Here is a 72,089-nt window from a genome sequence, read left to right on the forward strand (position 1 = left end):
CTACTATAATGGGATTTAAAGGCATCATATTACGTTTAGTAATACACCCAAGTTGTTGGCAACGAACACATGTCTTGCAATGAACTTGGGCATCCTTAAAAATGGTAATCCAATAAAAACCACATTGAAGAACTTTAGTTGCCGTTTTCATACCACTAAAATGGCCATCACAGTCTTTGTCATGGCAGAAGGATAGATCCTCATTATACTCCCACTGGAGAATACAATAATGAATAATCTGATCCTCACAATACTTAAAAAGGTAGGGCTCATCCCAGTAGTATAGCTTAACTCTGGCTAAAAACTTTTTACGTTTATTTCTTGACCAAACATCATGAATAATATCAGAAGCTAAATAATTCACAATGTCGGGATACCAAGGTGCAGAAAAAATAGAATAAAGATGCTCAAACAACTGTAATTTGTTAATCTAGATAAGTGGTCGGCAACTACATTGTTGACCCTCGTATATCCTTAATTTCTAAGGTGAACTCTTGTAGGAGAAGAATCCATCAGATCAACCTCTGTTTAGCATCCTTCTTGGCGAGAAGGTACCTAAGAGCTACATGGTCCGTGTAGACTAAGGTCTTTGTACCAACCAAATAAGGACAGAACTTATCTAAAGCATAAACCACAGCTAAAAATTTCTTTTTCGTAGTAGTATGATTTCGTTGAGCATCATTTAAAGTTTTACTAGCATAATAAATAACAGTCAACTTATCATCTAGTCTTTGGCCTAACACAGCACAAACAACATAATCGCTAGTGTCACACATAAGTTCGAAAGGTTTAGACCAATCGGGAGGCTCTATAATCGGTGCAGATGTTAAAGCGGCTTTTAAAGTTTCAAAAACCTGTTTGTAGTCATAATTGAAATCAAAGATGGCATCTTTTAAAAGCAAATTAGTTAAAGGCCTAGCTAATTTTGAAAATTTCTTGATAAAATGCCTATAGATACCTGCATGGCCTAAAAAGGCTCTAACATCACGGACAGTCCGTGGTATAGGTAGAGACGGTATTTTATCTAATTTGGCATTATCTACTTCTATGCCGTCACTAGATACAACATGACCTAGCACTATTCCCTTTTTAATCATAAAATGACATTTTTCCCAATTTAAAACCAGATTCTTCTCCTCACATCGTGTCAACACCTTAGACAAGTTAGACATGCAGTCACTGAAAGAGTCTCCATAGATAGAAAAATCATCCATGAAAACTTTCATGAAGCACTCCACCATGTCACTAAAGATGTGAAGCATACACCGCTGGAAGGTACCAGGAGCATTACAAAGGCCGAAAGGCATTCGTTTATAGGCATATGTTCCAAAAAGACATGTGAAGGTAGTCTTGTCTTGGTCATCAGGATCGATAATGATCTGAAAATAGCCAGAGTATCCATCTAAAAAACAATAATAAGCATGACCAGCTAGACATTTGAGCATCTGATCTATAAAGGGTAAAGGAAAGTGATCCTTTCGTGTTATGGCGTTTAAGCGTATGTAGTTAATACAAATCCTCCATTTTATAGGAACCCGTGTGGAAACATATTCACCCGCAACATTACACACAATGGTAACCCCCGATTTTTTAGGAACTACGTGAATGGGGCTGACCCATTCGCTATCGGAGATGGGATATATGATACCCACATCGAGTAGCCGTAAGACTTCTTCCCTGATCACCTCTTTCATGGTAGGGTTCAAGCGATGCTAAGGTTCGCGTGAAGTCTTTGCATTATCCTCCAAATGTATGCGATGCGTGCATACATTAGGGTCAATCCCCTTAATGTCATCTAGGGACCAATCAATCATGGAACAATGTTCTTGAATCACCCTAATCAAACGTGCCTCTTCATCAGCAGACAACTAAGAAGATATGATCACCGGATGACTACCATCCGGATCAAGTTGAATATACTTCAACTCAGTAGGAAGAGGTTTAAGCACAGGGGTAGGAGGAATGGGTAGAAAGGCTTCTAGAGGGTCCTCGTCTTGAGTAGTGAAGACTTCTTTAGATAAGAGGTCTTCAAACTCGGAAGATGGAGCTACAGAAGGATCTAAGATAGTAGTAGACTCGAAAAGGGCGTTGACTTCCTCTACATAGGAATCATCATCGAATCTGAACTTTTGAAGGAAAGGAATTGATGCATCTGATTCTCTGGAAACATGTTGTTGAAAAAATCTTGAGCTAAGCTCTCGATCATGCTAACTTCTCCATCGATATTCGTATCTGGTAACTGTTGCATCATTTTAAAAACATTTACCTTAACAGAAAGATGGCCAAAGGACATGGACATTGAACCATTACGGCAGTTTATGAGCACATTGGCAGTTGCCAAGAAGGGACACCCTAAGATGATAGGAACAGAGTCGTTAGCGACTTCTGTGTCAAGGATAACGAAGTCAGCTGGATAGTAAAAATCTTAAACTTTAACCAGCATATTTTCAACCACACCCTTAGGATACTTAATAGAACGATCAGCTAATTGCAACATCATTTTAGTTGGTTGCATCTCTTGTAGACCTATTTGTTTATATAGATAATATGGGAGTAAGTTAACACTCGCCCCCAAGTCTAATAGAGAAGTTGCCATATGGGTATCCCCTAAGGTGCATTGTACAGTAAGACGACCAGGGTCCTTGTACTTAACGATTCCATTATGTTCAAATAAAGTGGGAAACTGTTCAGTTAAAAAGGCGTCTTTTGGAATATTTGTACACAACTCTTTTAGAAACTTAGCATGTTGTGGTAACTTTTTAATAGCTTCAAAAAAAGGTAGGTTTATCATTAGATTTTTTAAAACTTCCCTAATCTCGTCAAAATTAGTATCCTTGTTTAACATGGCTAGTCTCTAGGGAAACGGTGGTTTCTCTCTATATTTAGCATATGGATCAACAGGATGTTTAACCTTGACCATTTTTTTCTTGGGTTGTGGCTTAACTGGTACCTGTACAAGTGTAGGATCTTCAGTTTCTATGTTGGTATCTAGTAAGTTTTCATTGGTAATGACCACTGGTGATGTAACAACGGGCATAGTTACGGAGTTATCAACCACTTTGCTAAAATATAGAGTGGTGATGGTATTTAACTCACCTACGTTTAAATTTTCATTACTAGTATTACCGGTTACTTTAAAGGCTGTGTTTGGCATTTTAGGATTAGGTATAGCTTAACCTGGAAACACACTTTTTAGTTGTACTTTCTCTTGGGTTAACTGCTGTAATGATTGTTGTATGGATTGTAAAATCTGTTGTTGAGTTTGCATGAAGGCCTAGAAACGATCCGGTTGTGGATGTGTAGTGGTCACAGGTGGTGTGACAGAAACTATCTCACGTTGATTATTAATGGGTGGGTTGTGATAGTTATTATTAACCGGAACGATACCTCTGTTAACAATATAATTATTATTATTATAATTATTATAATTACCTTGTCCTTGTTCTTGTCGTGGTGGAGCTTAGTTGTAATTGTTTGTTGGCCTAACGTTTTGATTATTATACCCCGGAGGTGTAACTTGTTGATTATTTCGCCAACTGAAGTTGGGATTTTGTCTCCAAGGGGCGTTAGGAATAGCAAGGCTATTAACGGAGTAAACATTATCTGGCTGTGCGGGGGGTTGTTCATAGATGAGAGGACAATAAGAGTCGGGATGCTCATAACTCAAATAGAAATTACATGGAATAGAGTTGATGTTCATGACAGGAGTAGGCTTTTGTTGAATAGAAATGGCTTCTACCTTTTTTGTGAGGGATTCGATTAGAGTTCTAAGCTCAGGATCAGATTTAACCTCAAACATACTGGCAGCCTTAACTGTTGAAGAAGCATTAGCAGAGCGGGGGATATCATTACCCCCCAGTTATTATTATGCTTGGTTTGATCTTATAAAAATCTATAAGCCTCTGTGGCTCTTTTACTAAGGAAACTACCCTCATTCATTATATCAAGAACCTCTTTATGATGATGTAATAGCCCCTTGAAAAAGGCACGAACAAGTGTGTCTTTTGCAAGGTTATGATGTGGACACTCTATGAGAAGATTAGTGAAATGATTCCAGGCCTCTGAAAAGGATTCATGAGGATTCTGGCGGAAGAAATGAATCTTGTAAAGCATTTCATCTGTCTTCAGTGGTGGGTAAAACTGTTCCATGAACAATAGACCAAGTTTGGCCCATGAGTCCACAGAATTAGGCGCTTGGGCAGTTAACCAAGATGTCGCTTTATCGGCTAGGGTGAAAGGAAACACCCTCAATTTAATTTGTTCTAAAGCTACGGTAGGATGATAGAATGTGGTAAGAACTTGTTCTATCCTACGCATATGTTGATAAGGCTTCTCATGGTCTAACCCATGAAAAACTGGTAACAAATTAAATATATTTGGGGGAATTCGAAAATCCCCCACTAGGTCTGCAAGAACGATGCATGACTTAGGGTTATCGTTGAGGGCTTTGTAAAAATCAAAGAGAGGAGTCTCTGTTTCGTCAGCCATTGATGCCAGTGTAGTGTGTGGTATTCTAGATAGGCGTGTGCATTGACGTTTACGATAGATCACGTTAGACAGTTTTTTCTTACCGGACCTTAATCTCATGCAAGGCTAAGTCCAATATTAAAGAAACATGAACAACAGTCAAACAATAACCTAATATGCTAGAATTAAAACTCCTCTGACAGAAGAGGCGAGGAGTGGAAGAAGGAGTACCTGAATGTCTCCTTGCTACGCGTATGAATAACGTCTTGTATACGCAATCTCAGTGTATTTAAAAAGTTGGAAACACTGAATAACTGTAACAAAATGAGAGTTTGAATTAACCTTTGAAAATCGGGCTTTCTTCATAAGGGGTGCGGGCGCGCTTGGAAACAGGCTTATAAGAGTGCGGGCGCGCTCAAGGTATTCTTTTGAAAAAAAAAAATCCAGTAACCGGAGGGCGGGCGCGCTTCCAAAATGGAGTACTTAGGCGCGTGCACGCTTAAGGTATTCTTTCGGAAAAAAAAAATGTCTGAACAAAACAAACACAGTTAGAACCAAACATTCGGGTGGGTGGGTGAAATGGGATTTTGGTAGAATTACGAAGGGAAATGAATCTAAATAGAACTAAGATGGCGACGATGTCATTTGATAATAATAAAAACATCTATTTTACATAATCTTAAATAATTATGCTAGGAATAAGTAAAACATTTGAATTTCTACTTAATGATCAAAGTTTCTACTCTCGATTATCTTATAATAAGTGGAGTAAAGATTTCGTTCCACTCCTAGTTGTTTAGACGTAAAGTTTCACTAGTTTTAACAATTCTAACAATATCAATGAGAGTAATGGTTTAATCAGACTAATATGGTGATTTGAACTAATTAAGATGTTCTAACTTATACTATAGCAATTAAATACTAAGATTTGAGTATGGAGAAAGGATTAGGGGGATTTGATTTCACCTTGATTGATTCCTAATATGTTAGTGTAGATTATTGCAATCCTAACCAATAAAGATTAAGTATTTGATCTCTAACTATTCACGGCATCTCTAACCATATAATAATTAGCATGAGCGGAAGTTTAACCCATTCTCATGGTGAATAAAGTAATCTCTAGAGTGAAACTTTTGAATAAGCAATAATTCTAACTAACACATCAAGTCTTCATCAAAGCTTCATCAAACCCATCTAATGGAGGTTTAGCTCTGATTCATTAGACTATCATTAATAGATGAATAAGAAGAAGACATCATAATAACAATAACTTGGCTTTATTAATCTAATGGAAGAGAGTCTAAGAATTAAAAACTATATTAAAAACTAAGTATTGAATAATTAACTACGTCTTAAGAGTTATACCTTAGTCCTCTTTATATAGGAGAGGGCTAGGTCTACAATTTCATGCATGGGCTTTGGATCCATGTTTTGGGCCATTAATTCAAGACCAAAACCTAATTACTTAAGTCCAAAAAGGGTTTCTCTGCTAGAAATTACTGCAACTGCCTTTTCGTCCACTTTTACTCCTCTGCTTGGATCAAGACCTGGACCATTAGAAATCTCTTTCCAAGCCGGTCGTTTTGACATTAGGTGGGCTCAATTCCGAGGTCTGAGTCCAAAAATACGGCCTATGCAAGTTCTGTTAACTTTTGTGAGCTATTTCTGCCCGCGTTAACTTTGACTTTTCAGCTTTGACTGAGCTTTAACAAAGCTTTTTCTCCTTGAAACTTGGGTTTTAACAATAGAACTTCTTAGCAACCAACCTTTGCTCCTTTCTCTTGCAAAAGTGACATATTTCTTTACATATTTGACTCCAATGCCTGAAATACACAAAAACACGTAAATAGTACTAATTCTTATTTATTAATCACATAATTGGTCTAAATGTAATATTATTAAGGAGTTAAAACTATAATTTTGGGTTCTTATCAACTTGATATTAAAATCTACTCTACTCCTACATGAGCATAGATTAAGTCTAGGTGTCGTCTCTCTTCCTACTTTTTGGCTTTTATATTACACCTTTTACCAAAGACTGATTTTCCTTCTCCCTCTACAATCAAGACACCTCACTATGTTGCTTTTTGTTTTTCCTTTATGCTTTTGCTTTTTCAATATCTTCTTAACCAAACTAGGTTTTTAAGCAAGTCTTCTTTTGTAGTAAGGCCATCTATCTCCAGTCTCCTGAGTTAAGGACATGACTTTCAGTCCTCTGGTTTTGAGTCCTTGACCTTTGACTTTGACTTTGATTTTTTCAGCACTTTTCATAGTATCTTGAGTCTTCATAATAATCTTTAATAACGCTCCTTTTGGCGCTAAAATTTAGCTTTTATGATAAGTGGTCTGAAATGGCCTATAACCTGAAAAAGATAATAAAAGCTATAAGTTGTAATGCAGTAATGTAAAGATAATAAAACACACATTTGGGAGCTGATCAACCACCCCCAAATATCATTTTTTTTTTTTTGTCTTCAAGCAAGGATGAGAGAGAAAACTAAGATAACAGATGTGTGATTTATTATACTAATCAAGTTTCGTAGAGTACGATTGCATTGACCATATGCAACAAGACCTTAAACCATTAGGAATTCCTTAGTGGACGAGCTTAAGCCTCGTGAGAGTTTTCCAGAGAAGGTACTCACAAACTTCTTTATCTAGTGCAAAAGGGTCTTGTCTCCTTATTTATTCTCAGAAGTCTATACATCTCATTAACTGGGAATAAGGACAAGCTCATTTGAATTTAGAATAACATATGTGCAGTAATTAAATCATCTAAAATTAAATGCGCAAACATGAGCATTGAAATGCAAAAACAAAGTCGTTTCTGAAACTTTTGGAGAGCGTCTTAAGGTGGGTTCTCACAGGGATGTGTTAAACACAAACTCTCTGATAGATTCACTTAAGTTTCGTTCTCTCAAATGCAATGAACATTTATATTCCTCACATACACGAATGACGTCCAAAGGAAACCGAGCCCTGATCACACTTGTCATTTACTATCACACCATTTTATTCCTAATCGAGCTAGAAGTCCTTTATTAGGAGTTACGGGGCTAGGGTAATGGTTTAGAAGGAAAAAAGAAGGAAAAACAAAATCTGATAAGTTGAAAAGTTGGGTCTTCGTGATACTTGTAACTAGAAAAGAACCTCGTTTTGTTCTTTACTTCCAAATTGTGATTCATTTTTTAGCCCTTTGGCTTTGTGACTCCATATGATTTTGATTTTTGGAAGTTCTAACTTTGCTTTTGTTTTTTTCGATATCGACTTCTTTTGATTTTGAACTTTTGGGAGATTAGATTTTTGACTCCTTTGATGTTTTTTGGAGTTTTGGCTTTTGATGGGTATTTCCTTTCTTTTCTTTTCGAAGCAACTAACTGATCTTATTTTGTACAAGGTCTTCTCTTCTCTTTTTCTAATATTCATCCAATTCTCAACTAGTCAACTGGATAAGCTTTTTATTATGTGTTTTAATAGGCCAGGGATTTATTGTGAAGAATAAAAAGGCTTTTAGAAAATTGTGAAGGCTAAAAAAGGGGTAACTAGAGGATTTTTTTTTTGGGTTTTTAACGTTTATTTGGCTATATCGATCCAAAAATGGCCTAAATTCTCTCCTAGGATATGGCATGGTGATCAAGCAAGTGGACGTGTGGTCTTTCTATCCGGACATCCATTGTGTCATCACTCAATAATCATTCAGTTGAGGCTTTTGGCTAGATTCTCACAGGATATGAAGCTTCGTTGTTCTAACCTTGGTATCGAAAACTCATTGCTATATACAATCAAATGCTTATGCGTGACATTCATGAAAATATGCATAAACTATTGTATGTATATTAGTCTAAGTTCAAAGAACGAATCCTTACTCTGTTGCTATAAAGAGACTTCTAGACTATTTATTCATCATGGAAAAATGAAACAAGACTTTTAGTACTAAACAGAAAAAAATATTTTTGGTCTTTTTCGAAAAGTTTTTTAAGAAAGGAAGAAATATACTACTATATTTAATATAAGAAATGTCTAGTTTTTGCAAAATATTGCTATACCACCCCCAAATAGAAATATGTTTTGTCCTCAAAGTATGAAGAGATAAGGAAAGAGACTACTATAGAAACATGAGCAAAACAACAATACACCTGTACTCTATTATTCGTGATGAAAATATACCACCGCCAAATAAGTTTGAGGCATGGGTTGTTTGATATAGAACTAGGAATACATGGTTTATTGTACTAGTAGGTTACGAAATTATTCTACTATGAAATTTTTGGGTTTTCGTATTTTTGAAAACGTATATGTAATGCAGAAAAAAAAATGTAAAATTTTGGCATGATGTATATGTATTACCTTCTACTCATATACCAAATTTCATAGATAAAACTTAAACAAACATATAGAATTAAAATTATACTAAGCGTCATACAAACAAATTAAAAATAAAAATAAAACATCCAACTATACGGACACTAGGGAACTGCCTCGTCAGAATCCGTGTGTGACTCATCGCGACGTCGAGAATATCCTTCTCCTCGCTGACGTCGGGTCCTAAAGTGTCTATCACTACGTGGGAGCGCATCTCTAATGCTATGCAGTATCATTGTGACACTGTGCTGAAAATGTCGTTGCTCCTGCTGGAAAGATTGCTGCTCCTCCCTAAGGGTTTATTGTGCCGCTATAAGGACTCGCTGCCGTTGCTTGAGTTGGTGGACTTGCTGGTGCAGAATCCTCTGGCCCTTATGGATGAAATGAATTTCGTCCATGGATTAAGTGAACTGGCGAGTGGCACCTTCAGCGAGTTAGTTCACTGGTGTAGGTGTGGGAGTGGGAGTGGTGCATGCGTGATCGGCGGCAGGTGATTGCCAGAATTGTTGGACGTAGTGGGAATAGATAGGACCAATGGTAGCATCCTTGACCTCCACTAGAGTGTTTGTAGCAGTGAAACCCCAATGATGTATGATCCTAGTGACCATCACTGGTAAAGAAGTGGTGGACCTCCTGGGTTTGCAGAGTTGCTTCCAGACGAAGGTGGCGATGCAGAAGCTGTTCTTCTGCTCCTAAAGAATCCACAGGATGTGGAGCACCACCTTACTGATATTAGAAGGCTTGATTGAGCCTATCAAGTTGTAGGTTGTCCATTGAGATACCGCCAACTGATTGCTTCGAAGCAAACTCTAAAACACGCAGTGTGACATGGGGTTTTTCCTACCCTTAAGAAGCATTTCTGCCATCATAACGTCGATGGTCTTGTTGTCGGAGGACTATTCCGTCTGTGTATAGACTTTTAGAGGAATCCCCAGTGCCTCACTTACCACCTCCTTAGTGAGCTCGAAAGTGTTGTCCTCCATGACAACCATGAATCGGTTATCGTCCTCTCATTGCATGTTGTTGTAAAACGAAAGAGTGAGAAAGGGAGAATAACTCGCATCCCCCATCAAAACAAGAGACTCCTATCCTCTTCTTCTAATCTCAGCCTTGAAGTGCACTTTAAACATATTGGAATTAAAGTTCGAAGTTTTGCCCTGGCACGATTTTTAAGACTCGTGCCATTTTGGTTAGGAGTTGATGAAATCAAGGTAGTTAGTTGTATTGAGGGTTGAAAATGGAGCTTACTATAAAAATTTGGAGTGGTGGGGTTGAATTTGGATGGGCGGTCACATAGTGATGGGGGCAGACGCGTGATGGTGTGGTGCGACTAGGGTTTGGAAATTTTTGGGGAAGATGTGGGTCATGCCTTTCAAAAGTAACTACCAAATATGTACATAGTTAGATTCAAGAGGTACTTAGCCCAAAATGCACTAAAGAAATACGAGTTCAGCATTCAACCAATATCATTGAAATGACAACTTAGAGAAATTTAATAGAAAAAAATTAAAATAAAAATAAAATAATCATCACCATTTCAGTACACAATATCATAAGAGTTGATGAGATATGTTTCAAAAGTAATATATATATATATATATGGCAGTTATTAGTTGAATATGCTTATCACGTATATATATATCTCAAAAGGTCCAAAAGGTAATTAGCCCAAAATGTATTTAAATAATACGAGTTCAACATTCAACTAATATCAATCTTCTATATGTGGTAAACATATTTCTCAATTTGTACCTTGATAACAAATCAATAAATTAAAACTTAGAGAAACTTATGCAGAAAAAAGCAAACAAATTGAAAAACAAACAAACAAACAAACAAACAAGAGTTCGGTATAGAAGAAATAATATCTATAAGTGATAAACGGATTCATCATTATGTAACTTGCTCAAAGATCAACAAATTACAACTTAGGGAAACTTTAAAAAATAATAAAAAATAAATTATAATAATCACCATCACCATTTAAGTACTGATAAGCACCCAAAACTGTAATATAAAATCCCGTAGAGACATAGCATTTTGGTTAATTATGTGTTTAATAATCATGAAATAATTGTATTTTTGTGCTTTTACAGGTTTGAGCAATCAATGTAAAAATGAGGATAAAGCCAGTATTTAAGAACGAAATAGTGTGTTTACGTGAAGCATTCCGATTTAGCCCATGCAAAGCTCAATGAAGCCCGACTAAAGCCCAGGGACTTAATCAGGATAATTCTAGGTCAGAAGAGGATCAACGTGCCATAAAGCATCAAACTTATGAAGCCCATATCTTCTGAACCTGGACTACAAATCAAGTAAGTGAACCATCAGAACGATCAGTGCAACAAGCTCTATCTCCAGCCAGATTTTGCATAAATCGACTTGCGGACCTGCCACTGGATAGAGCACGTGAGCCCATTATGTAGACCCACGGAATTTGATAATCAAGCTCACACGTCAAGCTTCCGCACAAGTCAAGCATTTTGGCACAAAAGTCTTGATAGGTGGCACAAAATTAATTGGAATAAAAAAAGTCTTGATAGGTGGCATAAAATTAATTGGAAATCAAAGAAAGTCTTGATTAATTAGGTGCCAAACAAATCTTGACTAATTATTTGGCAACAAAATTCTTGATTGGAATTAAATTGTATGGTTGAGTTCACGTGGAGCAAAAGAGAAAGGAAGCAATCTCTTGCTTTAAAAAGGACTCTTCATGGGCAAGACACAACTTTTGATTCCTTAAGTTAGTTTAGTTTTCATTTTGCTTAGGAAGTTAGCAAGTTACATTTTCTAGTTCTAAGTTATAATCGAACTTTGTAATAGTTTTCACAACCTTTCTAATAAAAATACTTTCTTGTATAAATAGGATTTTCATTGTTATTCTCTTTCCTTTCCCATCAATTTAATTCACTATAATTTCTAGAATGTAAGGATCATGAGCTAAAACCCTCCCTGGTAGAGGGTTAATGACGCTCATGTGAAGATCAAACTCCGGTTGAGGAGTCTTGGATCATGGCTTAGGACTTTGGTTGTATTTGACATCCTGTTGTAGGAACCATTATGGTTTCGCCGAATGATTTACTACAAACTGCGAAACACATACGCGCAGCGGAATAAGGGGTGTCACGGTTTGGTTAGAAATTTACCTTTAGATCGGTTGTGATAACTCTGAGAATCCAATAGCTATGAAATCAACGACCTCTTGATCTTCTATTGTATTCCTATTAATAGATTGGATGTTGTGTGGGCAACGATCAACCAACCCCCTTCTTTCTCTCTTGGCCTATCTCACTCACAAAGCTAGAAACGAATTCAGATCTACTTTTCTTGCCTCTCTTTTTCAACCAATGAATAGTGAATTTGGCCAGGAGAGAAGGGTTTATTTTTATAGGCTACAACAGGGACCATGAGGAGAAATTAGGGTTGGGCCTCCTGACGGGCTTGGGCTTCCCATGTTCACCCAGAACACATAGCCCAAGTCTGTCAACAAATGGCTTATTCCACTAAAGGCCATTGTTGTACTACCGCCCTAATCCCAAATTACGTGTCAGTGCTCCATATTATATACTCGTTGATCTCCCCGTGTTTAAGATATCGAATGCCCGTTGATTAAGTCAGGTTACTGACAACTACATTAATCAACTTCTTATGTCCTTGAGTAGTACCACTCAACCCCATTGTCATGTCGGATCAAATCCACTTGCACGGTTTACATGACAATCCTTATGAGCTCCTCAAGGGGACATCATCAGCCCAACTTCTTGCGGGACACGGATTCCTTCTATAATCAACAACACACCTTACATATAATTGTCATTATCCAATCCATCGAGTTTGTTGATTCACAAATGAATCTCACTCATTGATGATTTAAAGCAATGTACAATGCACGTAAGTGCCCGTTATTATATCCGAATTAAGAGGACAAGCATCCATAATAATAGAGGCATTTGTTCTCTTATATAGTCAGTATAAAGATAAACAACCTCATTTGGTCCTATTAAATACACACAAAGTGTACTAGTGTAATCCTACAGTCAAGATAGACTAATACAAGATTATACTACAACCGTACCAATGGTTTGTCCAAATCCATCTAGGTTGTGAACATTTACTTATACTTTATAAGGTACTGATGATATGATCTTCTGTGTGTCACCACATACCATATCATCTACAACATAAAGTATTAGACACATGCATATAACTAATAACATTTGCCCATATGATTCTCATTCAAAATATAAAGAATTAGAGTTATTACAAAAGTAATGCTTTTAGTATATAACCCTATCACCTGTCACAAAATGATAGTGGTCGTTGAAGATTGGAACATGGACCTCGAGATAAGCTCACGTGCGCGACCCAGGTGACACTAGGGCTAGTCGCGCATGCGAGTCTTTGGTGAATCCAAGTTCTCAAATTTGAGTGGCTGGTGTAGAATAAAACTAGGGGTTGAATAGATATTTCATAGATGAACATCAGTTCAATCCCTCATGCTAACAAGATGAGCTTAGAGATAGGTTCGTGTTGTTAGAGATTTAAGTAGATCTAGTGGAGAGTATCTCAAAGTTGTTAATGTGGTTCACCATAAATTGTTTGGAGCTTGAATGATTGGAGTTTTAGAAGAAAGGAAGGTAGTTTTTTTTTAGTTTAGGATTGAATTGGTTAACTAGTTTATGAATAACATTGAAAAAGGTTAAGTTGTTTATGTGATTGACAAAACACAAACTTGAAAGGAATGAATTGAAAGGATTGATTGAAAGAAAGAACAACAAATAAGAAATGATTAATTAATTGAAGAACATAAAGTAAATAACAAGATTGAAAAATGAAGAATAATAAAGTAAATGACTTGAATGAAAAAAAGACTAGAAATTAAATCCTACATGACACTAGAATAAGTCTAGGTGCATTCTCTCTCCCTAACTTTTAGTTTTATACCCCTACTTTATGCAAATGACTGATTTGCCCTTCTCCATTACATTTAAGACACCTCACCCTTTGCTTTATACTTTTGCTTTTTATTTTTCTTGATTAAGATAGGTTTTAGAGAAAGTCTTCTTTTGTGTTAAGGACATCTATCTCTAGTCTTCTAAGTTGAGGACTTGACTTTCAGCTCTTTGGTTCTGACTCCTTGACCTTTGACTTTGACTTTGACTTTGAATTTTTTAACATTTTTTCATAGCAGCTTCAAGTCTTCATAATAAGTGTAATTAAGGCTCCTTTTGGTGTCAAGACGCAGCTTTTATGATAAGTTCTCTGAATTTCTCTATAACCTGAAAAAGGCAATAAAAGCTATGAGTTATCTTTTTATTATGCGTAAGAAGGGTTGTAATGCAGTAATGTAAGAGTAATAAAATGCACATTTAGGAGCTGATCACCACCCCCAAATAGCATCTTGTTTGTCTTCAAGCAAGGATGAGAGAAAAACTAAGCCACAAATGTGTGATTTATTATTAATTATACTAATCTTGTTTCACAGAGTACGATTGCATTGACCATATGCAACAAGGCCTTAAACTAGTAGAATTCCCTAGTGGACGAGCTTTAAGCCTCGTGAGAGTTTTCTAGTGAAGGCACTCACAAACTTCTTCTATCTAGTACAAAGGGTCTTGTTTCCTTATTTATTCTCAGAAGTCTATACATCTCATTAGCCGGGGAATAAGGACAAGCTCCTTTGAACTTAGAATAACATATGTACAGTAATTTAATCGCATCTAATGGTAAATGTGCAAAACCTGAGCAGTGAAATGCAAAACCAGAGTCGTTTCGGAGACTTCTGGAAAGCTTCCATAAGCTGGGTTCTCATAGAGTGTGTTAGAATCAAAACTCTCTGATAGATTCACTCAACTTTCATTCTCTCAAATGCAGCAGGCATTTATATTCCTCCCATACACGAATGATGTCCAAAGGAAACCGGGGATGATTGATCACACTTGCCACTTACTATCACACCATCATATTCCTCATTGGGCTAGAGGTCTTTTATTAGGAGTTATGGGGCTTGGGTAATTGTTTAGAAAGAAAAGGAAGGGAAAAACAAAAATCTGATATGTTGAGAAATTGGGTCTTCAAAATACTTGTAACCAAAGAAGAAGCTCGTTTTGTTCTTTGCTTCCAAATTATGATTCATTCTTTTAGCCCTTTGGCTTCCCATATGATTTTGAATTTTGGGAGTTCTAACTTTGATTTTGTTTCTTTTTGCTTTTATTTCTGATATCATCTCCTTTTTTATTTTGAACTTTTGGGAGATTCGATTTTGTACTCCTTTGAATTTTTTGGAGCTTTGGTTTTTTATGGGTCTTTCTTTTCTTTTCTTTTTGAAGCAACTAACTGATCTGTTTTTGCATAAGGTCTTCTCTTCTCTTTTTCTGATATCCATCTAGTTCTCAACCTGTCAGCTGGGTAAGCTTTTTATTGTGTGTTGTAACGGGTTAGGAATTTATGGCGAAGAATAAAAAAGCTTTTAGAAAATGGTGAAGGCTCAAAAAGAGGTAACTAGAGGAAAACTATCTTTTTGGGTTTTTAACGTTTATTTGGCTATATCGATCCAAAAAGGGCCTAAATTCTCTCTTAGGATATGATGTGGTGATCAAGAAAGTGGAGGTGTGGTCTTTCTATCCAGACATCCTTTGTGTCATCACTTAATAATCATTCAGATGATGCTTTTGGCTAGATTCTCACATGATATAGAACTTAATTATTGTTCTAACCTTGGTCTCGGAAACTCACTGCTATATACAAACAAATATTGATGCATGCCATTTATGAAAAGATGTAGAAACTATTGTACGTATATTAGTCTAAGTTTGAAGAACAAGTCCTTACTCTATTGCTATAATGAGACTTCTAAACTTTTTATTCATCATAGAAAAAGGAAACAGGACATTTTAATACTAAACAGAAAAATATTTTTGGTCTTTTTCAAAAAACATTTTTAGAAAGAAAGAAATATACTATTATATCTACTATAGAAAAATGCCTAGTTTTTGCAAAATGTTACTATACCACCCCTAAATAGAAATATGATTTGTCCTCAAAGTATGAAGAGATAAGGAAAGAGATTATCATAGAAACATGAACAAAAACAGCGATACACCTGTAGTTTGTTCTTCATGATGAAAATACACCACCCCCAATTAAATTTGGGGCGCGGGTTGTGATCAGCTCCCAAATGTGTGTTTTATTACCCTTACATTACTGCATTACAGCCCTTCTTATGCTTAATGAAAAGACAACTCATAGCTTTTATTGCCTTTTTCAGGTTACAGAGAAATTCAGACCAATTATCATAAAAACTGCGTCTTAGCACCAAAAGGAGCCTTAATCATACTTATTATGAAAATTAGAAGCTACTATGAAAAAGTGCTAAAAAAGTCAAAGGTCAAAGGTCAAAGACTCAGAACCAAAGAGCTGAAAGTCAAAGTCCTCCACTCAGAAGACCAGAGATAGATGTCCTTAGCATAAAAGATGGCTTTCTCTAAAATCTATCTTGAAAAAAAAAAAAAAAAAAAAAAAAAGGAAAAACAAAAGCATAGAGTAAAGGGTGAGGTGTCTCAAATGTAATGGAGAAGGGCAAATCAGTCATTTACATAAAGTAGGGGTATAAGAACTAAAAGTTAGGGAGAGAGAATGCACCTAGACTTATTCTAGTGTCATGTAGGATTTATTTTCTAGTCTTTTTTTCATTCAAGTCATTTACTTTATTGTTATTCATTTCAATCTTCTTATTTGTTTTTGTTATTCAATCAATCAATCTTCTTTCTTATTGTTCTTTTTTTCAATCAATCATTTTAATTCTTTTATTTTAAGTTTGTGTTCTTTCAAAACAACTTAAGTGTTTCAATGTTCTTCATAACTAGTTAACCAATACATGTCCTAAACTAAAGATTCTACCTTCCTTTCTTCTAAAACTCCCAAATCATTTAAGCTCCAAACAATTTATGGTGAACCACATCAACAACTTTGAGATACTCAACACTAGACTACATCAAATGCCGTCGCCGTCATGGATTGAAGGAGCAAGAATGCTTGGTTGAGCATCTAAGGAGGGAAGCATCACTCTCACATTTTCACTTCTTATTTTTCTAATTTTCGTTAATTTATTTTGTTGTTTTTCATTACTAACTTACTTTTTTGCAAATCCAGGTTCGAGATCCACATGCTGGAGAGGAGCTAAAGCTGCAGTTGAAAGACAACGGAACTTTGTCGGAACCCAACGGGCGATCGTGAGCTCACCTCCAAACAATGATATTTGATTTTTTCACAGTTCAGTTGTTTTCTGTGCTTGTTTGTACTATGAAACTCGGATTTTGTAATAAAGTAGTATAAATCAGTGGAACTTGTTTGTAATAGATAGAGATATAAAGAAAAAAAAAGAAAACGAAAAAAAAATACAAAATATGAGTTTTTGATTGATTTTGTGGATGAACATGAGTGAACACTTGGTTGAAGTTCTGAACTTACCAAGAGATTAGAGTTTTAATTGACTTGAGAAGTTCAAGTGTGCGAGGCGAGTCGTGAATAATACGATCACACACTTTGAATCAACTTGGTAATCAACACTCTAACTAAGTTTAGCTCTAGTTAATCTAGTTAATCTATCTAAACTAGTTAATCTATTAGATTAGTTTAGTTTTATGTTTGGTTCCCTTGAAGGTAAAGTTGTTTAATTATTAAAAACCCAAACTATGGGCTTTTTAAGTGGACCTTTTATTGTAACTTAAAACAGGGAAAATCTCGAACAGTTGGGCCTAATTCTCAGATCACGTCCCAACCAACGTCACCTTCTCCTCAAGCAGCGTGTAAGCACGGCTTGAGAGGTAAATTCTAATAAACCTCCTCAAAGCCCACGTAAGAGGATACCTTGTGTGTTCAAGTATGCTTACGTGAGTGTTTGAAATTTAATTTCCACACTATAATTTACATTCACGCCTAAGGCTTAACCCGAGCCATATAACAACCACTGGGAAGTCCTTCCTCAATGTAGATAAATTGGGCGTTGCTTGATTCTTGAAGCCCTAAACCAAAAAAATGATTTAAAATCAATCAACTAGAGCCCAAAGTAGTCACGCTCCTCTAGAATACGACAAAAATATAACCACGAGGATTTAGAGTAATCAGTTACCAGATTCCGATGGACCAACTACCTTCCTTACTCCCCTCCCCCAGATTCATTGTGAGTGAGATTCTTGGTAGCACACCACTTGGTGAAGTGACTTCCTACTCTTCTAAGACATGTAGTAGATCCATCCTAGTCTCGCGCCCACTTGTTCCCTTAAATAGGGCATACTAAATTATGGACCAAGCAAAGTTTTCAAAACTCCATACTTGCAAAAACGAATTTCAATTGCTTGAGCATACCTTGCATCGTTTGTGCATGTTAGGATAGTTTTACTGTCTTGCTAAAAGTGTATGATAGTGAGTTCAGGTACTACAGGTATTAGCAAGAATAAAACTTTACTCACGTAGGAGAGCACATCGTCCTAGACAATCTCCTATTTTTAGTCCTCCATCTACTAAGATGGACGACGAAGTAGTGCAAGCTGATGAGCCTCTCTCCAACTTCTACACACCATTGCAAGATGGGCCTCCATCTTGTATACGACTCACACCGCTCACAAGCAATTTTTGCATTCCACTAAACGTGTTCAATCTTCTACCCATATTCCATGGGTTAGAACACGAGTTGCCGTATGAGCATCTACGCTGAATACATGAAGTATGCAATACTTTCCACCATCTGGGCTTCATCGACGATCAAGTGAAGCTACGAGTATTTCCTTTCACTCTAGCTGGTAAGAGTCATGCATGGCTTCTTTCTCAGAAACCCGATTCTTTCGATACATGGGAAAATGTTGTGTTCTCCTTCGTGACGAAGTACTTTCCGCCGAAGAAAACAGAAAATATAAGAAGTAAGATATAGTTCTTCAGACAGAGTCTAAGTGAGACATTTTCTGAAGCATGGGATAGATTCTTTGACCTACTCTATTCATGTCCTCACCATAAACTAGAAAAATCCACTCTTGTCCAATGTTTCTTCAAAGGTCTTCTCCAAGAACACAAAGTAACCCTCGACATCATGAGTAATGGTAATTTCTTGGATAGAAATGCAACCGAAGCCTTAACCTTTCTTGAAAACCAAGCTGAAAAGAGTACCCATTGGGGTGATATAAACAATTCCAGAACAGCCCAACCCAGTACATCTAAGGCTAGTGGTATTTTTGAGGTAAAATTCAATCCATAAATCAAAACTTTAATCGAAACCTTCATAAGAAAGATAGATGCCATCGCAATCAAACAAAAAGACCAAACCCCTCATCCTGTCATGAACATAAATACCTCACCATGAAACTTTTGTCTAAGCTTAAATCATATAGATGCCACCTGTCCCTTGATCACGAACCTATCATCACTTTAGTCAGAAGAAGTATATGCTTTCAATGTACCAAATGCACCATGGAGACAACATCCAAACTTTGCATGGACGAACATTCCACAAAACTAACCACCTCTAAGTTTCAACAAACCACCAAATACATTCAGACAAGGACAACGACAAGGTACCTATAACAATTAGAATAGAGCATTGGTTCCATCCCATTTTAACCAGAACTACCAAAACCCACCTATCAACAACCAAAGAAACCTAGTTCCCATTACACCATCAACTAATGTCCAAATAGATAAGCCCACCGAAATAATGCTATATGTTATGCAACAACAAACCCAAATCCTAGCATCCATGCAACAATCTCTAAACTTGTTAGCCCAAGACAAAACCCAAAAAGGTGTGTTCCCAGGTCATGCTATTTCAAACTCTAAACCAACAAACACTGCCTTTGAAGCAACAAGTGGCGTGAATGAAGCTGGAGCGCTAAAAACTCTTTCTTAATCATCCTATCTACGAGGATTAAATCCACTTTTCCTAGATGTATTCCTTTCCCATTCCATTACATCTTTTGTTTTAAAGGGAATACATCAATAAGGTAATCGAACCCTCCATTTAGAGTGTGTGGTTGTAAGTGACGGAGCCTTAGTCCACGCATATCTCGCATATTCTTTGTAAAACACTTTTTACTCATCGTTTGAGTAAGTGTGAACCTGTGGAGCAAGTATACAATTTTTCTTTCCTTTATTTTACATTTCTTTTTCAAAATAGTTGTTTTATTTATTCTCTTAATGCTAGATTCTCAATACATCAATAGTTATGTGATTTTTCAAACACAGAACGGGCAATGAATGTTACACAGACCAACCCCTAGAACAACGCAATCTAGGGGCGGTTTGAGATCAATTTTGCTTACTAAGGGTCACCTATACCACCGAGCTATTCTCTCGGGTTAGGACATTCCATGTCTTGCATAGTAAATCCCCAACTCGCATAGCTGAAGCTCTGTCTGTCTATATTGGGTTCGCCAACGAGCCAACATGAAAGTTGCCTGAGATTTCTTGTTATGGTTTGTTTTTTCATCACAGCTTTTTGAGTACGAGTATGTTAAAAACTTCTCTCCATAGTTTTAAAAACTAGAGAATATAAAAATGAAAGTTATACGCCCCGGAGTAACCAAAATGATACCGGATCCACGTATAATTTTTTATTCTTATCAAAAACTCTATATGGTTAGAGATATATTTTTCTTGAGAAACCCAAGTCTAAAAAAAAAACCGAGACGTCTCCAAACGAGTATTAAACAAATAGAGTAACCCAAAGTGATACTATTCTCTATTTAATTCTATACTTTGCCTTCACCTCTCTATTTGTCTCAAGAATCTGATATTAAAAGACTCAAACTTGTACAAATTTTCAAAAATTCTTCCTTTCTTAAAAAAAATTTCCCCCTTCTCAATCTCTATTTCTAAACACTTTCAAAAAAATGTCTTCCGTAACGAACAAAAACCCTCCACCTAACAAGACTAGATGGATAAGTTTCAATGATCATGTGCAAACACTTCCTAGAGAACTCCAGCTGAAGAGATGGACACATATACCGATAATCATTCCTAGTTTGGGTAAAAGTTCATATGCATGTAAGAGACGAGCTATGAGAGAAGGCTGGTGCTCGAATTGTCAAACACCAACTTGCCCCACTCTTCAACCTCATAGTGAAAATTCAGTTTTCAAGGTTTTCAAGTGCCAGCCACCTACTCATCGAGCACAACTAATTTTAGTAGAATAGTGTTGAGAAGGGTTGTGTTGTTCATCTTAGATTCTTTGTTTAGAGGATGGAAACTACACTCTCTACTATTTTCTAATCTTTCTTATGGTTCTTAAGTTCAAATGGTGGAAACACTAGTACTTATCTAGAGTAGTTTGAACTCTTAAACACATTTTAATGGAGACTTGTATGAAAATGGATTGGATAGCTATATTACTCACAAAGTTATACTCATTTGAACTTGTCAAATAAGTATGACTTGTGTTTGTAGGAATTAATCAAAGAGAGATAAGTAGAGAAAACTTGTAGATAAGAGAGGATGAAAACTTGTATTGAAAAGATTAAGAACTTGTATTGAAAACATTAAAGCTTGAAGAACATGAATATGGAAAATAAGTAAATAACAATTAAAATATTTAATCTACTCCTAATGACCAAAGATTAGCTCTAGGGTAATGTTCTCTCTCGACAACTTTGGTTTATATAGGACACCATTTATAATTATGCCCTTCCTTCTAGAAACAATCTTGTGGGCTTTTGACCTAGGCACATACAATAGAAGTCTTGATTTTGGCTTTAGGTCCCTGAGTCCGAAGCTTTAAGCCTTAAGTCCTTGGACTTTGACTTTCCGACACTTTTGCTCCTAAGCTGGAATCTTTCCAAGCAGCGTAAATAGCCATCCTTTTTGTACTAAAATGCATGTATTAAGAATATACGTCCTAAATGGCATGTATCCTGCAAACGGTAGCAAAAACTATAAGTTGTATGTTCATTAAGCATAAGAACGACATATTTGAAGCATTGTAAAGGTCATAAAATGCACATTTGGGGACTGATCAACTACCCCCAAACAGCATTTTGCTTGTCCTCAAGCAAAAGATGAGAGAGAAAAAACTAAGTTCACAAATGTGTGATTTATTATACTAGTCTCGTTTTACGGAGTGCAATTGCATTGACCATATGCAACAAGGCCTTAAACCACTAGGACTTCCCTAGCGGATGAGCTTAAGCCTCGTGAGAGTTTTCCAAAGAAGGTACTCACAAACTTCCTCTATTGAGTACAAACGGTCATGTTTCCTTATTTATTCTCAGAGGTTTATACATCTCATTAGCAGGGAATAAAGAAAAGCTCCTTTGAACTCAGAATAACATATACACTGTAATTTAATCATCTAAAGATAAACATGCAAAACATGAGCGGTGAAATGCAAAAGCAAAGTCGTTTTCGAAACTTTTGGAGAGCGTCCTTAAGCTGGGTTCTCACAAGGGTGTGTTGCAATCACAACTCTCTGATAGATTCACTCAAGTTTCATTTTCTCAAGTGCAGAGGGCACTTTATATTCCTCACATACTCGAATGACGTCCAAGGAAACCGAGGTTGATTGATCACAATATCCACTTACTATCACACCATCCTATTCCTAGTTGAGCTAGAGGTCTTTTATTAGGAATTACGGGTTAAGGTAGTGATTTAGAAATAAAGGGAAGGGAAAACAAACTTTGATAAGTTGAGAAATTGGGTTTTCAGGGTATTTGTAACTAGAGAAGAACCTTATTTTGTTCTTTGCTTCCAAATTTGTGATTCATTCTTTAGCCCTTTGGCTTTGTGACTCCATAGGATTTTGATTTTTGGGAGTTCTAACTTTGCTTTTGTTTCCTTTGAAATCGACTCCTTTTAATTTTGAACTTTTGGGAGATTTCGTTCTTTGAATCTTTTCTTTCTTTTCCTTTTCTTTTGAAGCTTATAACTATTCTATTTTTGTATAAGGCCTTCTATTCTCTTTTATTTTTACAGATCATCCAATTCTCAACTCGTCAGCTGGTAAGCCTTTTATTGTGTGTAGTAATGGTTTAGGGATTGATGACGAAGAAATAAAAAGGCTTTTAGAATTTGGTGAAGGCTCAAGGGGGGTATATGTAACTAGAGGAAAATTTGTCTTTTTGGGTTTTTAACATTTATTTGGCTATATCGATCCAAAAAGGGCCTAAATTCTCTCCTAGGATATGGCGTGGTGATCAAACGAGTGGACGTGTTATCTCTCTATCCGGACATCCTTGTGTCATCACTCAATAATCATTCAAATGAGGTTTTTGGCTAGATTCTCACAGGATATGGAACTTAACTATTCTAACCTTGGTCTCGGAAACTTACTGCTATATACAATCAAATGTTGATGTATGCCATTCATGAAAACATGCAGAAACTGTATATTAGTATGAGTTGGAAGAACGAATCTTTACTCTATTGCTATAATGAGACTTCTAAGCCATTTATTCATCATAGAAAAAGGAAAACAAGACTTTTGGTACAAAACATAAAAATATTTTTGGTCTTTTCGAAATATTTTAAGAAAGAAAGAAATATAGAAAATATATCTAATATAAGAAATGCTATATAATAAATGCCTAGATTTTGTAAAATGTTATTATACCACCCCCAAACAGAAAATATGCTTTGTCCTCAAAGTATGAAGAAAAGGAAAGAGATTACCATAGGAACATGAGCAAAAACGGCAGTCACCTTTACTCTGTTCTTCGTTATGAAAATATACCAACCCCAAACAAGTTTGGAGCATGGGTTGATAGATATCGAACGGGAACTACATGGTTTATCTAAAAGGTAAAAAAAAGCGTAATTATTATAACATGAAATTTTTGGCTTTTTTGAATTTTATTTGTAAAACTTGCATAGTGTTGAAAATAAGAAAATTTGGGCATGATGTATTTGTATGTCCTTCTGCTCATATACCACAAATCCTCATACATACCACAAAACACAAAATACATAACAGATAATACTAAGAAAAACTAGAAGTGCAGAAAGTAAAAAGATGTACTACAAGGATAATAAATTACATATAACTATGCGAACACTAGGGAGTTGCCTAGTCAGATTCCACGTGGGATAACTAACGACGTTGAGATGAACTCGAGCTACTCCTGTCTTTTCCCTCTCGTTGGGCTATGTCAGGCGTAGAAGCCTGCAGAACAAACTCATCTCGCATCTCCTGAAGCATCTAGAGAGTGTTGGCCTGAAAGGTGCGTTGTTCTTGCTTAATCGTATTCAACTGCTGATGTATCTAACACTGACCCTCATGCATGAAGCACAAAGCATCCAAGAGATGCGTGAACTGAGATAGAGCTCCTAGAGCAAAGCAGTCGACAGGAGGTGAAGATGGAGCTTCGTCATCGTCGAGACCGTGCTCGATCTCTTGTACAACCTTTGGGGAGCAGTCGTGCTGAACATAATGAAGGTAGACAAGAGTGAAAGCGGCAGACTTTACTACCATAAAGTCACTCGGAACTACTGCTCCCCAACTAAGCATGAGCCTAGTTACAAGGGTAGGAAGGGGAGCAGTACTCCATCTACACTGAGAAAGCTGGTCCCATAGGAAAGAAGCAATACAAAACTCGTTGTTCAGGGTCTGTAAAATCCAAAGAATGTGAAGGATTGACTTAATGATATCTGAAGGTTTCGTCGTCCCCACTAGGTTGTGTGCAATCCAAGTTGCCACTGCCAACTGGTTCTTCCTCAAAGAAGTCTGCCTGGCGCAGGTAGAATCACAACGTACTCGCTCTCTAACACAGTCGCATGCATCAAATTGAACACTGTGCGAAGGAACTGTTGACTCTCGAATGCCTCATGTCGTGCTTCGATACCCAAAACGGAACCAACTGCCTGCCTAGTGAACACATGGGAGCGACCCCCAAACGAAACGGTAACCAAGCCTTCATTATCGCGAGCTAAGCCGCGATAAAAAGCTTGAACAAGAGAAGGGACGCGGTGGGTTATAGCAAGAGTGGCCTCTAACCTCTTCTAAGGATCTGGCCCTTGAAGAAAACATCAAAAACCCACAAATCAAATAGATTTAAAAAATCCATTTCGGGTACAATCTTGCGATTGGCAGCCATGGGAGGGTGTTTTGGTTAAATTGAAAGTGGGTATGAGGTGGGGTGAAGGTTTTGAAGTGGCAGTCGAAACTGTTTTGGATTTGGTGAAGATAGAGGCGTGGTCCGGGTTAGGGTAGGCGCGGGCACGTGTCGACTTTGGTTTTGCAAGCTAGGGTTTTAAGTGGAGAAGATAGTATGTAGGGTGGTCACGTGGTTTGGTTTAAACCTGTGTACGACCGTCGGTTGTTGGATTTTTAGGTTTTGAAATTTTGTATCGAGAATCCACTATTATAGAAACTGGAAAAACTAAGAACTTTTATAAAAACAACAAGAAAAAACAATTTTTAACAAAAAGAGTGAAAAATAAAGAAAAAGAAAATTGTATAATTGCTCCATAGAGGTACACTACTCCAACTCCGAGTAAAAGTGTTAACAAGGAATATGCAATTATACGTGGACTCAAGGTTCCGGTACTTACAACCACACACTCTAAGTAGAGTGGTTTGCTTACCCTTTCTGATGTACTCCACAGAAATAGATGTAAGGGAAAGAAAGGATTGGAAATACATCATGGAACAGAGGATTTAATCCTCATAGATAGGATCTTTGAGAATGGTTTCTTCTACCTCCATAGACCGTAACTCATGATAGTGTTTTAGGCATTGACCATTAACTTGGAAAGTGTTGTTATCCTTAGGATCCTTCAAGGTGATAGCCCCATGTGGGGTAACTGTAGTGATCATGAAAGGACCAATCCATCGAGTATTTAGTTTTCCTGGAAACAAATGTAACCTTGAGTTATAAAGAAAAACATTTTGACTAATTTCAAAATGTTTTCGTAAAATATGTTTGTCATGAATTCTTTTCATGTTGGTTTTGTAATCTTCAGATAGATCATAAGCATCATTTCGAATTTCTTTGAGTTCATTTATTTGTAGCTTACACTTATCACCTGCCGCATCGAGATTGTAATTAAGGTTTTTTATTACCCATAGGGTGTGATGCTCTAGTTCCACTAGCAAATGACAAGGTTTTCCAAAGACAAGCATGTAGGGTGACATCCCTATAGGTTTTTTAAAATCGGTTCGGTATGCCCATAAGGCATCATTTAAACGGAGAGACCAGTATTTCCTATTAGGATTAACTGTTTTTTCTAAGATACATTTAATCTCTCGATTAGAAACTTCCACTTGACCACTTGTTTTGGGATGATATGGAGTTGCAACCTTGTGGGTTACTCCATGTTTTTTTCATGACATGTTTAAAGACTTGATTACAAAAATATGATCCGCCATCACTAATGATGGCTTTTGGAACACCAAATCTTGAAAAAATGTTTTCTATTATAAAAGACATTACAGTTTTGTTATCATTGTTATGACATGGTACAGCCTCGATCCACTTGGATACATAGTCTACGACGACTAGGATGTAGCTGAAACCATGAGATGTGGGAAAGGGTCCTATGAAATCGATGCCTGATAAGAGCCCAAACCTGTAGTTTTAACCCCTTAATAATATTATATACTAAAAGCATTATTTTTGTATTAACTCTAATTCTTTATATTTTGAATGAGAATCATATGGGCAAATGTTATGCATATTATATATATTATTAGTTATATGCATGTGTCTAATACTTTATGTTGTAAATGATCTGGTGTGGACACACAGAAGATCATATCATCAGTACCTTATAAAGTATAAGCAATCGTTCACAACCTAGATGGATTTAGACAAACCATTGGTACGGTTGTAGTATAATCTCGTATTAGTCTATCTTGACTATAGGATTACACTAGTATATTTTGTGTCTATTAAACAGGACCAAGTGTGAGGTTGTTTCTCCTTATATAATCTGACTATATAAGATAACAAACGCTTATGTTATTATGGATGTTTGTCCTCCTAATCCGGATATAATAACGGGCACTTACATGCATTGTATATTGCTTTAAATCATCAATGAGTGAGATTCATTTGTGAATCAAAAAACTCGCACTACTACATAATGGCACATTTACCACGGTAGGGGAAAAGTTTTATACCACTGTTCTACAAAAAACAGTGGCAAATATATTTATACCACGGTAGAAATTTCTCTAGTTATTTGTTTCTTTAGTGTATCACTGTTCCATATAAACCGTGGAGTCTAGTTTGTCATATGCCACAGTTCCAATTATTTATGTTTTTTAAACTAGAGTACCCCACCGTTTCCCTTAACCAGTGGTTTATACTTTATACCTTTTTTTATTTTAAGAAAATGTCTTATCTACCATGGCCTTAGATGTTCCACGCCAAAGACCTTCACTCTCTTAGGAAACAGGTTCCACGAACTCACTCAAAACCGTCTCGCACTATTCGCTCTCCAAATTCTACCATTTTTTTTTATCCCTAACATTGACAAACCCTGTGAACTTGTTCAAGTTCTGAGCTTCTCGGGTTCATGTTTTAATTCATCACTTCATCATCTGGTAAGGGTTTCTCATTTCCAAATTCATATTTTTTTTTTATATATATATTTAATTGTGGTATAAAGTCTATCTCTTAAATTTCTAAATTTTACTTCAAAATTCATGCTTATTTGCTATTTGGAGGAAACCTCATGAAGCTTCTTGGGCAGTTAAATTAAATAGGGTTGGATACTTACGATGGGTTTTCTCTCTGTTCTTTACTTTTTTGCTTTGTAGTGATTATTTTAGTTGTACCAATTAACAGATTTGATTTTGTGTTCTCTAAGTTACTTGCCTTAATTGTTTGATTGAACGAGTGTGTTTGTTGGATTGTGTGGTATCGAAGCAGGTAGCAATGACCCAAGTAGCTACTTCTCTATGTGTTTTAGGTTTATTGTCAATCTATATAAAGCGTTTGATAAAATGTCACATTAATGGTGATTTTATTATGGGTTAATAAATTGTCTCCCCAAGGTCTTTGGTTAATCGTTGCACAACACAAATTTAGAAGCAAGATTTATCAATGGTTTAATTTGTTCTATTTTCACTAAGCCTCTGCAAGAAAACTAGTTTGGGTTTTTTTTTATAGGAATTGTTGAAGCATAATTTACTTCTATTTGTTGATCTGAATTTGAGTATAATTCAGTTAGCATTTTTTCCAAAGTATTTGATGCCACAATTGGTTTGTTGTGAGGAATTTGGTTTGTTGAATGCTTCTTTTTAGCCCTTTCCTTATGGACTTTCTTTTGCAGCCCACTTTTAAGTGTGTAAGGAAAGTTAAAAGGAGTATAAGACTACTGTTGAGAATTGAGAGTGATTGTATTTTTTAGGAAGTGGATACCTATACTTTCTCATTTGTCTTTAATAGTTTATTTATGTGCATTAAATTATTTTAATACTATTTCTGGATTGATGTAATTGATCTATGTAAGTGTGTGTCTTTAGTGTTTTCAATTGTGTGCAGAATTGTTGAGATAGGGCTAAGGAGTTCTTTGATGCAGGCTTTCACAATGTCCATTGATTCTACTCTTTAATTAAATTTAATTTGGTGGTTAGCTTCAATGCTTTTCTCTTATGCTTGTAATCCTTTTGTTGTATTCATTTTAAGTAAGCACTATGTTTGTGGCCATGCTACTCGACTTAGGAATTAAGTCCTATTTATATCTTCTAAAAAACTATGGAATGGTGCAGGACTCTATGAAGGTTTTCGATAAGATAATGTCAAGTTGGTTATAGGAACAATACCTTGATCACTCCCCGGAGGTGAGCTGGTTTGTTCTTTCACTCATTTGATTTTGAGTAGTATCTAGGCATGTGAATATGATGTTTTTATGAACATGAAATATTACAAAGTCTTAGTTATTCTAGGAATGCAAAATTTAGTGTGCATAGCTTAGTATTCTAAACATATTCAGACCATGTATATAGTTTGCATATTGTGGGGGGAAATGAATAAAACTACACCATTACTTTGATGGACTAGACATTTGGTTTTTCTTCATGTGTTATGTGGGCAATTGTTAGGATCATTTTTAAGAGCATTTGCAATTGCCAGACACTTAATAGCCTTGACACAAGCATGTTAAGTTTTTTTTTTTTTTTGGTTAAGTGAAGGTGCTTGCAAAAGTAAGTGCAAGCCATGTTCACTCTGTTTTGTTTTTTGTTCTATGCGTGTGTCTATGTGTTGTTAGATACTTACACCAATCGTGATTGCATTTGCGAGTGCTAGACGACATATATGCAATTGGTATGGCCAAAGTAATTGGATTAGACTACAGTATCGATTTTTTTCGATTTCTTTGGTTATAAAATATGATTCGCATGAGTGTGTGTTACATAAGTGATTTCTTAAATCCCAATCTGGGAGTCCATTTAATTGTACATTGATCTATTAATTCCAGATGGGTGGCTCTTAAAAGCAATTTTTTGTTGGATAGTAATTCATTAGACAGCTAAGGATATATGTAATTGTTTGGTTTTGATCGTTGTCTCGAGATTTCAGTTGTTAAGCATGTAGTGGTATCTCACTACTACAGAAATGGACATTAACCACGGTTGGTCAAACGACAACTTGCTTGCTTTTTTACTAGCTAAAATAGTTTGATTGCATGCTGTTATAGTCTGCTCAGTCCAGCAGCAATGGACTGATTTCCAGCAGCATTTTGATATAGTTCGATCATATTTTGGTTTCAGCGACTTACATAAAAACATAGTATTTTATGTCTGTTAGTCCTCTCATACTAGGGTTGGCTCTCGCTGCGACCAACCAATTCCAACAAAGCAAGGCTTGCTTGCAGGATCAAGTGGGCAGAGCAGAACTTGACAGATCTCATAGCTACAAAGCTAGCGGGCAGCTTTCTAAAATGGCTACCGCATCTGCGCTTTGCTATGATTTGGGGCAGTCTGTTTTCTAATGAATCCTCTTTTGTTGCATTTGGCTATCAGAATCAGAAGTTATGCTGGTTCGAATATGGCCTGGTCAAAGTTGAAATTTTATTCTTATACATGTCTTATTTAGATAGCTAGGCTCTATTAATGGAGCAAGTCATAGGGAAAGATGAATCATACGTTATAGAAACACTATTAGAAACAAATTGTTTGTTTGTAGTGTAAATATATTATTTAGAAGTTTCCATTGGTTAATTGTGTTAGTTTTCGTTGGTTAAATATAGATGTTATACTTGTCGCAACAAGGGGTTAGCAATTCTGCGAATTGACGGTGTGAGATATTATGTCATTCCCCTTGGGGAGTCTTTGACTGTATCAAGTTCACCTAGACATGGAGCAAAATGTTTTTGTTTACAGTTTGCATCTTTTCCTAGTTTTTGGTATTACTATGTTAAAGAAATTAGCTACTCTTACGTTGCACAAACACTATCTACCTTAAGCTATTTGTTATGCACTTAAATTGTTTCAAAAAGTTTTCACTGTTTCATTTCCTTTGTATATCATTATTTTAAACATTCCCATCCTTTGTGACATACAACTGTTATACTCATCCCAACAAGAGAGTTGGCACTTCAAACATCTCAAGTAGTAAGTAGCTTGGAAAACATATGAAGATTCAAGTCATGGTTACCATAGGAGGAACCAGTTTAAAAGACAACGTCATGCGTTTATAACAACCTAGCAGAATACTTGATCTCACAAAGAAAGGTGTTTGTGTCTTGAAGGATTGCTCGATGTTTGTTATGGATGAGGTATATTATTGCAAGTAGAGTTCGTTTTTTTTTTTTTTTTTTTTTTTTGTTGTGTCTTATGCCGCCGTAAACGTGGCTTGTAAAACTTGCTTATTTAATGTATTCAGTGCTTATTAGTCATGGAAACTTGTTTAGATAATATTTTTGAAATTAAGGTATAAGTTGTCATATCATACACTTAGCATTATATTTTTTTTATGGTAATCTTCATTCTTAAGTTATTACCTCTTGATCATTGATCGTGCAGATGACAAACTTAACACCCAAAGATACCTACACCCAAGATGAACTTGATGTTGTTTGACTTCAAATTTTGAAGTTCATCCACTGAATCGAATGTTCGAGCTGGCGAGGTTTTGACCCCTTCAAAAGGTTTGGGGATTGATCTCAACATTCGCATATTGGTGTTGTCAAACTCTTTTGATGTATATGTAGAACCAAGTATATTACACTTTTGATATTTTGGAAGGAACACGTTGGTCATTATTTTTATGCTTTAGATGGAACAAGTAGATTGAATTGTTCTTTCTTTATTGACGGAAAAAAAAGTTATTAAATTCTTTTAGCATTGCCGCGTGTTGGATGGTCTAAATTCGTTTATTTAGTTTGTTGCATGATGTATTGTTTAAGCAATGTGTTTTTATCATTCAGTGTGGATATGGTGAAAATGGCAGGTGTGAATAATTTTGCAGGTTGATAGGATGAAATCAAATAATCAGGGTTTTTTTTTTCAATTTTTTTTTTTTTTTTTTTTTTTTGCAGGTTGATAGGATGAAATCAAATAATCAGGGTTTTTTTTTTTGAAAAAAAAAAGTATAAACCACGGTTTTGTAAGCACAGATGGTTTAAAGAGATTGTATAACCCACGATTTGCATCAAACGGTGGTAATTATTATCAACATTTCGTTTTGATATCATAATACCACAATTTTTCCAAAACCGTGGTATATAAGAGATAACTTAATACCACGGTTCCATTAGAAGTATATGTCACGTTGGCTGTTACCACGGTTTTAAAACAGTGGTTAAAGGGCTTTTACCACTGTATATAACAGTGGTTAATGAGCTTTTCCATAATAGTGTCGATGGATTGGGTAATGACATTGTATGTAAGGTGTGTTGTTGATTATAGAATCCATTAGTGCAAAGAAGTCGGGTTGATGATGTCCCCTTGAGGAGCTCAAAAAGATTGTCATGTAAACCATGCAAGTGGATTTATTCCGACATGACAATGAGGTTGAATGATACTACTCAAGGATATAAGAAGTTGATTAATGTAGTTGTCAGTAACTTGACTTAATCAATGGACATTCGATATCTTAAACACGGAGAGATTAGCAAGCATATAATATGAAGCCCATTAACGCTGACACATAATTTGGGATTAGGGCGGTAGTGCAACAATGGCCTTTAGTGGAATAAGCCATTTGTTGACAGACTTGGGCCGTGTGTTCTGGGCGAACATGGGAGGCCCAACCCTAATTTCTCCTCATGGTCCCTGTTGTAGCCTATAAATAGAATAATCTCTCTCTATCCGAAATTCAATATTCATTGTTCTGAAAAAGAGGAAAGAAAAGTAGATCTGAATTCGTTTCTGATCTTGAGAGAAAGAAGGGGGTTGGTAGATCGTTGTCCACACAACATCCAATCTATTCTTAAGGAATACAACAGAAGATCAAGAGGTTGATTTCGGATTTCATAAAGCTTGGATTCTCAGAGTTATCTAAACCGATTCTCAAAGGTATGTTTTCCAATCACAAATCATGGACACCCATTAATTCTCCGCTGGGTGTTCATGTGTTTGTAGAAATAGTCATTCTGAAATAACGGTTCCTACAGCTTTTGTATATTTCAGGTATTGGAGTCAAATATATAAAGAAATATGTCACTTTTGCAAGAGAAAGGAGCAAAGGTTGGTTGCTAAGAAGTTCTATGGTTAATGCCCGAGTTTAAAGAAGAAAAAGCCTTTTTAAAGCCCAGTCAAAGCCGAAAAGTCAAAGTCAACGCGGGCAGAAATAGAGCATAAAAGTCAATAAAGATTTCGCAGGCCGTATCTTTGGACTCAGACCTTGGAATTAGGCCTACTATATGTCAAAACGACCGGCTTAGAAAGAGCTATCTAATGATTTAGACCTTGATTCAAACAGAGGAGTAAAAGTGGACGAAAAGGCTGTCGCAGTAACTTCTAGCATAGAAACCCTTTTTGGACTTAAGTAATTAGGTTTTGGGCTTGATTTAATGGCCCAAAACATAGCTCCAAAGCCCATGCACGAAAATTGTAAACCTACTCTCTCCTATATAAAGAGGACTAGGGGAAAACTAGAAACTCTTAAAAATCGCACCCCTTAGTTAATTAAGCTTTCTCTCATTAGTTTTCTTTAGTCTAAACCTAGTTTATGTTATTTAGCCTAGCCACCATTAATTCAAGTCAAGTTATTATTAATCAAGTAGTTCTTTTATTATATCTTCTTCTACTTATTATTATGTTTACGATAGTCTCATGATTCATAGCTAAACCTCCATTAGAGGGGTTTGATTAAAGCTTTGATGAAGACTTGATGTGTTAGTATAGAATAGTTGTAGTAAGATATTCCACTCTAAAGGGTAATTAATTCACCATGAGAATGAGTTTCAATTGCCTCACAAGCTAATTATTAGTTGGTAGAGATGTCATTAATAATTAGGGATAAAAATACCTAACATTTATGTAAAAACATGAAGATTAGGGTTGCAACAAATCTAAACTAGCATATTAAAAATTAATCAAGGTGGAATCAAATCCCCCTAATATCTTCTTCTCATTCACATCTTCTCATTAAATTGCCATAGTATAATTTAGAACATCTTAATTAATTATTTTCACCATATTTGTATAATTAAATCGATGCTCTCATTATTGTAGAATTGTTTAAGTTAGAGAAATTGTTATGTCTAAGCAACTAGGAGTGGAACGAATTCTGACTCCAGTTTTATTATAAGATAATCAAGAGTACAAACTTTGATTAAACGTAGAATAACAAGTTTTATTATTCCTAGCATAAATCATTATTCATATGGTAAGAAGCTTTTATTTTCATTCTATCAAATGGCGCCGCTGCCATCTTAATTGTGTTTAGATTAGTTTCCTTTTGTGTTTTCAATTTTACCAATATCCCACTTCACCCACCCACCCGATTGTTTGGTTCTAACTGTGGTTGTTTTTTTTTAGAATTTTTTTTTTACACAGCACTACGAGCACGCCCGCGCCCTTATAACTCTATTTCTGAGTGCACCCGCCCTCTTGTTACTGGAATTTTTTTTTCGCAACAGTACTTTGAGCGCGCCTGCGCCCCTCTGAAGAAAATCCCGATTTGCACAGGTTTGTCACATGCTCTCTTTTTGTTCAAAGTTATTTTTTATTCAGTGTTCCGAACTTCTTTAATACACTAAGATTGCGTATCAAAGAAGCTATTCATACGTGTAGCAAGGAGGCATTCAGGTTCTCATTCTTTCACACCTCGCCTCTTTTGTCAAAGGAGTTTCAATTCTAGTATATCAATTTGTTGTTTGACTATTGTTATTGTTTCTTTCATATTGAACTTAGCCTTGCATGAGATTAAGGTCTGGTAAGAAAAACCATCTAGCATTATATATCGTAAATGTCAACGCACACGCTTATCTAGAATACCACACAATACACCTATATCAATGGTTGATGAAGCATAGAATCTTCTCTCTGATTTTTACAAAGCCCTAAATGATAGCCCTAAGTCATGCATCATTCTTGCAGACCCAGTGGGGGATTTTCGAATTCCCCTAAATATATTTAATTTGTTATCGGTTTTTCATGGGTTAGACCATGAGAAGCTTTATCAGCATATGCGTACGATAGAACAAGTTCTTACCACATTCCATCATCCTACCGTAGGTTCGACACAAATTAAACTGAGGGTGTTTCCTTTCACCGTAGCTGATAAGGCGGCATCTTGGTTTACTTCCCAAACGCCTAATTCTGTGGACTCATAGGCTAAACTTGTTCAATTGTTCATGGAACAGTTTTACCCACCACTGAAGACAAATGAAATGCTTCAAAAGATTCATTTCTTCCGTCAGAATCCTCATGAATCCTTTTCAAAGGCCTGGAATCATTTCACTGATCTTCTAATAGTGTCCACATCATAACCTTGCGAAAGACACGCTTGTTCGTGTTTTTTTCAAGGGGCTTTTACATCATCATGAAGTGGTTCTTGATATAATGACTGGGGGTAGTTTCTTTAGCAAAGGAGTATCAGAGGCTTATAGGTTTTTAGAAGATCAATCTAAGCGTAATAATAACTGGGGGGTAATGATATCCCTCGCTCTGTTAATTCTTCTTCCACAGCCAAGGCTGCTAGTATGTTTTAGGTTAAAACTGATCCCGAGCTTAGAACTCTAATCGAATCTCTCATAAAAAAAGTAGACGCCATTTCTATTCAAAATAATCTTACTCCTGTCATGAACATCAATTCTCTTCCATGTAATTTATGTTTCAGTATTGAGCATACTGACTCCTATTGTCCTTTTGTCTATGAACAACTATCACAACCACCATCACAGCCGGATAATGTTTGCTCCGTTAATAGCCTTCTTATTTCTAACACACCTTGGAGACAAAACCCCAACTTCTGTTGGCATAATAATCAACCTGTTACACCTCCGGGATTTAATAATCAAAATGTTAGGACAACAAACAACTACAACCTAGGAAACAACTACAACCAGGCTCCACCACGACAAGTACAAGGACAAGGTAATTATAATAATTACAATAATTATAATAATAATAATAGAGGTATCGTCCCAGTTAATAATAACTATCACAACCCACCCATTAATAATCAACGTGAGATAGTTCCTGTCACACCACCTGTGACCACTACACCTCCACAACTAGATCGTTTCGATGCCTACATGCAAGCTCAACAACAAATTTTACAATCCATTCAACAATCCATACAACAGTTAACCCATGAGAAAGCCCAACCAAAAGGTGTGTTTCCAAGACAAGCTATACCAAATCCTAAATGCCAAACACAGCCTTTGAAGTAACAAGTACTACTAATAATCAAAATTTAAATGTAGGTGAGTTAAATGTCATCACCACTCTCTATTCTAGCAAAGAGGTTGATAACGCCGTAACTATGCAAGTTGTTACACCACCAGTGGTCAATAAAAATGAAAATTTACTAGATACCGAAATAGAAATTAAAGATCCTACCCCTGTAGAGGTACCAGTTAAGACAAAAAAAACGCCAAGGTTAAACATCCTATTAATCCAAATGCTAAATATAGAGAGAAACTACCGTTTCCACAGAGACTAGCCATGTTAAACAATGATACAAATTTTGACGAGATTAAGAAAGTTGTTAAAAATCTAATGATAAACCTACCTTTTCTTAAAGATATTAAAAAATTACCACAACATGCTAAGTTTCTAAAAGAGTTGTGCACTACTAGGCGGAAAAAAAAACATTTAAAAGACACCTTTTTCATTGAACAGTTTAAAACTCTATCTGAATATAAGTGAATCGCTAAGTATAAGGACCTTAATCGTCCTACTGTACAATGCACCTTAGGGGATACCCACACGACAATTGCTCTATTAGACCTGGGGGCGAGTGTTAACTTACTCCCTTATTATCAATATAAACAAATAGGTCTAAAAGAGATGCAACCAACTAAAATGACGTTGCAATTAGCTTATCGTTCTATTAAGTATCCTAAGGATGTGGTTGAAAACATGCTGGTTAAAGTTCAAGATTTTTACTACCCAATCGACTTCGTTATCCTCGACACAGAAGTCGCTAACGACTCTGTTCCTATCATTTTAGGGTGTCCTTTCTCGACAACTACCAACGCGCTCATAAACTGCCACGATGGTTCGATGTCAATGTCCTTTGGACACCTTTCTGTCGAGGTGAATATTTTCAGAATGATACAATAGTTACCCGATACGACTATCGAGGGAGAAGTTAGCATGATCAAGAGCTTAGCTCAAGATTATTTTAACAACACGTTTCCAAAGAATCAGATGCATAAATTTCTTTCCTTCGGAAGTTCCGATTTCGGCGATGACTCCTATGTAAAGGAAGTCAATGCCCTTTTCGAGTTTACTCCTATCTTAGATCCTTATGTAACTCCATCTTCCGAGTTTGAAGACCTCTTACCTAAACAAGTCTTCACTACACAAGACGAGGACCCTCCGAAAGCCTTTCTAACCATTCTTCCCACTCCGGTGCTTAAACCTCTTCCTACAGAGTTAAAGTATATTCAACTTGATCCAGATGGTAGTCATCCAGTGATCATATCTTCTCAGTTGTCTACTGATGAAGCGGCACGTTTGATTAGGGTGATTAGGGAACATCGTTCCACAATTGGTTGGTCCCTAGCCGACATTAAGGGGATTGACCATAGTATATGCACACATCGCATACATTTTGAGGATAATGTGAAGACTTCACGCGAACCTCAACGTCGCTTGAACCCTGCTATGAAAGAGGTGGTCAGGGAAGAAGTCATACGGTTACTCGTGATAGGGTTATATACTAAAAACATTACTTGTGTATTAACTCTAATTCTTTATATTTTGAATGAGAATCATATGGGCAAATATTAGGCATATTATATATGTTATTAGTTATATGCATGTGTCTAATATTTTATATTGTAGATGATATGGTGTGAACACACAGAAGATCATATCATCAGTACCTTATAAAGTATAAGTAATCGTTCACAACCTAGATGAATTTGGACAAACCATTAGTACGGTTGTAGTATAATCTGGTATTAGTCTATCTTGACTATAAGATTACACTAGTATACTTTGTGTGTATTGAACAGGACCAAGTGAGGTTGTTTCTCTTTATACTGACTATGTAAGAGAACAAACGCCTCTGTTATTATGGATGCTTGTCCTCTTAATCTGGATATAATAACGGGTACTTACGTGCATTGTACATTGCTTTAAATTATCAATGGGTGAGATTCATTTGTGAATCAACAAACTCGATAGATTGGGTAATGACATTGTATGTAAGGTGTGCTGTTGATTATAGAAGGAATCCATGACCCACAGGAAGTCGGGTTGATGATGTCCCCTTGAGGAGCTCAAAAAGATTGTCATGTAAACCCTGCAGGTGGATTTATTTTGACATGACAATGAGGTTGGGTGGTACTACTCAAGGACATAAGAAGTTGATTAATGTAGTTGTCAGTAACTTGACTTCATCAATGGACATTCGATATCTTAAACACGGGGAGATCAATGAGCATATAATATGGAGCCCATAAACGCTGACACATAATTTGAGATTAGGGCGGTAGTGCAATAATGGCCTTTAGTGGAATAAGCTATTTGTTGATAGACTTGGGCCGTGTGTTCTGGGCGAACATGGGAAGCCCAAGCCCGTCAGGAGGCCCAACCCTAATTTCTCCTCATGGTCCCTATTGTAGCCTATATATAGAATCCTTCTTCTCTCTGGCCGAATTAACCTATTCACTATTCATCTGGATTAGAAAAAGAGGCAAGGAAAGATAGATCCAAAATTAGATCTAGCTTTGTGAGAAAGAAGGGGATTGCTAGATCGTTGCCCACACAACGTCCAATCTATTCTAAAGGAATACAATATAAGATCAAGGGGTTGATTTCGAATTTGATAAAGCTTTGATTCTCAGAGATTACATTTTAGCCGATTCTAAAAGGTATGTTTTCTATCCAAAAGCGTGAACCCCATTAATTCCGCTGCGCATGGGTTTTCGCGGTTTGTAGAAATATTCATTCTGAAATAACAGTTCCTACAGATTTTTCTATCTATGGTGAATGCCTGTCTAACCTTTCTAAGGTGTTGACACGGTGTGAGGAGAAGAATCTGGTATTAAATTGGGAAAAATGTCATTTTATGGTAAAAAGAGGAATAGCTCTGGGTCATATTGTATCTAGTGGCGGTATAGAAGTAGATAAGGCCAAATTAGATAAAACAGTGTCTCTACCTATACCACGGACTATCCGTAATATTATAGCCTTTTTAGGCCATGCAGGTTTCTATAGGCGTTTTATCAAGGATTTTTATAAATTAGCTAGGCCTTTAACTAGTCTGCTTTTAAAAGGTGCCATCTTTGATTTCAATTATGATTGCAAACAAGCTTTTGAAACTTTAAAAGCCCGCTTTAACATCTGCACCGATTATACAGCCTCCCGATTGGTCTAAACCTTTCAAACTTTTGTGTGATGCTAGCGATTATGTTGTTGGTGCTGTGTTGGGCCAAAAACTAGATGATAAGTCCACCGTTATTTATTATGCTAGTAAAACTTTAAATGATGCTCAAAGAAATTATACCACTACGGAAAAGGAATTTTTAGCTATGGTTTATGCTTTATATAAGTTCCGTCCTTATTTGGTTGGTACAAAGACCCTAGTCTACACTGACCATGCAGCTCTTAGGTACATGCTCGCCAAGAAGGATGCTAAACAGAGATTGATCCGATGGATTCTTCTCCTGCAAGAGTTTACCCTAGAAATTAAGGATAAATGAGGAGTTGAAAATATAGTTGTCGATCACTTATCTAGACTAACAAATGACAGTGATAGTGATTTTGAGTCCATACCTGATTCTTTTCCTGATGAGCATCTTTATTCTATTTTTTCTGCACCTTGGTATGTCGACATTGTGAATTATTTAGCTTCTGATATTATTCCTGATGTTTGGTTAAAAAATGAACGTAAAAATTTTTTGGCCAGAGTTAAGCTATATTATTGGGATGAGCCCTACCTTTTTAAGTATTGTGCGGATCAGATTATTCGTCGTTGTATTCCCCAATAGGAATATAATAAGATTTTATCCTTCTGCCATGACAAAGAGTGTGATGGCCATTTTAGTGGTATGAAAATGGCAGCTAAAGTTCTTCAATGTGGTTTTTATTGGCCTACCCTTTTTAAAGATGCCAAAGTGTATTGCAAGACGTGTGTTCGTTGCCAACAACTTGGGCATATCACTAAACATAATATGATGCCTTTAAACCCCATTATGGTAGTAGAAATTTTTGATGTATGGGGCATTGATTTCAAGGGTCATTTTCCTATTTCCCAAGGTTTTATTAATATTCTTGTTGTCGTGGACTACGTTTCCAAATGGATAGAGGCCATGGCTTGTCGTAGCAATGACCATAAGACAGTTGTTTTTTGTTAAGGAATACATTTTATGTCAGTTTGGCATCCCTAAAGCCATCATCAGTGATAGAGGAACGCATTTTTTCAATAGCGTTGTTGCTTCTTTAGTTAAGAAGTACAGAGTTACCCATAAGGTGGAAACTCCTTATTATCCACAAACTAGTGGCCAAGTAAAAGTCTCTAATAAGGAAATTAAAAAAATATTGGAAACAACAGTAAATCCTGATCGGAAAGATTCGTCTAAGTGTCTAACAGATGCCTTATGGTCGTATCGGACAGTTTTTAAAACTCCTATAGGAATGTCTCCCTTTAGACTTGTGTTTGGAAAACCTTGTCACTTGCCCGTTAAATTGGAGCACCGTGCTATGTGGGCTATAAAAAGCCTGAACTTCAATTTTATTGAGGTGGGTGTCAAGCGTAAATTGCAATTAAATGAGCTGGAAGAAATCCGTAGCGATTCTTATGATCTCACGAAGGATTATAAAGCTAACTTGAAACGTGTTCATGATAAACAGATTTTGCGTAAAGAGTTTGTAGTTGGTCAAAAGGTTTTGCTTTACAACTCCCATTTGTATATTTTCCCAGGGAAATTAAAAACCCATTAGTCTGGTCCTTTTCTGGTTACTGAAGTCACCCCTTATGGGGCAATCACCTTGGTAAATCCCAAGGACAACAGTAACTTCCAAGTTAATGGCCAACATTTAAAACATTTTCACGAGTTAATGTCCCCAGATGTGGAGGATGTCCTTTTACAGGACCCTGTCTATGATGACTGACCTTTGATGTTTGGTATACTTCCTTTCATTTCTATATATTAGTAAGTGCACCATTAAGGTAACCGGGCCCTCCCTTTGGAGTGTGTGGTTGTAAGTATCGGATCCTAAGTCCACGTTTAACGTAATTCACGCTTTCCACTCTTGCATGTTTTCTCAGTTTTTGAGTCATGTTTCTCTATGGAGTGATTTATGTTCTTTTTGTTTTATTGTTTTCCTTTATATTAAACCTTATTCATAAAAAATAAAAAAAATATTAAAACTCTATAAACAGTAATCTAGCAAGTCTCTGGAATCTGAAAAGACTCACGTTTTTAAACAAATTTTCTAAACCCTGTTTTCAAAATTTGTTTGGGTGTGGGGTGTTTGGTTTTTCTATTCTTGATCGCGCAACTTTCTATTATTGTTGTTTATGTCGTTTAGTCGTATTTTGATATGGATTGACACTATCTATGAATTTAGATTTCTTTTGATCATATAACTTATGTCATTTATGCATTTTGAGGCATTTTCCATCTTCTTATATGTCAACCACGGTTAGATTGGAATTTTTTTTATAGATCATTGGATTGTAGTTTCTCTGCTGATCGTTTTCATAGCTCATTCCCCAAAATCGGACCGTTAACGAATCGAGAATTTTAGTTTTAAGTTTTATGAGGCATTGGACAGGATGGGCATTACAGGAATTATTTTGGGCTTGGGCCCAAACGAATTAAACCCTATGCGGTCACGTGCGCCGCACATGACCCACTTTTAAAAGCCAAACGCTATTTTTCTTCTTCTCTTTCTCGCCTCCATACTCAAGAACAAGCCTGAACCCATAAAACCTTGGAGCGCACGCCCTCGTTTCTAGACCAACTTGAGCGTGCCTACGCCCTAACCTCCACACAAACCCTATTCAAATTTCGATCAAGTGCTTTGCTCACTATCCCCCACCTTACATTCACCAAAATTTCCAATTCCAAAACTCAATGGCTCCTCAAACCCCAAAGATTCTTCCAGAACAAGTTTTTAATCAAACACAATTTTCACCCTTTTTCGATACCGAGATGTGTGTTAGGAAATGGAATAGGTTGTGGTATTCTACGAATGATTTTTATCACACTGATTTGGTGTTTGATTTTTATAAGAAGAGGGAGATTGATGGTCGTAGGATTTTTGTAAAGGTGAATGGTATTCGGAAGGAATTGACTACAGCAGTGTTGTCTAAGATTACTACCATTGAGCAAAGAGACATCATAGTCACAATGCAGGAATCTCAATTTGGTGGGATCGATCCTTTGATGTCAGAGACTGTATTGGAAGGACTTTACGATGCTGGCTCGCATTCTGTCAGAGATTGTAATAATGCGCGTTGGGAAGCCATGGATGTTTTTATGGAGCAACAACACACATTTCAGGTAGAAGTCCTACGATGCCTGCCACCTCATGAGGCTTCTTCTTCTGCTGACTCTGAAAGGCATGAGCGTCGTCGACGCAGGACGGATGGCTTTAGCCCATCCTCATCTCGTGGTTAGTTTTTTTTTTTAGTTGTATTGTTGTTTTAAGAATGTTTCCCTGTTTTTAGAAGAATTTGATTCCCAGTTGTTTAGTTAAGTAGTCAATATTGGATTATGTATTTGGTTGTTATTTGAATTTCAAGTTAGTTTAATTTTTGTCCGAGCATGATATCTATTTTCATGAATCACACCTTCCCAACTTGTTTGGGGGTGGCATTATTTGTTTAGCATTGTATTTTACCCTATCCACCTGTTTTTGGAAATTAATATTGCAAGGTTTTAGAAATATGATTTATGTAAGCATGTTGCTAATGTGGTGACACGCGCTTTTTTTGTGTGTGCAGATATGGTGTATGGATGATGTAGATAGATGATGTAGATGGATGATGGTCGTTGAACAAAATAGAAGCGTATCAAAACCTAATTATCCCTCAATAAGTAAAGGATAAGTGTATGTTATGTGAAGGATATGACTGGAAAGGGGGTTTGAGGGATTAAAAACTATGATTGTAGAGATTTTAGATTCTAATGCTAAACTAAACTAAACTAAACTATTGAGAATTTGTAAGAGAGGGAATTCAAGATATTAGAATCCACCAATACTTTTGACCTATGACCTTTTACTTCATGGTTGTTCTTACAAGTAGACTGCAATTAGGCAATCGAGCGAGTGTCGATGCCCTCTTGGACGAAACATCGTTAACGATTAACTCTACTTAAGGTTGTTCCTATGTTTATGCTATTAATATCTTCTTTCCTTTTATGTAAGCTCGGGCAGCCATTCAATGTATTACCGAGAGCAACATCAAGGAGTACTTCCTAATCGGGCAGCCATTCAATGAATCACCACTTAAGGCAAACACAAAGAATACTTCCACTAGGCAGCCACTCCCTAAGCTACCCCTTCTAAGGCAACACAAAGAATACTTCCCTAACTCTAAAAAACTATACTACTAGAAGAAAAGTAAAGAACACTAGCATGATATTAATATTGCAAAACATAAACCCTATTCTATACTTCCATCCCCTGGTGTGGGCAATGGAACTAATAACTAAAAACATAAAGAACTAACCTGACTGAAGAACACCATGAACCAGAAAAATTATTAAACCTTAAGCATCGGCTTCATCTCTTCCCTTGAAGGAGAAGATTAGCCTTCCATATGGAAAGAAGAACACGAAGAACGAGAAGAAGAAGAGTCGAAGAACATAAGACTAGAAAGACTAATTTATTAACACTCGGCTAGTTAAAACCGAATCTTTTATTATTAATCTCTCTCTGCCTCAAGTTCTGGAGACAAGAATATAAGTGAATTGGCAAATTACATGAGGCACTTAGGTCCTCTATTTATAGGGGTTACAATGAGTTCTAGAAACATTCCAAACCGCCATTTGTTTCCTAATACAAATCAACTTCTTTCAGAGTTCAACTTCGTCTCCAAAACTAAGAAGAAATTGGCTACAGTGTCGTTTCATGCGTCTGGATGCACGATCCTAGCATCTCGGACGCGAAAGTAGCGTCTGGACGCACGATAGTCGCGTCTCAAATGCGAGACTCTATTTTTCCTCTTTTGCTCCATCCTTCTTTCCTCTTTTGCGGGCTTTGGTCCAAGAAACGAATCCTTTGGCCTTGGGCTTCCAAATAGGCTTTAAAATAGGTCCAAGTTGCATCTTTAATAGCTTCAATTCCTTGGCATTCTCCATGATTGTCCACGGGCTTCCCATGTGATCCTTAATGCTCTGAATTGCTCTGTTTTATCCATTTTTCTCTAATATTCCACAAAACTCTCTTTTTCACTTGTAGAATCATAAAACATAACTTACAAACACTATTAGTCCACTAAGGTGGCTAAACAAGAGGCATAATCGAGGGTTAAATTACACTTTTTGAGCACTTATCACAACTCCCAACTAGACTTTTGCTAGTCTTTTAGCAAATAAGATAAAAAATAGATAAGTGATCAAAATCACATCCTAATAACAAAAATAAAATCCTAACTCACTTTCGTAGGCATCACGATTGCATTTACCATATGCAACAAGGCTTTAAACCTTTAAGTTACTCAAAAAGGACGAGTTATAGTCTCGTGAGGGTTTTCAAGTGATATACCCACAAAATCAATCAATAACATGTTCAAGAATAATAGTATTTTTCAGAGAGAGAAATTCCTTATCCACTTAGTGCTTACTCCAACAGACAGTCTCCATTGCTAACTACATTGCTGCAAAGACTCATAGATTATGATGGGAGATAGTAAAAATTTACAAAATTCTCAATCAAGGCTTATGTGTGTACTTAGTCAATCTCCTATACTCTCCTATCCAAGAAACGAAATCCCTAGTTTACCATAGGCAAATAATCTCAACTTTCAATCCTCACCAGTCATACTCTCAGAAAAGAATCTCTTAGAAGATGGTCTACTATTTTACCTCATGTATGTGGGGAAAAGAATAATGCATACGAACATCCCACATACTACCTTGAAAAACAGACTTCTGAATAAAAGTAGTCTCAATGAAAAAATGTCAATCACATATGAATTGTCGGGTCCTTCACTTTAGCATCCTCTCACCTATTCTAGACTTCGTACCATACTGTAGTGATAAGTCATGGGTTGTAACTTGGCTTGGGTATTGGTTTATGAAGGAAAGGTAAAAAGGATTCTAAGGTTGTTTCAAAAACACTAAGGTTTTACTTCTTTCTTTGGAAGATTTCTTCAAATCCTGTATTGCAGAGAAAATTCTTCCTTTGTCTTAGCTTTTCCATCCATTCTGTTCAACTTTTTTTTTTATTATTTTTTTTTTAAATCAGTGGTATATCCTTGATTAGTACTGGATATGCTTGTTTCCACTAGCTTCTTTCACTTAGAACAGAATGATGGTTTTCATTGTATCTCTCTGATATTTCCTTGTAATCTTTCTTTTATGCTCCTTTTTCCTCCTTGTTCCCCTCGTATTCTCAGAAACATATGGGTATGGCTGATAAAGGTTTTTGACTATACTCCTTGTCTAGAGTTAGGTAAAGGGTAAAGGGTTTTATGAAAGAAAATGACTTATTGTAAGGCTCAAAAGGGTTTAACATGATGGTCCTACTAGGTGGGATAAAGGCTGAATGGGTTCACTACTTGACTTATCAGTATGATACTCTATTTCGAATAGACTACAAGACCTAATGGCTATCTCCCCAGTTGATGTCACTTCGTGATTAACCAAATCAACAAATAATGAGACTATATTACAATGACATAAAGAACTAAAAGATGTTGAGTCACTAAGACTTGGATATTTTGTAAGAACTCTCCAAAGAACGGGTATAAAGCTCAAGTCTCACGGGCTAAGTCTAAAAATTCTACTTCCACTTTACTAGGGGTTTAAATCTCTCTTCTAGCAAAAGTACACAAAACTGACCAAGTACTATAGTAGTGCCTTGATAAAGAATTCTATCAACAAGAACTATGTCCGAGCATAATAAATAGTCTAAGCGGTAATGAAATCAATAATATCAACTATCTATCAAACTCAACACTAAGCAATATAAAATATATATCCCAGACTTATCATTAAAATTCATTTTTCTCATCTTGCTGATATAGAAACAAAAATATTTATGTTTTTTTGAAAACTAATTTTCAAAATTCATTTCTCAAGTACACCCTCCCCCTACTTATGCATGCATTGACCTCAATGTATAAAGAAGTAAATGAAATGGATGAGAAGAAGGTAGGATATTACCATTGATGTCGAATATCAGAAGAATTAGTTCAAGAAACAAATCAAATATTTTTAGGTCTTTTTACCTCAAATCCCCAAGACGTAATGTGAGCCTTTTAAATTCAGATTCTCAAGACTTTTGAGTCCTATCTCTTGATAGCATGCTTACTTCCTGTAGACATTTTATACTCGGTCTACTAGAGTTATGAGACTTTGACTCCGGCGCTTGCAACTCCTCTCAGTAAAGGATAAAGTTATGAAAATCTGAGAGCCCAGCTATCAGTGGCACTTATACTAATGAGATCCTAAGGAGTCAAGCTTACGACACTTGGCTTCCTCATGCGAAAAACTTAAACTAGACAGAGTAACAGGTTCAGCAAGACATAGAATATAATCTTTAAGGTGTGTAGGTAACTTACCCCAATTTTCCCCTTCAACAGTGGTCTGATAAACCGGATCCTTGAGAAAAACGGCATCCACGTCTCCAGTAGGTAACTCCAGAAAAGGCTTCAGTAGATGAGCGTTGACTTTGAAACGAGTCCTTCTCTTTATGTCTTCTACTTCAATAGCTCTAAAAGGTGTGACATGTCTTACTACAAACAGTCCCGTCCATCTAGATCTCAATTTTCCAGGGAAAATTTCTAGACGAGAGTTGTAGACCAAAACCTTCTGTCCAGGTTCAAATTTTCTCTTCAGAATTCTTCTGTCATGTAATGCTTTAGTCTTATCCTTGTAAATCCTTAACTTATCATAAGCATCACTTCTCAATTCCTCTAATTCACTGATCTAAAGCTTCCTCCTTTCTCTTGCTTGATCTAGGCTGAAATTCATCTCTTTCACTGCCCAGTAGGCTTTATGTTCTAACTCAACAGGTAGATGACATGTCTTTCCATATACCAAGCGATAGGGTGACATCCCTATGGGTGTTTTGAATGTTGTTTTGTATGCCCATAGTGCATCTTGAGTCTAAGAGACCAGTCTTTCCTAGAAGGATTAACTGTCTTCTCCAGAATACTCTTGATTTCCCTATTCAAAACTTCTGCTTGCCCATTAGTCTGGGGATGATATGGTAAAGCTAGCTTGTGAATTATTCCATACTTTTCCATAAGATTCCTAAATATACGGATACAGAAATGAGAATCGTTATCACTGATAATGACTCTCGGTGTTCCAAATCTTGGTAGAATGTTCTTCTTCAGAAAGTCCACGACGACTTTATGATCGGCGGTCTTTGTAAGAACTGCTTCAATCCACATTGAAACATAGTCCACAGCCAGTAAAATGTAGGTGTAACCAAAAGAAGGCGAAAATGGTCCCATGAAATCTATACCTCACACATCAAAGATTTCTGAGATAAGGATTGGTTGTTGAGGCCACTCGAACCTTTCCAAGGTCTTACCCAACAATTGGCATCTCAGACATGCTTTGCAATAAACATTTGCATCTTTAAAAAGCGTAGGCCAATAGAATCCAGCTTGTAATACCTTGTCTGCAATACATTGCGGGCCAAAGTGTCCTCCACAAGGCTGATTGTGACCGAATGATAGAATGAATTCCTGTTCTGATTCTAGGATGCATCTTCGAATAATCTGATCCGAACACTTCTTGAATAAGTATGGATCATCCTAAAAACAATATCTGGCCTTTGAGTAGAATACATCTTTTTCTTGCTTGCTCCAATGCGATGGTACCTTGTCGGTCACAAGATAGTTTGTGATGTGGTCGTACCATGGTACTTTTGATATACTGAACAATTGTTCATCAGGAAAAGTCTCACAGATTTGTAAGCTGTCTTCCGCATTCTCCACTAGCAATCTAGAAAGGTGATCAGCAACAACATTCTTTGTTCCTTTCTTATCACGTATCTCCAAATCAAATTTTTGTAAAAGTAGTATCCATCGGATCAACCTAGGCTTGGCATCCTGCTTAGCGAGTAAATGATGCAAGGCAGCATGGTCAGTATAGAAGATCACCTTTGACCTATCAGATATTGTCGAAATTTGCCAAGAGAATAAACGACGGCTAAGAGTTCCTTCTCAGTGGTAGAATAATTAATTTGAGCTCCATTTAGAGTCTTGCTAGTATAATAGATTGCGTACCGCACTTTCTTGTCTCTTTGTCCTAGAACGGCTACTATAGCATAATCAGATGCATCACACATGATCTCAAATGGCTCGCTCCAATCGGGCGCACAAATGATTGGTGCTGAAGGGAGTGCTTCCTTTAACTTCATAAAAGCTTTGACACATGAGGTATCAAAATCAAAGACAATATCTTTCCCTAATAGATGTGACAGCGGTCTTGCAATTCTACTGAAATCCTTGATAAATCGACGGTAGAATCCCGCGTGACCAAGGAAGGCACATATATCTTTTATAGTTCTCGGTTTGGGTAGATCCTTTATAATATCAATCTTCACTCGATCTACTAGAATTCCTTCCTTTGAAATTTGGTGACCCAGCACTATCACTTCCTTTACCATGAAGTGACACTTTTCCCAGTTCAGAACTAAGTTGGCATCGCAACAACGTTTAAGGACTAAGGAGAGATTGGTGTAGGCAATCCTCAAAAGATGATCCAAAAACTGAAAAATCATCCATAAAAACTTCCATGTATTTCTCCACCATGTCGTCAAAAATACTCATCATGCATTGCTGAAAAGTGGCTAGTGCATTGCATAGACCAAAAAGCATATGACGGTAGGCGAATGTTCCGAACGGACATGTGAATGTGCTCTTCTCTTGGTCCTCAGGGTGAATATGGATTTGAAAATATCCTGAGTAACCATCAAGAAAGCAATAGTAAGCTTGTCCAGCTAATCTTTCTAACATCTGATCGATGAATGGCAATGGAAAATGGTCTTTCCTTGATGCTATTCAAATGTCGTAATCGTTGCAAACTCTCCATCCAAATCAATCCTGTTAGAATCAACTCATTGTTCTCGTTTGTCGATCACCGTGGTTCCGACATCTTCAAAGACAACTTGAACCGACTAACCCATTGACTATCCGAAATAGGGTAGATAATGCCTGGCCAAGGAGTTTGATGACCTCTTCTCGGACTACTTCCTTCATCTTCGGATTAAGCCTCCTCTGTGGTTGCTTAGAAGTCTTGGAATCCTTTTCCAAATGAATCCTATGTTGAACTATCATAGGGCTTATCCCCATGATATCATCAATTGTCCAACCTATAGCTGACTTGTATTCCTTTAAAAGTGTTACTAACCTGGATACTAACCTGGATTCTTGCTCCTTAGTCAAATATGATGCAATGACTACTGGGTAGGTTCCCAAATCTCCCAAGAAAACATACTTCAGTGTAGACAGCACATGTTTCAATTCTAGCTTAGGCGGCTCCTTCTTAAGCTCTTTAGATGGCCCATCAGGCATAGGCGATTCAAATTTTTCTTTGAACTTGTTGTCATCCATGACAGGTGATGAATCCAAAATTGCATTGATTGCCTCGACACTAAGTTCCTCATAATCTGAGTCTGTCAGAGCTTTCAACAACTCGTCAGTAGGATATGAATGAGTCAGATAATCCAGTGCTAACGCTTCAACCATGCATACCTCGCTCACGCCAACACACCTCCCCGTGGGTTGATGTAACATATGGAAAACATTGGTCTCGACTCTCATATTACCAAAGGATAACGTCATATTACCGTTTTGACAGTTGATGAGTGCATTTGTAGTGGCCAAGAATGGTCTGCCTAGAGTGATTGGTATCTGCCTACCAGATGTAGGTTCTGTGTCGAGTACTATGAAATCAACCGGATAATAGAAATCTTCGATCTTGCCTATGATGTCTTCAATGATTCCTCTAGGTATCTTCACTGATCTATCTGCCAACTGTAAAGTAACATCAGTCGGTTTTAGATCCTTCAAGCCCAACTTCTTGTAGACAAAATATGGTAGAAGATTCACATCGAGCACTTTTATCACACCCCAAATTTCTATGAATTGAACTCTTCGATCTCCGAGGTGTGACGACTTCCACTTCCAAAACCCATAAACAGGTTTTAAAATATCGCGGATAATTAAAACCAATAGAAATTTTAACTTAAACAAAGTCATCTTCATTATAAAACAATTTACAAATGAAAGGCAAATAATATTATCTCAACTTCTATATCACCCTCGAGGGAAAACAAAACACAACCTCGAGATGCAATGCTAACGCAAAACCATGGCGCAAAGAACCAATCTTCTTCAACACTAAACCTGTCAAGACTTATCAACTATGTTCATTTAATGAACACACCCGATAAGCAAACATGAATCGGTCAACATTATAAAATAATCTTTGGTGTGAGTAGCCCTAAAACAACATATACTTATACAAATATAAACATGATCCACAAGGCGCTTAGTTCCTCCAACCGGTACCTTAACTTTCAACGACATTATAACATCCTTAAGAATAATAATTTAGGCGGGTGTAGTTCCTCCACCGAGGCCTTAACTTCCCACTAACCACACAACAAACTATACACATAATAAATAAGGCATGTAGTTCCTCCATCGAGGCCTTTAGGTTCAACTAGACAAATAACCAAACAAACGTGTTATACACGCATACCTCATTTCTCGCCAATCACGAGTGGGTCATCTCGCTACCAAGTAATTAGTTTGACCCAAAAACCATATATAATCATCTATCTACATATACATCATTAACAAACATATTACCATAATTATATTAATTAAGGTTTTCATTCGCCATCCCTAAAATCACGTCAGATCTATGTCTTTAGTTTCCATCTACCATGATCGCGAACCCAACGCGAACATGTACATCCACATGCCTCCCTTTACATAATGAGCCAATCGCGGCGTAACCAACCTCCGAATGCCGCACACCGTAAATCCTCACACGACCTGGCCAAATCTATGTAAACACCGCCACTATTCGCATAAAATATTATGCGATCATCGTTCTATTTTTTGAACGGAATATATCAAGCCACTATTCGCTACGATTGCCAACATAGATGGGTCAATCACATCTTATATATACACCCAACACATGGGTCAATCATATCACATAAGCCCACACAAGCAAATCTCACGAGTTGTGGTAGTCGTTCTAGGATTTTTCGTTCGTAATTTATTCGGTGTCATACATTAATGACTCATAAACATTCCATTATATCAAAGTCAATTACCTTTTATTGCACTAAGCCACAATCTCTAAAATATCTCAATATATCTCATAACCATATTTCATACTTTCACGCGAATATCTTATCACTACACCACACTCCCAAAGCAAATATTCACCAATACTATATTAGCATCTCACATGTAAAATAATGGAGTGTATATATACATTTCTCCAAGATATTGCATTAATACAACTATCCTAAATATTATTATATCATGTCACAATGCTTCAACGTGATCACATACATTATAACGATTAGAATATAATATCTCCTAACATCTCAATATCGTCCACGGTCAAAAATACACAATATCAATGTCAAATCTTTATTAGATAATGACAACCAAATTATACTGAGCTTCCACAATTTTATTACTATATGTCCATATAATATACACATAAAACGTAGAAGAATAAATAAAATTCACATTCCACAATCAAAGCCCAATATGTATATGCTTTTACACTACTCACGTCAAATCTAAATTAGATAATGACACACAAAGTTATACAATATGGATAATATTTTATTACTATATATATCCATATAAACAAACATATGAAAACCTGGAAAAGTCAACATTCCACGAAACAAAGGTCAAAGTCAATCTGGGTCAACAATCCAAAGGTCAACACCTCATGGTCAAGGTCAAACTCAACATGTCATGGTCAAAGCCAAACTCGCTATCGTCAAAGTCAAAGGTGAAAGTCAACCGTCCATGGTCAAGGTCAAAGTCAACCGTCAAAGTCAACGGTCGATGGTCAAAGTCAAAATCCTAATCAAGGTCAAACCATTTTTTAATTGTTCGACGGGTTCATGCCATACCGCTGGTTCATGGCATTTGGGGGCAAAGTCGTGGCTTCGTGGGCTCATGACCACGGTAATAATTCGGACCTAATCCGGCCAAGCCCCAAACCTTAAACCCGAAAGTCTAAAAGTCCACTTATTTATTCTACTCGACCCAATTAGATCTATTTTAAGTCCAAATGGACCGGTCCATACAATATTAAAAACTGCCCAAAACAGTTAAGTGATCGGCCCAAAGGAAACTAATAAAACTGGTCCAAAACACAAATGATACAGCCCATCAATTTAATCTGATGGTCCACAAATTAAAACAAAACCAGGCCCAAAAACTTTGAATTAAACTGGCCCAACAACTAAACAAACCGGCCCAAACAAAATAATAGAATCCGGGCCCAAACCAACTAAACAAACTAGGCCCAACCGATTTGGCCCAAGCCCAAAATCGGTGAACAGTGCATCATCTTCTCCAACTGCTCTAGCCCTAACAGCCTCCACCACCAGCCACCACCGGGTTCTCCTCCTCCTCCCACTTCATCACATCAGTTGGGCTCATTAGGACGAACCCAACACCTTTACTAAAACCAAAAATCGATTACCTCTCCCCCTCACCAGCGCCAAAATCGACCGGCCACAACAAGATTCCAGTCGGCCACCCAATCCAACCTAGCGGTTTTAACCCTTGCACAAACCCCTATAACTTTAACCAAACCGAAAACTCTAATTCTTAACTTCACATCTCAACCCAAAACTAGATCTGAGAGTTTACTGCCGCCATTAACAGAGCTTCCACCAAGCTCTAATCGACAGCCCTCATCAGTCCACCAATACCCCAACAACCAATCATCCAACCCACAACCAAAAACACAGTTCAAACACCGAAAATTTCAAATAAAATTCAAAACCCTCAGTATCACAGTATCAAAGGAGAAGGTTCGCGCCTCCATTAAACGCTCCTCGCGTTGACAGTTCTAATAAATATAGCCACCCCGCCCATAGTATTATAGTTCGACAGTTCAAAACGCAACAGTCCAACAGTTATCAGTTTAACAGTTCAAAACAGAGAAAACAAAGAAAAACGATTTCTATAACCTGAACGCCCATCCGCTTCGACAGTGAAATGTCGAGTTTCCGAGTCTCAACAGAGTTAAATCTACTAATACGACACTACGCCGAAAAACAATATAATGAACAGTAAAAGAAAACAGAAACATTAAACAGTATGATATACGAAAACTATAACTCCGGTGAAATAAACAAACAATTCTCACTCGACGAAACCGCTTCGACGAATCCTCCTAATTCGATTCGTTAAGTCCCCAAAGAAAACCACTTCACCATTTTTAATATTTTATTATCTTTTGAACCCTATTTTCTGTAAAAGTGTTTATATACTTTGGGTCCAAACCCAAGCCCAACACGAAATGTGGGCCACGTATCCCGAAGTCCCAACAACAATTTTTGAAAATAAATAATTTAATTAATTAATAAAATAAAAAAAATATGGTAAAAAATCACAGCATACAAATCAAATCTAATAAAGCTTACTCCTCCAAAGAATCTCCATTCTGCATGTAATGTTTGGACTTCCGGGATCTTTCGGTTTCACAACCGCTAGATTCTATAGGTACAATGAACATCTTTGAGCGATAAAAGCTTCTTTCAGAATGTTGGTCTTCTTCTTCGCTAGATCTTTCACGAATTTGGCATATGAGGGAACTTGCTTGATGGCAGTCAGAAATGGGATATTAATATGCAAATTCTGAAATACATCACAAATCTCCTTGTACTGGTCATCCTTTCTATTATTCACTAGTTTCGAAGGAAACGGTGCTGATGGATTCTTCAATATCGGTTCTCTTCTTTCGGCTTCGGTTGGCTTGGTAACAAATAGTGGAGTGATAGGTGGAGTCACTCGTGATGGCTTCTTCTTACTTAATTCCATAGTAGTTCCTTCAACTTCTTTTGCAACAGTTTCTTCAGCAAGTGGCACAACACTAGATATATCTGGAGTGTTAGAACTCGGTGGGATGGTGGGGACATAAGTTACCTTAGGCTCCGTAGAATCTTTTCCTGGTTCATAGACAATCTTGTTATCAACTTTCTTGTCTGACCTCAGAGTGGTGACAGCATTAACTTGGTCATTCGACTGAGTAATCTCCAGGTTATCCACCTGCAGGACACCTCTTCCTTTTGGATTTGACTCCAGCTGGCTTGGTAATGCTCCTTTCGATCTTTCCGTCAAGGCGGCAGCGATTTGCCCTATCTGGCCTTGAATGACACTAAAGTTATTCTCCAACTTTTGGGTTCTTTGATTTGTCTGTTTCAACTCATTGACAATAGTGGTAATAGCTTCTTCCAGATGTGGGATAACTGCTTTGCTCGACTGAGGCGTAAGGGCAATATATCCACTCATAAGATCTAGTACTAACTCTCTGTTTGTGTTGGCTTGGTATTACTAGTTCTGGTATAACTGTTGATTTCTGTATGGTTGATGGCGGTCTTGGAACTAATACTGGTTATTCTGGAACTGATTTGACTGATTTTGGAATCTTAGAGGAAAATTCATCTGATTTGTATTTTGTGGCTTCCAATAATTCTGTCCCTGATTGAACTGGTTATTTCTTCCTAAAGAGTTGATACTACATGCCTCTACATTAGTATCCAAATAGTATGAACACTCTTCAGTGGTGTGGCCTTCATCAGAACATAGCTCACAAATGGCATAACAAGGCTTGGATGGCTGAGGTTTAGCTTGGAAATTGTTTGCTTTTTGAGGATTCATGGAGAGCTGATCAAACTTCTTGTTTAAAGTTTCAAGTCCTGTTGATAGGTTTTTCATAATTGATAGCATTGCTTGATTTGAGCCTTCTTGAATTTGGTTGCCAAATTGCTTCGGCACCCCCTCCATTCTAGCTATGTCCTCGTTGCTAGTACTCCATTGTTGAGTGTCTTTAGCTAAATTCTCGATAAAGTTGTAGGCTTCCTCTCCATCCAATGATGTAAACTTACCTTGATGCATTGATTGTATCATATGCTTGTTCATAGTATAAAGTCCTCGAAAGAAAAAATGAGCTAGTGTGCTCTTATCATAACCATGATGTGGACATGAAACTAGCAGATTATTGAATTTCTCCCAGCTTTGATGATATTCTTCAGTCACTTTCCCTTTGAAATTGTTGATGGCTTGCTGCATGACATCATCTTACCTCAAAGGGGTAGAACTTGTTCATAAACTTTGTTCTCAACTTCTCCCAGTTGTTGATTGAATTGATCGGCTGTGCAGTTAACCATTCGGATGTTTTACCTTCGAGTGAGAGTGAAAAAAGAATTAACTTGATACTCTCATCCCTGATATTCTGGTTCTTGAAAGTTCTAAGGACTAATAGAAATTTGTTCATGTGAACATAAGGCTGAACATTGTCTGAACCATTGAACTTTGGAAGCATAGAGATTACTGGTGGTCTAAGTTCAAATTGGTTAGCTTCTGTCTCTGGAAAAACAATACTGCTTGGTGGGTCTCCAATGATTGGCGAATATAAATCACTCAGTTTTTTCCTCTGTTGTGCTTGCATGGGTGGGATAGCTTCAGGATTATTGGTGTCCAAAACACCTCCATCATTGCGTGCGGCTATTATTTCAATCTCGTCTAGTATTCTTGTGAGTCGGTTGTTAAACCTTGTCCACTGTTGTGTTCTTACCGAACGATGATATGGACGACGGGGCATACACTAGAAAATGCTATGCAAAAATGACGAAAAACTATCCTACAATGCTTGAATAATATGCAACTATTCTAAATTATACTAAAATGTAAAACTACTTTCCTTCAACTGGGTTGGGCTTTGCAGCTAGTATCTCGCCCGTTGTCTAAAGCTGTCTCTTCTAGGGTTATGGTGAATCACTTGGATTGCTTAAGTACCACGGCCCACAGACGATAGTCCGTTTGTCAAGATTCAGACAAGAAACACTAGAGTTTGATGTTTCGCTGTGTTGGCTTACAACTTCAATTGTTGAAAAGGTCATAAATGCAATTATACTAGAAAGCAATAAAACTAAACTATGATGCAACTATATTAAGAATGAAATAAAAAGAATGAAGATTCGACTAACCTGGATGGTAGATCTTGTCATCGAGATGTCCTTCAAGCTTCTCTCTTTCTCAAAAGGATGGATGATGCGGCTAAAATTACCTCAAGATCCAAACTTCTAATCTTGAAAGAAAATGTTAAGCATAAACAACTTAAAACGGCAGCGGCGCCATTTGACACGCGCTCCTTTTTGTGTGTGTAGATATGGTGTATGGATGATGTAGATAGATGATGCAGATGGATGATGGTCGTTGAACAAAATAGAAGCGTATCAAAACCTAATTATCCCTCAATAAGTAAAGGATGAGTAGGGTATCGTTCCACATTTAAGTGTTTGTTATGTGAAAGACAAGACTGGAAAGGGGGTTTGAGGGATTAAAAACTATGATTGTAGAGATTTTAGATTCTAATGCTAAACTAAACTAAACTAAATTAAACTAAACTAAACTATTGAGAATTTATAAGAGAGGGAATTCAAGATATTAGAATCCACCAATACTTTTGACCTATGACCTTCTGCTTCATGGTTGTTCTTAAAAGTAGACTGCAATTAGGCAATCGAACGAGTGTCGATGCCCTCTTGGACGAAACAATTAACTCTACTTAAGGTTGTTCCTATGTTTATGCTATTAATATCTTCTTTCCTTTTATATAAGCTCGGGCAACCATTCAATGTATTACCGAGAGCAACATCAAGGAGTACTTCCAAATAGGGCGGCCATTCAATAAATCACCACTTAAGGCAAACACAAAGAATACTTCCCCTAGGCACCCCTTCTAAGGCAACACAAAGAATACTTCCCTAACTCTAAAGAACTATACTACTAGAAGAAAAGTCAAGAACACTAGCATGATATTAATATTGCAAAACATAAACCCTATTCTATACTTCCATCCCCTATTGTGGGCAATGGAACTAATAACTAAAAACATAATGAACTAACCTGATTGAACAATACCATGAACTAGAATAATCATTAAACCTTAAGCATCGGCTTCATCTCCTCCTTTGAAGGAGAAGATTAGCTTTCCATATAGAAGGAAGAACACGAAGAACGAGAAGAAGAAGAGTCGAAGAACATAAGACTAGAAAGACTAATTTATTAAGACTCGGCTAATTAAAACCGAATCTTTTATTATTAATCTCTCTCTGCCTCAAGTTCTGGATACAAGAATATAAGTGAATTGGCAAATTACATGAGGCACTTAGGTCCTCTATTTATAGGGGTTACAATGAGTTCTAGAAGCATTCCAAACCGCCATTTGTTTCCTAATACAAATCAACTTCTTTCAGAGTCTAACTTCGTCTCCAAAACTGAGAAGGAATTGGTTACAGTGTCATTTCATGCGTCTGGACGCACGATCCTTGCGTCTCAGACATGAGGGTCGCGTCTGGACGCACAATAGTCGCATCTCAGACGCGAGACTCTATTTTTCCTCTTTTGCTCCATCCTTCTTTCCTCTTTTGTGGGCTTTGGCCCAAGCAATGAATCATTTGGCCTTGGGCTTCCAAATAGGCTTTAAAATAGTTCCAACTCGCATCTTTAATAGCTTCAATTCCTTGGCCTTCTCCATGATTGTCCATGGGCTTCCCATGTGATCCTTAATGCTCTGAATTGCTCCGTTTTACCCATTTTTCTCTAATATTCCACAAAACTCTCTTTTTCACCTGTAAAATCATAAAACATAACTTACAAACAATATTAGTCCACTAAGGTGGCTAAAGAAGAGGCATAATTGAGGGTTAAATTGCACTTTTTGAGCACTTATCATGTGGTGTAGCTAGAATTAGCTATTGTTGTTTGGTTCAACCTAAAAGAATAAAGAAATTGAGATTGCTATTTTGATAGGCTGTTAAAACCATCTAGAATTGCTACTCAGCATGTACTCTCAGTTGTTTCTATTTTGGTTTTTAGAAGCCTTTTCTTATTCCATCTCTTTCCTTATCAATTTGGGCACCTTGGGGACCTTTGTTTAAGAAACTAGTTCTCTATAAATACATGGCACACCATAAGCTTCACACCACACCTCTCACTTTATACCACAGATAGCACTCAGAGCGCGCACGCCCTCTCTTTTTCCTTGCAACAGAGTGTGCCCGCGCCCTTACCTCAACAAGACCTCCAGTTTTAAAATTTTCTAAGGTTTTCCGCAGTCACTTCCAGGAGTTCAGTAGTGTGTTTATTGGCTATGAAATCTCCTTAAATCATACCGGAACAGTCCTTTGAAGAATGTCTCGAGAGTGACACCTATGGGTATTGGTTCCGCGACTTGATTATACAGTTAGGATGGCAGCCTCTAATGGTAAGCGCTGATGAATCTTATTCTCCTATACTTACTACTTATTTCTATGATCATTGTAAGTTCTTTTATCGACCAGATGGGGAACAAGTGTTCTCTGTCGACATTGATGGTAAAACAATGGATTTAAGTAAATTCTTGTTAGTCTTTGCTCTTAGACTTTCTATGCCTGCTATCCAAAACTCATGGGGCTATATGGCTGATAATATATATATCTACAATAGTATTTGCATGAGACCTATGGGGCGGGGATTTTTCGTGTAGAGGACCAAGGGCAATATAACGTAGCCCTTGGTAGCTTGTCCCTTAACATGGGCACTATTATGTTATTTATCATGCTAAATATTTTAAGGGAATGGCGTTTTTCTTCTACAAATAATGACACTTTTGACGTCTTTCTTACTCTAGCTAAGGGACGTATGCTATATGACCTTCCCCAGACCTTAGTGTCTAGTTTAGCACGAGCCCATAGTATGAAGCATAAATACCTTCTTATGCCTGTCTTGGTTTGCCGCATAATGCTATGTTTCTTTCCTGAGTTCTGTACCCGTTTCACGGATTGGGTTGGGGTTGACATTGTGAGACCCACCAATTGCATTATACGTTATTTCCGTGCAATGATTTGGCCGGGGTGGAGGCTACAACCTAATTGGGTTGCACCTTACACCCCATTCGACCAAGTGGCGCTTAACAAGATAGCAAAGGTAGATGATAAATGGCATGAGGCCTGGCAAATTATCATGGCTTGGCAGGATGCAAAGGAACCTTACTTTTTTATAGAATAGGAGGACATCGCTTAAATGCTGGATATGAGGTAAGTTTTACTTTCTGTTAGTGTCTGCTTATGTCCCAAGCAATTTAATTTTTGTTATTCTCATAACGGGTGAAACTCATATAGAGTTGCGTATGTTTTTCTTTACCTATATTAGTATGTTCTGAATTTGTTTTACAGGTGCTCTAAAAATTTTACGCGTTTCAATGGTATTTCCTATCCTTCTTATTTCTATACTTTGAAGACAAAACATGTTTTTGTTTAGGGTGGCATAGAAACACTCGTAATTTAAGGCACCTATTAGGCCGGATATATATATATATATATATATATAATATGCACTTTGTTTTCTAGTAAAAAAATTTTTAAAAATAATAATAATAAGTATTTATACTATGCACTTAGGAATATTGGTATTGTTTCTTTTTCTGTGATGATAATAGTCTAGAATTGTCACGTTAGTTCTTAAATCAGAATAGTTTTTAGAAACTTAGGTTAATATGTAGGTAATAGTCATTGTATCTTTCCATAAATATATTGCATGAGTATCTATGTTTGTATTGGCAGTAAGTTTTTGAAATCTAGACTAGTATATTTATTCTATAAATCTTGTGAGAATATAGCCTAAAAGTCTTATGAGTGAAATATCTGAGTAATGACACAAAAGAGAAGTAAATTCCGAATAGAGAAATCACGCGTACTACACCATAACAGCATATTAGTAACGGATATACATCTGTTGCAAAAAATATTAATAACTATTATCTTGCATTGACTCAATTGCGTGACAAATGACAGTAACAGAAATTAGTAACGGTTAGTGTCCGTTAGATAATTTACTAACAGTTATCAAGTGTTACTGAAATTAATTTCAGGAACACTTATCAACCGCTACAATTTATTAGTAACACTTACTAGTTTTGTACATGTTTTGTTCGCAACTGATAAAAGTGTTATTAAATATTATTTGTCACAGATGCCTATCCGTTACTCTTGTTTTATTAATTAAAAATATATATATAGATATATTGCTTTTGCTGGACGTTTTCTTTTGGGACACACCTGCTTTTGCTCTACAAAAACTTCGTGCATTCATCGAAAACTATAACAATCACTACATAACCATTTCAATAAAGCTCTATAACCTCAACCAATTGTTGTTTTGACAAGTACAATTTTATTAATAAGGGAGAAAAATTACATAAGCATTTCCAACAGTAGTTATGGAGATTTTCACCTTCATACACAAACAAACCCCATAACAGATGTATCATAGTATCACAATAGGCTAGTAAGTTTTAGAATCAACTTCTAGCCAAACAACTTAACGACACCCTACACGAGCCTCTAAAGATGTTAGATCCATCTCCAACCTCTCCACCAACAACTCCTCTGAACACTAGTTTCTTCATAATCACCAAGCCTGTAAAACACAAAAGATGAAGTAATATTTAAACTTCGTACAGAAGACCAGCTTGTCAATAATAGCAGCTGACATAAGCCATAACATGTATGCATAAAGCAAATACATCAATTTTCAAGCCCAGATCAGGTGGCAGATAAGGATAACAAGTGATCACAAGTATCTTTGGACTAACTCGAAGTAACATTCATGCACACAATGTTTTGTCACAGCTAGTACTTATATGATAAATCTTGCAGAATGTACTCGCTCTTTACCATGCATGGTACACCACAACCAAAACCTCATTAGTCTTTACCAAAGCGTACTCCTTCGTTAAATGGTTATGGTCATAGCTAGAGATAGACCAACATTCCCATACTCAAGTTCAGCATAGTCATACTTTAACTCTAAAACTAGTCCAGAATCATCTAAAGTGTGGGTACTTAGTGTAATGAAAGGTCAAACATGCCTTACAAGCCATCAAGTTTACTGTCCAATTCAATTGGTTTCAGTTCAGCCCTAGGGACTGGTTCATGGAGTCTAGGCTTCATTGGTCATGTTTAATTTGCTTTTACAAAAGGCCAACAAAGGCCTACAGCATGTATGTAACTAGAATGCACCAATTGAGACACTTCTCAATCAGAAAATTCAAATCAAAGAACCATAAAATCGTAAGAACTACTTACATGGGGGATTGTCACAGCTTTAGAAAGCAACAATTTATTCTCAGGAGAAGCCATCTTGCCACTAAGAAATCTCCAACTTACATCAAAACCAGCAACATTATCTGGACATTTCTCATGTTGCTTCTTCAGCATAACTTTGAGGAGTGAATCAGGGAGCTTCTCTAGGCCATGAGCAACCAACTTTTGTAAAGCAGTATGGATCCTATTGCAGTCTGTGCAACATAACCACTTCCCTTTCGGCAATTCCAGTTATAAAGAGACATTATACAATATATAGTACTGACAGATAGCTGCACACATGCTTAAAAGCCAGATAATCACAAAATATTTATTTAGATGAAATGAGAAAGAACAATCATGCACAAACCTTTAGATCTGCCATCTTGTGTACCTTAAGACAACCAATATGATACTCCCTCTCACACTGGAGAAGAACAAATAGCATTCAAAACAATCTCATCAAGTTAAATAAGAAAGACATTTAAGAGCAGGATACGGCCTACGGGTCTCAAAGACCATGTTTATCAGCAGGCATTACTGACTTCTTCTCTTCAGTTCGACATATGCATGCTCTCAAAAGCTAAACAAACTCCAATATAATGGTTCCTGTTAGATAAGAACTTAACCCTTCAAAAACTCTTTATTAATAATTTAATACTCAAAAAGATTGATTAAACTAATTTCACTGTAGGAAATAAAGAACAAAAACATTCCAGCTAAAACACGGAAGAGCAATACAGCGCTGTTGTAACGAAAAAAAATCAAAACTTGGGACTTCCCATTCGATATTTTTGGCAACTGACACAGCTACCACTTTCTTCTAAAACTGAATGAATACAATCGCTTGATCGAAGAAGCAAAGAATGACGTCCTTTCTGTGCAACACCAATACAAATCGCTTCTCTATATATTCATATGAAAAACAATGCAAATTAACAAACATTTTCGGAACACCATGTCAGCTTCTCACATTTGATGTGTCACAACTCGGCATTTGGGTACCAGTCTCTGTAGCATAGATGTCCCATGAAAGGTCATCATTTGATAATTATTTCTGTACTCACTCACTTGTAAAAGAAAACACAAGATGAAATTCATTTTTTAGTATAAAGAACACCTAAAACAAGAAAAAGGTATATATAAATATTTCCATGTTTTTCGTCGTATTCACTAATCACCTGATCCGGGGATATCTTTTTGAAACCAAACTTGTCAGTCCATATTGATTTTGATTCTTCAGCAGATGCGAGCACTGTGTTTTTCACATTTAAGGAACCCCATCAGTCTCTCAATACATGCAAATAATGATTGGAAATAGTCCTGTTAAGAAGTAGCATTATATGAGCAGGAACTTGAAGAAAAGACGACATCCTTCAGATAGTGAATAGAAGCAAGACACTATGTCGAAATAGATGTGTACAGGCACAAAGAAATGATAAGTAAAATAGATGATAGTATCCAGAATTAAAATTGAACAGCACAATGTAAATATATTAAGTATAAAAACATGCATCATACTAAATAATCAATTAATGATATGGTTGACCACTAAAAAGTTTTTAGGATAAAAAGATATTCCTTCTGACATTAACATGAGTACGTAAGGAGCTAAGGTAGCACCAAGCTACCCTGCTGAAAGACATGGTTTCATGGATTCCAAAAATAAAAATATTTTAAAGCTCCACTCTTCATCTTGCCCAAGCACAAAAAACATTATCCCAAAGGTAGCTAGTGCTTCTTTTTAGAGGGAAGCTCATTAGCATTACTCGTGTTCAAAAAACAATACATTGCTCATTCTCCAGGAAAGCTATAAGAACAAGATAATTGCACAATTATTATGAACCGGGATCACGAGATACAAGAATATAGTGCTGAGGACTTTCTTGATTATATTTTTTCCTGAAAGCATTTGGAGTTCAGGAAATTGAAAGATTCTAAAGAAAAGTCTCAAGATGAGTCTGGAGCTTATTCTTAAAAAATTGAGGTGGTTCTCGTCAGTAACAGCGAGCATATATTTTTTTTATCGCTAAAGTAAAATTAGCTTAATCAACCCAAAGCTACTTTTTGAGTATAATTGGCAGCAAATATTTGAAAATAGAATTTAAAGAATAAGAAAACAATAAGCTAAAAAAATGATTGTCTGCAACTTAATTGGTCTCACCAGTCCTTGGTTATCGCTAGTGGCAACAACCAATGGAATTTCAGCAATCTCCGGTTCAAATATTGGAAGAGTTGCAACTGTTACGACAGTAGAGCTGCGAGTGGGCAAATAGGAAAATTAGTATATGTATAGAGATCAAATGGCAATAACACAAGTTCAAAATCACTTACTTGAGTTACTTCACAGCCAAGACAGCACAATACATCCCCCCAAAGTCTTGGGCCTTTATGCTCCTGTGGGAATTTTGATACAGAGAAAATGTAAGTCAGTCTAAAGCTCACTTAATAACAAAACCAAAAAGGCAACCAACTGAACTATAAAGCAGGGTCAAATTGTCGGGATATAATCACCACCTGTTTTCACATCAAGCATTGGGTCAAATTGGTTCTGAAGGGGAACAAAAAAGGTAAAAGAAAAGGAAGATCAGCAAATGCCACCACAACACTCAAAATGACAAGGGAAAAATAATAGAAAACAAAGGAATCCATGAGCAAAACTGACATATAGAATAATGGTTATTCATTTGTAAACACTAAATTAATGGACATCGACAACCATGCACATAAATTAAAAATTCAAGGCATTCAACCAAAGTATGCAATAGAACCCATGGAAAGAGATAAAATTACTGCAGGTAACACCTAATTCTTACACTAGCTTGAGCAAATTTCATTTCCTAAAACAGGTGCACCATACGCTTATTAATGATTTATAATTGGCTGAGTAGATACTATGGGAGACAAGACTTTAATTGATATATATAATCATATGATAAGCAGTGAAACCCAGTAACAATATAAAAATGAAGAAAGAATGCTACAATCAGCATACAGGTTATAAGTTCTAAATGTTATAGAGCATATCTGAAGTTTATTATGCTCAAGCACTAAGCTTGCCCAGAGGCCTACAACTGCTACGACATTTATGTTTTATCAATACCACAAAATCGGAGTGCAATACGTAATTTTTGACTTAGTAGCTATCTGACCCCTTTAAGTAGGACACTAACACACTTAATTCTGAACACAAACTTCTCGTATGAGTAAAACTCCTAACTTTAATATTAAACTTATCACCTAGACTACATAAATTTTAAACAGAAATGGGACATGAGTCGTTCCTAAAAGTATATCAATCATTTTGAGGATTAGAGTTAAGTGTTTCGAGACCTAGAAGCATAAATTTTAAAATTTAATGAATGTGAAAGAGTTTATGTGAAATGAAGGAGACTCTAAAGTCTTTGATCAGCATAATTAAATTTGAAATGGAAAATATAATATGGTACCATAAAACGAAATCAATATCCTAGTAGTGGGAGTTGGTGAAGAAATGAAACTTTTCTCATAGTGATGCCTTGGGCACTGCTCATAATCATCATATTCATTCATTCCAATTTACCTTTTCTACAGTATGATAATTTTAAAGTATGTCGTTCATACCATTTAAAGGAACAAACCGCTTCATAATCGACAAACATGTACTATCCGCTCTTGTATTTGAACCCTTGTGGTTTCAGATTTGGACAGGTGAAGTGCCAAGATATTCCTGGTAAGCACAACCACCTAAACATATAATTCTCAAGAAGGGGCAAATGATAACACAAAAGCAAATTCCATACAAACTATACAATCAATAATCATGTATTTGAACAAGGTCCTCATCAACTTAGTCAGATTTGGAGAAGGCCAGCAGTAACAACATACCAGATCTAAGTATCAACACAAGTAACCCATCACCTAAACAAAGAACCATCTTCAAAATGTAAAACTTCACTTCAAGAACAAAGCTTTTTTACATAATTCGAAAGCCAAAGAGATAAGAATCAACATAAAAAAAATATCTTAAAATCGAAGTGAAAATTTAACAAATTTTCTATAGTAATTAGGTTCCCTCGAATAATGAGAGGGAATGAATCCAACATGAACACACTTCCTACCCTTGTCATTGATACGCACAATACATCATGAGAAAATTTAAAAGGGATCGAAATCTAACATACAAAGATGGAACCTTTGGCCCTGCTTGACAGATTATACTAATAAACCATAACAATTTTCTGTCTAGACATACCCATATATAATCTAATTCCTTTTTTCGAAAAATATAAAAAAATAGAAACCCTAAATAAAGGAAGATTCACTAAATGATAAGTTACCTTTGGCTAAAGAACAAGCTTCCTTGAGCAGATTGAGCAATTAATTGTGTAAATCGAAAACCCTAGCCAAAACCCTAACTGTCATAAAACGGGGAGAAGAGAAGATGAAGAAAAATAAAGGAGAAAAATAAAAGGAGATGACGGCTTACCTCAATGAGCAACACCAGTGGTAACAGCCTCACCAGCAACCGATTGTGTTCTAAGGCTTCTCATAACCTTTTTCTTTTCTTATGTGAGATGAGCGCGAGAAATGAAAATCTTCCCCCTCAAAGTTTTCATCCACTTTAACTTTATTTTATTTTCAGGTTTATTTGTTTATATAATTTTATATTGGTAACACTTCAGAATGTGTTACATAATATCTGTGTAAATGTTACATAAATCGGGTATGTGCAGAGATAATGTGTAACGGTTGGTAACATTTCTAACGAAAACTATGCGTCACACACTTTGTAACGGCTGAACAAGTGTTAGGAATCCATTTTCATAGATGTTGCAAAATCAGTGTTATGGTGTAGTGGCGCGTCCACTTGCTTGATCACTATATCATATCCTAAGTGAGAATTTAGGTCCCTTTTGGATCGATATAGCTATAAATTTAAACTTATATGAAATTATTTTCCGCTAGTCACTCCTCTGAGCCTTTCTTTAGCTTTTTCATAAACCACAAATCATTTACCCTTTTACAAAAACAAAATAAAAATTAGTCTACCTATTTTTGAATGAGTTTGAGAATAGAGATAAAATGAAGAAAAGAAAAAAGAAAGATCTGTGAAAAACCAATAATTTGTTAGTTGCTTCAAATAAGAAAAGAAAAGAAAGTTTACATCTAAATAAAAGAAAATAAATAAATAAATAAAATAAAAAGTTATAACTCCAAAAACAGAATCAAATGAGTCAAAAGCCAAAAGAAAAAGAAAAAAAATGGCTAAGAATGGAAACAATGTTTTCTCTAGTACATATTTTGAAGACTCTATTATCTCAAACTTGTCCTTTTGAATATTCATTTCCTTCCTTCTTAAATCATTTCTTAATCCCCACAACACCTAATAAAGACCTCTAGCTCAATTAGGAATAGGTTAATGTGATAGTAAGTGGCAGATGTGTTTGATCGACTTCGGCTTCCTTGTACGTCATTGAGATTGTAAGGTAAAGTGTGCCCACTGCACACTAGAGTAAGCGAAACTTGAGTGGAAAAATCAGAGTGTTTTTGTCTTGATATATTTGTGAAGACCTAGTTTCATAAACAGACCTGTTATTGCATTTCATAGCATAGTTCATTATATATATGTTTATCCGTAGATGATTGATTATTATGCACGTATTAGCTTAGGTTTCGAATTGACTATTTTGTATTCATTGCTAGTGAGATGTATAGATACCTGAGAATAAATAAGGAAACAGTAATTTTATTTCTTAGTCGTTGTAGTATAGATGAAATTTGTGAGTACCTTCTCTAGAAAACTCTCACGATATTATAACTCGTCCACTAAGGAATTCCCAATGGTTTAAGGCCTTGTTGTATATGGTCAATGCAATTGCACTCGGCGAAATAAGATTAGTTAGAACTCCATTTTTGGTCACTTATTTTAATTTCTTATATTTGCTTGAGGAGAAGATGTTATAACTCGTCCACTACGGAATTCCCAATGGTTTAAGGACTTGTTGTATATGGTCAATGCAATTGCACTCGGCGAAATGAGATTAGTTAGAACTCCATTTTTTGTCACTTATTTTGATTTCTTATATTTGCTTGAGGAGAAGCAAAATGCTGTTTGGGGGGTGGTTTGATAAGAGCTCTAAACTGTAGTTTTAACCCCTTAATAATATTACATTTAGACCAATTATGTTTATAATAAATAAAAGTTAGTACTGTTTACGTACTTTTGTATATTTCAGGTATTTTAGTCAAATATGTGAAGAAATATATCATTTTTGCAAGATAAAGGAGCAAAGGTTGGTTGCTAAGAAGTTCTATGGTTAAAGCCCAAGTTTCAAGGAAAAAAAAGTCTATTTAAAGCCTAGTCAAAGTTAACGCAGGCAGAAATAAAGCATAAAAGTCAACAGAACTTCTGTAGGCCGTATCTTTAGACTCAAACCTCGGAATTGGGCCTACTATATGTCAAAACGACCAGCTCGGAAAGAGATTTCTAATGGTCTAGGCTTTGATCCAATAAAAGGAGTAAAAGTGGACGAAAAAAATATTGCAGTAATTTCTAGCAGAGAAACCCTTTTTGGACTGAAGTAATTAGGTTTTGGGCTTGATTTAATGGCCCAAAACATGGCTCCAAAGCTCATGCACGAAAATTATAAACCTAACCTCTTCTATATAATGAGAACTATGGGAAAATTGGAAACTCTTAAAAATCTCACCCCTTAGTTAATTAAGTTTTCTCTCATTAGTTTTCTTTAGTCTAAACCTAGTTTATGTTATTTAGCCTAGCCACCATTAATTCAAGTCAAGTTATTATTAATCAAGTAGTTCTTTCATTATGTCTTCTTCTACTTATTATTATATTTATGATAGTCTCATGATTCATAGCTAAACCTCCATTAGAGGGGATTAATTAAAGCTTTGATGAAGACTTGATATGTTAGTATAGAATAGTTGTAGTAAAATATTCCATTCTAGAGGGTAGTCAATTCACCATGAGAATGGGTTTCAATTGCCTCACATGCTAATTATTAGTTGGTAGAGATGCCATAAATAATTAGGGATAAAAAGACCTAACTTTTATGTGAAAACATAAAGATTAGGGTTGCAACAAATCTAAACTAGTATATTAAGAATTAATCAAGGTGAAATCAAATCCCCCCTAATCTCTTATTCTCATTCACATCTTCTCATTAAATTGCCATAGTATAATTTAGAACATCTTAATTAGTTATTTTCACCATATTAGTATAATTAAACCATTGCTCTAATTGATATTGTAGAATTGTTTAAGTTAGAGAAATTGTTACATCTAAACAACTAGGACTAGAACAAATTCTGACTCCAGTTTTATTATAAGATAATCGAGAGTAGAAACTTTGATTAAACGTAAAATAACAAGTTTTCTTATTCCTAACATAAATCATTATTCATAGGATAAGAAGCTTTTATTTTCATTCTATCAATGCCCCAGACGTCGAAAATCTCCACTATGAGAATGAGATTTAAGGGCATCATGTTATATGGAGAAATACGACCGAGATGTTAGCAACGAGCACATGCCTTGCAGTGAAGAGATGCATCCCGAAAGAGTGTTGACCAGCAGAATCCACATTGTAAAACCTTAGCAGTAGTTTTATTGGCACTAAAATGCCCTCCACAAGCATGTTCATGACAAAAAGAGAGAATGGCAGATTGTTCCCAATCTGGAATGCAACATCGAATAATCTGGTTCGAACAGTACTTGAAAAGGTAAGGATCATCCCAATGATAGTACTTTACTTATGCTAAAAACTTCTTCCGCTGATTTCTATTCCACCGGGGTGGAGTGTCTTCAGTCACCAGATAGTTAACAATATTAGCATACCAAGGTGCGAACAGGATAACGTAAAGGTGCTCATTAGGAAAAGAATCTGAAATGGACTCGGAATCACTGTCGCTATCATTGATTAATCTAAAGAGATGGTCAGCCACTACATTTTCAACTACTTTTTTTATCTTTAATCTCTTCATTTTTAATTTCTATTGTTTCTAATTCTGATGTTTTTCTTCAATTGAGTTGCTCACCCACAAAACTTCAAAGGAAATAAACTAAAAAGCTAAAAGGGGGAAGTGGCCCATCTTGGCCTTTGGGAAGATAAATTGGCGTGGGTTGGCATGGGAAGAGAGAAAGAGAGAGAGATTGTAATGTGGAACTTCAATTTTAGTTAATCGCGATAATTTATTTCTCTAATTTATTTCCTAATCTTGCTCACACTGTGTTCGAGAGCATCTGATAAATGTAAAATATGATGAATAGTTTACCTACGAAATGAACGATTAATTCAATCCGTAAGTAAACTAAAACTAATCTTTTAATCTCAATTATCAAAGCTTCTACTCTCGATGCGAATTGCACTAAGTGGAGTAGGAAGTTCGTTCCACTCCTAGTTCCCTAGCATGGACTGTTTTCTAAGTCTAAGAAATCAGTCTTAAGTCTAATGAGAGCTTTACGAAATGTTATGCTAACAAGACGCGTTAATTTAAATAAAAAGATATAATAAATAACAAGATAAAATATAAACTAAGGTTAATCTACGAAAGCTACGGAAATACGATTGTTTGAATCTAGATAAAGAAATAGAGGGGAATTAAATCCACCTCAAATCCAACTTAATAACCTAGTATAGATTGTCGTATTTCGATTCTTACGTTTTCACGGCAAGAATTTCGAGTCCAATCCCTAGTGTTCATGGCATTTCTACCAAGTACTAACTAGCATGTGAGGTCGCCCACCCATTCTCATGGCGAAACACGACCTTCTAGAGTGGAATAGATTCTACAACGATTCTATACTAAACAACTAAGTTTTCATCAAGGCTTCTCAACCCCCTCTAATGGAGGTTTAGCCTTGAATCATTACGCAATCATTTCCATTTAGATTAAAACTAAACATAATATAAAGCATTGAAATTTACTTAATTAAACAATAATGAAATCTAATTTAATGACTAAAATGAAATAAACACAAGAATTGAAATTAGATCTAGAAATGGAAATGACAAAAATCGAAATTAACAAATAGCTATTTATTTATTAATACTAATGAAGAACTATGATTCTAATAGTTTAATCTAAGACAAGAATTTGATTTGAAACTAAACTTAAGTAAAACAATTCAATAAAACTAGATCTAGAAGCTATTTTAATGGCTACTTTTTACTCTAACCTATCTACCATTAACTAACTACCATTAACAAAGAGCTAAGCTTTTGTTTTATACATTCAGATCCAAAAATCGTGCATGGGCTTGGAGCCATGTTTTGGGCCGTAGAATCGCCCAAAACCCAATTCTTTTCAAATCAAAAAGGCCTCTTCACTAGATTCGGCTTCAACAGACTTTTCGTCCACTTCTGCTCCTCTGATTGGGTCAAGGCTTGGACCATTGCAAATCTCTTTCCGAGCGGGTCGTTTTGACATAAGGTAGGCCCAATTCCGGTGGTCCGAGTCCAAAGATATGGCATTCGAAGTTCTCACGACTTTTTGCTCCTTTATCTCGCTAAAGTGGCACATTTCTGCACATAATGGACTTTGAAGCCCTTGAAATGCATAAAACACGTAATCAGTATTAACTCTTACTTATTATTCACATAATTGGTCTAACAAGATGATTATTAAGGGGATAAAACTATAGTTTTGGGCTCTTATCAAACCACCCCCAAACAAAGATTTTGCTTGTCCTCAAGCAAAGATGAGAAATTAGAATAAGTGACCACAAAATGGAGTTCTAACTACTCTCGCTTCAATCGAGTCGCGATTGCATTGACCATATGCAACAAGGCCTTAAACCACTAGGAATTCCCTAGTGGACGAAGTTATAGCCCTCGTGAGAGTTTTCCAAATGAAGGTACTCACAAACTTCATCTATACTACAACGACTAAGAAAATAAAACTATTGTTTCCTTATTCATGCTCAACTATCTATACATCTCTCTAGCAATTGAATAAGAATAACCAAGTCGAAACGTAAGTTAATATATGCATAATAATCTATCATCTACAATAAACATATACACAATGAGTAGTAGTACTATAAAATGTTTAGCGTGTTTGTTTCTAAGAACTTCTAATAGCGTCCCCAAGTAGGTTCTCACAATAATAGTCAAGAAACAACACTCTGATTTTTCCACTCAAGTTTCACTACTCCATTAATACAAGGGCACACTTTACCTTACAATCTCAATGACAACAAGGAAGCCGAGTCGATCAAACACATCCGCCACTTACTATCACACTAACATATTCCTAATTGAGCTAGAGGTCTTTATTAGGTGTTACGGGATTAGGAGATGGTTTAAGAAGGAAGGAAATGGATATTCTAAAGGACAAGTCTGAGATAATAGAGTCTTCATATTATGTAACTAGAGAAAACCTTGTTATTTACTTTTGCTTCTACACTTTGTTTCCATCCTTAGCCATATTTTTTTTTTTCTTTTCTTTGGCTTTTGACTCCCTTTTATTCTATTTTTGGAGTTTTATTTTATTTCTATTTTTTTTTTTTCTTTTCTTTGGATGGAAACTTCTTTTCTTTATTTTCTGAAGCAACTAACTAATTTTTGTTTACACAGGTTTTTCTCTTCTTCTTTCTTCATCATTCTATTCTCAGACTTATTCTAAATTGGGTAGGTTGATTTTTTTTTATTTTGTTTTGTTTTTGTAACAGGGTAAAGGAATTGTGGTTTATGGAAGGGCTAATGAAAGGCTCAGTGGGGCGACTAGCGAAAAATATACTTAGGTCAGAATTTCTAGCTATATCGATCCAAAAAGGGCCTAAATTCTCGCTTAGGATATGGTTTAGTGATCAAGCAAGTGGACGTGTGATTTCTCTATCCGGATTTTACTTCTCCCTTGTGTCATTTCTCAAATGTTTCGCTCATAGAAGGCTTTCGGCTATATTCTCACAGATTTGTAGAATAAGTACTCTAGCCTAGATTTCAGAAAAACTTATCAAGTAACAATCATAGATACTTTCGGTAATATATTTATAGATAGATGCAAAGATTATTACCTACATATTAACCTAAGTTTCTAACAATTATTCTGATGCAAAAGCTATGTGAGACTTCTAGATTGTTAAGAGCATAGAGAAAGAAAACAATACCAATATTCCTAAGTGTATAGCATGGACTTATTTATTTATATTTTTAAA

The 72,089-nt window shown here is 36.3% G+C and overlaps 2 long non-coding RNA genes and 1 other non-coding gene across 7 annotated transcripts; 1 reads left to right on the forward strand and 2 right to left on the reverse strand.

Moving 5' to 3' along the window:
• Positions 1-18,736: 18,736 nt before the first annotated feature.
• Positions 18,737-18,843, reverse strand: LOC147474736 (small nucleolar RNA R71). Its single transcript, XR_015209936.1, has one exon. It is a non-coding gene; the product is annotated as a small nucleolar RNA R71 (small nucleolar RNA).
• Positions 18,844-27,116: 8,273 nt separating this feature from the next.
• On the forward strand, positions 27,117-31,275 carry LOC147474737 (uncharacterized). The gene is made up of 3 exons (XR_015209406.1): positions 27,117-27,355; positions 28,526-28,597; positions 30,782-31,275. It is a non-coding gene; the product is annotated as an uncharacterized LOC147474737 (long non-coding RNA).
• Positions 31,276-60,000: 28,725 nt separating this feature from the next.
• Positions 60,001-65,539, reverse strand: LOC147474738 (uncharacterized). 5 transcript variants are annotated; one of them, XR_015208240.1, is made up of 10 exons: positions 65,397-65,532; positions 65,248-65,309; positions 64,796-64,828; positions 64,532-64,637; positions 63,446-63,479; positions 63,263-63,325; positions 63,093-63,186; positions 62,110-62,251; positions 60,932-61,537; positions 60,001-60,263 (listed from the first exon to the last, which is right to left on the reverse strand). It is a non-coding gene; the product is annotated as an uncharacterized LOC147474738 (long non-coding RNA). The 5 variants fall into 5 exon arrangements; XR_015208239.1 differs by having other exon boundaries at positions 64,532-64,654; XR_015208237.1 differs by lacking the exon at positions 64,796-64,828 and having other exon boundaries at positions 65,397-65,539.
• Between the last annotated feature and the right edge of the window lie 6,550 nt (positions 65,540-72,089).

This window comes from Coptis chinensis, chromosome 9, assembly GCF_015680905.1.
Source record: "Coptis chinensis isolate HL-2020 chromosome 9, ASM1568090v1, whole genome shotgun sequence".
In the NCBI taxonomy this organism is placed as follows: Eukaryota; Viridiplantae; Streptophyta; class Magnoliopsida; order Ranunculales; family Ranunculaceae; genus Coptis; species Coptis chinensis.